At 43.6% G+C, this 72,089-nt stretch overlaps 2 protein-coding genes across 2 annotated transcripts in view; both read right to left on the bottom strand.

The window, feature by feature from the left end:
• Positions 1-14,126, bottom strand: part of sema3e (sema domain, immunoglobulin domain (Ig), short basic domain, secreted, (semaphorin) 3E) — a 19,626-nt gene extending 5,500 nt beyond the window's left edge. Inside the window, exons 1-9 of the mRNA XM_062390792.1 lie at positions 13,487-14,126; positions 5,309-5,469; positions 5,034-5,093; positions 4,570-4,689; positions 1,426-1,519; positions 1,075-1,191; positions 535-677; positions 324-438; positions 5-74 (exon numbers count right to left, since the gene is read on the bottom strand). Of these exons, the coding sequence (XP_062246776.1) occupies positions 5-74; positions 324-438; positions 535-677; positions 1,075-1,191; positions 1,426-1,519; positions 4,570-4,689; positions 5,034-5,093; positions 5,309-5,469; positions 13,487-13,604 (998 nt within the window). The 5' untranslated portion in view covers positions 13,605-14,126. The remainder of the gene's footprint in view (positions 1-4; positions 75-323; positions 439-534; positions 678-1,074; positions 1,192-1,425; positions 1,520-4,569; positions 4,690-5,033; positions 5,094-5,308; positions 5,470-13,486) is intronic.
• A 13,099-nt stretch (positions 14,127-27,225) lies between these two features.
• Positions 27,226-50,015, bottom strand: sema3ab (sema domain, immunoglobulin domain (Ig), short basic domain, secreted, (semaphorin) 3Ab). The gene is made up of 18 exons (XM_062390649.1): positions 49,760-50,015; positions 49,267-49,628; positions 41,312-41,472; positions 40,853-40,915; positions 38,414-38,533; positions 37,418-37,508; positions 36,525-36,644; positions 35,844-35,986; positions 34,649-34,763; positions 34,466-34,535; positions 34,216-34,360; positions 33,902-34,121; positions 33,715-33,806; positions 33,552-33,593; positions 32,864-33,021; positions 31,517-31,584; positions 30,284-30,426; positions 27,226-29,832 (listed from the first exon to the last, which is right to left on the bottom strand). Exons 2-18 carry the CDS (start codon positions 49,388-49,390, stop codon positions 29,272-29,274), a joined length of 2,436 nt encoding a protein of 811 aa, XP_062246633.1. The 5' UTR covers positions 49,391-49,628; positions 49,760-50,015; the 3' UTR covers positions 27,226-29,271.
• Positions 50,016-72,089: the final 22,074 nt, after the last annotated feature.

Raw genomic sequence — 72,089 nt, 5'->3', positions numbered from 1 at the left:
TCACCTTGTTGTGCTGAAGAGGCCAAAGATTTCTGGGTTCTTCCCGTCCTTGTTCTTGAGAACGAACACGTCCTCTGAAAACACAACATGCTGAATTTAGCCTCATGTTAATACACACTTTACAATGTTGTCATCGTATTTTCACTCTAATCGTAGTGGCTGTCCGGCTTGAGGAAACAACAAAATGTTCTGCTTTGACACAGGCTCCCGCTGCTGCAGGTCAGACACACAATGCAACAAAAAGCCTTAATGCCCTATGTTCAGCATCACAAATTGAAAATGTAAACATTCAGTAAGTCCAAAAAACGTCCTGGTAGCCATACCGAGGTCATCGAAGTGAGTGTCAATGCCGTTTTGTCCAGCCACAGAGCAGATGAGACGTGTCTTCAGGAAGGAGCTCCATCTATTCACCAGCATCCTCTGTCCTCCCACGTCGTTCTGAGAGATGAAGGCAGAACCAGGTTATGACTGTTCTGTCAGTCCGCTCGGGCCGCATCATGCCCTGAGACGTTTCTACAGCATCTGCACTCTCACCGCACACACTCGCCCCACGCGGGTGTACACCGCCTTGTTGAGTCCCTCGGCGTCCGCCTCTCGCTCGGTGAAGAAAAAGTAAACCTTGTCATCGTTGCTGTCGTCGTTGTCGGGGATAACGGCTGAGCCCACAAATTTAGGTTCTGTAGCAGGAGCAAATTTGAACAAAAGGCCTGAGGTCAAACATAAAGTCTGTGTGAATGTGCTCTCTTTGTATTTGTTTCATTGCAGGGATTTCTTTAAGGAGAATTGAATATGTGACAACAAATATATTCAATATATTCGATTTATTCATGTGAACCAAACCGCTACAACACTATCACGTTCAATGTATTAAATATTGAAATCTCGGCCGGCATCACATTTTAAAACTCATTTTCGATCAAACTATGATTAAACTACTAGATTTGGACAAATGTAGAAAAATTGAATGTGCACAGCGCCACTATTTTGCCGTCTGTCACCAGATCTACTGTATCTGTTTGCGCTCCCTTGCATTTAAAGCGCGACGTGATCGTTTGTCGCGTAATGCACACCGACCGCTGAGCTGCTGCCTGTCGTCCCGCTCCGTGCGCGTGTACGTCTGGTTGTTCAGTCGACACAAGGCTCCGTCGTTCTCCCAGTAGTCTGTGTACAGGCCTATATACAGCTCCCCTCCTTATGCACACACAGACACACACACAGACACAGTCATGAATAGAAAAACTATCAAAAATACACCCTGCTTCATTTGTGATTAAAATACTGCTATGAGAGATGACCACAAGAGGGCACTGCTGACTCGTTAGAGGTACAACAAAGTCTGCAAACCTCTTCATTGTTGGCAATCAGGTGTTTACAGAGGAATGAAAACATGCATTTCAGCCTCACAGGTGTGCATCTAGCTCTTACTGGAGAGTGCCGACGTGCAGGGACTGTTGGGGTCGAACGGGCAGCGTCCTCTGCCGCTCGTGACACTGTCCTCTTCAAGAGCAAAAAGCCTGTCCTGAGAACAACACAGACACACACAAGGTTTTTTGCATGCAAATATGCCTGATCATGATCTAAATGGCTTTAAGCAGTGTCCAAACGAACCTGCAGGATGTGAGTGGTGGGAAAGAGAGACAGAGGTAAATAAAAAGGATCAGAAAAGTGATGGATGAGAGGGAGGACAGGAGACAAATGAGAGGGGGAGTGATAGATTACCGAAGGAGTGTGAGTGTGTTTTAACAGCGCCGCTCTGCTCTCATATCATACTGAGTTCACTACGTCCTCTGATCTCGCTGGCCCCCGGCACAACAGACACAAACACACACTCACACACACACAAACACACACACACATACACATACACACACACACACACACACGTACACACACACACACACACACGTACACACATGTACACACATACTGTAGAACCACAGCTCTTGTTGTGGGCCACCATCCTGTTTTTAGCTGTCAGAGGATCAGAGAGGAGGTTGTGTGTTGATTTATGAGAAGCCATGGAACCATGCCGTGCTTTAACGGCAGCAGCCCGGTGTATGCCTGCAGCAGAAGTCTGTATCTGGGTTAAACTCATCCATCATCAAATGCGGTCCATCAAAACTACGTGGAAAATAGGTCAAGTTGACCAAATCACTTATGTGTTGTAAACTGATATGTGGAATTATCAGCGTGTCACAAAAATCAAATAGTTTTCCTGTCGTTCACTGATCTGGAGAGGGTTACGCACACATTTATCACATCACGTCTTGGTGACTGCTACTTCCTGTGTATAAAGTCTCTTTGTTCACTGCAGCTCGTACAAAATGCAGCAGCTGGATAGCAAACTGGGGCCAAGAAAACAGACTCACTTCATTGGCAGCCTGTCCTTTAGAATGGATTTTTAGAATTAAGGGCTCTGTCTGGTTTAGGCCCCTCCTTGTATCCCATATCTACTCAGACGTGTTGCCTGAGATCATGAGGCGAAACACAAGTTTTTGCTTAAAACTCAAAAGTGACTGTCCAAGTCATATTAGAGCCCCCAGACGTTGGAACGCCCTAACCATGGAGATAACATCTGCTCAATCACTAACCCGGTTCAAATACCTGAAAATGTTCAAAACATAAAGCTGCTTTTATTATTATAAGCAAATTCCTTTTAAATTCATCTTTATTATATATATCAATATATATTAGGGTTTGTGTTGGTTTGTTTCTCGACATTTAAAAAAGTCCTCTATTATTGTTCCTATAACTTGTACAAATATTTGATCGGTTAGTCATTGGTGGCTGGGTTATGACATTAATATTGTATCACTGTGTAAATATTGTGAAGCTCAGGTCTCGTAGTAATTATAGGTTAGATGTAATCTCCTACCTACGTAAGTATGAAAATGACGTGAGGAAATCGGTTTGAGAGATTAGGTTGCATAAACAGAATGCAAACAGCCGCGGTATTGATCCAGCTTCTCTCACTCTATGAGCATTCCAATGATGTGAGTGATGGCTGTGGTGTGTGGTTCTTGTTTGGAAGGTGTGACCGGCCTGGTCGCTCTACTGGACAAGTGTTGGAATGTAGAGTGGAAACCCTCTCCCCAGCTTTCACTAAGAAGGACACGCCCCCCCCAGACCCGACCAGGGGCCTGCAGCTCCGTGTGGCCGCTCCCTGGCCCCAGACAACTCCCTAGATTTGTCCAGAAAGATGAAAATGAATGAATGTGTATTTTGATTGTCTTTTTGAAGGCAAGGGGGGCTGGAAGCGATCCCAACCGACATTGGGCGAAAGGCGGGTACAGGTCCAACAGTCCATGGCAGTGCTGAAATATGGAGACAAACAATCGTTCACACTCACACCTACGGGGGAGTGAGCCGCCAATTCACCTGAATGCGTTTGGTCTGTGGGAGGAAGCTCCCTCAGAAATCCCACCCAGACACAATGAGAACATGCAAACTCCACATAGATTGACTCCAGCCATGGAATGTCAGGCGACAGTGCTACCCACTGCACCACCGTGCCGCATGTCCCCCAGAACCGAAGTGGTAGAGAAAACGAATAAGCTGGTTTGTGAAGACGGCCAGAAAAAAAAATTGAAGCAATCTCAACTCCAGTATAATCGACCGCCCAAAACGAGACATGAGCTGTGAATAATAATGAGCCAACAATCCTGCTATAGGTCATTGGAATGAAACAACCAAGTGATAATAAATAGTTAACCTGCCGTAAGTTATGAATGCTCATTTGCTACGTTGTGTACCTATCTAGTGCTGTGGCTCAGCGGTAGAGGTCAAGAGCTGCTTCAGGAACAACACCTGGCGTGAAATACCTTTGCAGTATCGTATATACACATTGTCATTGGTCGCTAACCATCAAGGAGCAAAAGAGAAACAAGAAGAGTAACGTTGACAGGCTAAGTCAGAATAATAAGCACACACGTTTTTTTTACTGGCCATAAAATGCACTTAAGATAGTAAAGGTTGCCGACCCCAGCCCCAGACACACCAACGCTGCACAAACACCTCGACAGTTCAGTATATATCGCATTCCGAAGCCTCCACAGCCAGCTGACAAACACATGTGACTCGACCCCATGAAGGCCATTAGTCTTCACTGACATCAACCCCCCCCACAGGAAGCAGCACCTGGCCTGTTCTCCCTGTTTACCTGTTTACTGGTCCAGTCATGGATACAATTGTGTGAGACCATTCTGTCCATCTGAGGAAAACAGTGGCTCAGTGCTTTCTTTTTCACTTTCTGCCATTATCTCCTCCTCACTTCAGTCCTTTTTGGTGAGTGATTAAATTCAACTAGCGTCTTAAGTGTTTTACAAGGAGTCGAGGCTGTACTAACATGTCCGGGTCTTTCTGACCAAAACGTCAAGAAAGGGTGAACAAGGGTCTCGCTGTTTAAAAAGAGAAAGAAAACAATGTGAAATTTGGCTGACTACATTTTTTGCATTTTTTATATTTGTACAAGATAAACAAAAGTCAAGAGTACAGTAAATAAAGAGGAAGGTGAAATTCTCCCATAGTTATTTGAGATATTTACACTATTATCAGTTGACCATAATTTACCTGTCCTGAGTGTCCCACCCTGACCAGGCTGCAGACGGGGTTAAACGCTCCTGTTCCACAGACCAGCAGATGGGTGTGGTTGTACAGCTGCAGGACCTTGATGTAGTTTGCACACTCCAGCTGTTGGAGGAGATGCAAGGATAAAACCGGGGGAGGGTGAAGTTGGGTGCGTAAAATGTTGTGAGTGAGAATTTGAGGCTACACAGGGACAGACATCGGGCGGTTATGGCACCATTAATAACAATATTTCAGGTTAAAGAGAGGTTAATGTGTAGTCGGATATATAAATCAGTCCGTATTGACAGTATCTATCTTTACAATCTATAGTCTATGTATGACAAATTAATTATACAGTTTATACAAGTTCTAAGTCAATGCGTATATTATCATCTGGGAATTTTTGCTTTACCCTGCAGCCAAACTTACAATGATCTGTTGAAGTCACATAGTTCTAAGTCTCTTACCTTTTCTCTCCCCTTCATCAAACACTCCTCTATCTGAGAGTCCGTGCTGGCCCACTGGATCTGAAAGACGATACATGTTCACAATGACGTTTCAATCTAAATAATAAAGTATTTTGGACATGCATAGTTAAAAGTTTGTGTCAAAGATTTGAGGAGCATTTGAGGGAAATGACTGCATAGCTCAAATAATCTTGCTGGGTTCTTATGCCTCTATGAACAACTGCTTTATACTCAACACCGGCCCATGAACACACACATGCACGTGACAGGCCTACCTCTCTGTGGTGTGTGTTAACCTGGTCCAGACTGAGGGAGAAGAGAGTATTCCTGGCCCCCACATACAGCCTCTCGTGGCCCTCGTCCAGCATCATGGTGTGGGGCTGCAGAGACGCTCCATGTGCCTGGAACACCCAGGTCCTGTTCAGCTGCCAGAGCTCTGCACAGACGACACACACACAGATAGAAGATTAAATATAAAGATACATCGATAGATAAGGTGTGTGGATGGATGGATAAGTACATACTTTAGACCGCCAACCTCTATTTTGTTGCGATAAAGAAAGATTAGTATTGCTATTATTGAAAGTTGAAAGCTAGATAACAAGAGCAGAAAAGTGAGTGGTCAGTGCTCAACATAGATTTATCTGGTTGTCATTTCACATGCTGCATCTGAGTTTGCCTCCTGCCTGTACCGACCAGCAACGATCTAACCTGAACCAAACCCCTCCCTCCAGGGATTTCCGACTGCTCCAGGCAGTAACCTGTGTCTGCTTCCCGATCGCTTCCATTGCCAAGGGCACATTGCAACACGTTTTTGATCCAGCGCTTTCCCAAGAGAACAGAGAGGAGCGACAGGTTATCCTTCCATCGCAACCTCATGTGGCACCATCGCCTCCAGAGCTGCTTCTGTACGCCATTGGCTTCAGCGTAGACCCACAATGCATCCCTTTTTACCTCATCACTCAAAGTTTGTATGCTAACCCTGATCCAGTTTAACTGGGAAGACACTGGCAACCATGAAGGTTTTAGCAGACAGAAGAAGAAGGATACGATGAAAAAGAAGAAGTCTCTTTATCAGCCATTAGTGGGAGATCAGCAGCCGCAGCCTGTCAGTCGTGCTTTGGGTGATTTTACTTTTAAAAGAAAGCAGCGGACTGTGACAGAGCCGTCGTTTCTAATATAAACTCCAACTCAACGATGCAATCACACGGCTTTGAAATTATCTTGTTCTAATCCACCGTAGAATCGCAGATGATTTGCTCGCTCGCTCGCTGGCACACACACACACACACACACACACACACACACACACACACACACACACACACACACACAAACACCAAGTTTCACCCGCCTGATTGAACCTGACAGGCTGCTCCCCTGTACCTGTGCTCTGTGAGCTGCTGGAGAGCAGGGTTGAGGGTGAAGGATTTTTAAGTGCAGCAACCCCAGCAGCGTGCACTTCCTCTGGGCCTAGTCGGGCTGAAAGGCCTTTCATTAACACATGGCCGAGTCCGAGCTGGTGTCATTGTAAAATAACAAAGGGGGCTCTGGTGTGCGTTAGCAAAAGGTTCTTGAGACCTTTTGAAAGACAGATTTAAACAGACAAGTCGAGCAGCACACAGGCTGCCTCCACTTTACCCTGTGCAAGCACAAATCTTCAACAAACCCCCTTTCTTTGGATTATGGGGGGGGACTGGTAACTCTCCTCTATTTAATACTATGTCATCCTAACCTCAGATGGTGTTGAGGTGTCTCTTCATGCTGGGGGTTGCGTGGGGTAATCATGAGGTTTGTTTTTTCTACATTCTGTGTATTCTTAGTGATACTCGAGCTCCCAAAGTGAAAGAGTTCGTCCCATTTCCCGAGATTACTCATTGCAACAGCATGCGCTGTGCGGAAGGTTGCATTTGTTTAAAATGGGATTAGGTATCCACAGTGGAGTGGGCGACATGTGTACATTTAGCTGCTGTTAAGGTTTCTTTGCCGGGAGACAAGCGACTGTTTGTTTGAGAAGTGCTGGCTCACGGGCTGGTTTTGGGTGGCAGAGAGGGGATGTGGCACTGGTGCTCTGCCAGGGCTCAGACATACTTCCTGCAATTATCTAATCCACACATTCAACACGCTCTCTCTCTCTCTCACACACACACACTGTCTCGCTGCCTCCCCACAGTTCCCTCTGTGTTAAGCCGACATTAGATCAAGAACAGTCCTTTCAAACATTCCTTCTCCAGATTTTCATCAAGTTGCTCCCGATCAGTCAAATCTGCTCCCACTTATTTAAAAGACAGACCCAGACGTCTTCTTAAAGCGACTGAGTAACAAGCTTTTTACTCCTCTCTGTAATAATGATGAGAGGCAGCTGATTTACCTTGGTGTGTTGTATGTTCACAAACACACAAACACAGCTCTGTCACACACAAACACAGCTGTGTGGAGAAAACTATACCATAATTAGCAATGGAGGAAGTGCGAAAAGATTTAACTGAAGTACAAGTACGAACAAAGACTTAAGTACATGTGTTTAAGTACTGTATTAACTTTTCTACTCGAGTAAAATTAAGTACTTGGTTTTAAATGTACTTAAAGTATTGAAAGTAAAAGTAATTGATGAGTGTATAGAGTATTCCCCTAATGCATTGCTCTACTACATCATGTGGGTGAGTCTCCTCTGGATCCATCTTAGGAGTTTCTTCCTCACCAGTTATGATTAATGGACCAATTACTGCGATTGATTACTTTAAAAAATATAAAAACAGTGTGAACATGCAACACAATCATAGAAAGTACAGATATCTGTTGATATATGATGGAGAGTAAAAGCAAAAGTATACCGGATACCCGATACATGGAAAACATACAGTGACTGTAAGTAAATGTACTTTATTACACCCCCCCCACTGACCATAAACACCAGAAAGAAAGAAAGAAAGAAAGAAAGAAAGAAAGAAAGAAAGAAAGTACAACAGAAAAAAAGACAGCGAGAAAGAAGTGATGATAAACAATAATCAGGTTCATAATAAGGAACGTGTTGATTACAGAGTTGGTGAGAAACAGTCGGTGAATCTCCCGGTAACACTCTGAGAGATGCTTCAATGCTCTTTCATAGGTTTGTCCTCTGTCATTACCAGTACCAGACAGATCCAACCACTGCTCAGACTGATGAGGGGAAAGAGGGGATTTCCGTATTTCCCCTTCTCTCTCCAGGTTTCTTCCCCCCATCTGCAGCCAGCGAGGAATCCTTAGCCCCCAGCTGCAGGGGGGGTTTCTCCACCAGCCAACGGAGCCAGGGAGACACTAAGCCCCACCGTGATCCCACTTCAAATGGAAACTGGGAGGAAAAGGACTCTCCCTAGACAGAGTTTCATCGTCTGTCTGAGTTGTGATGAGATGCCTGAGATGATTTGGTGAAGTGAAATCCAAATCGACTTTGCGATCTCCTATTTATGCGCGTTTGGAATCCAAAATGTTCTTGTCCCAGGGAGAACAGTATGTGTTTGCGGTGTGTGTCTGTGTGTTTGTGCGTGTGGAGTAGCAACCTACTTTTGATTATAGGTCTCTTTTCAGCGTGTGTGTGTGTGTGTGTGGGGGGGGGGGGGGGGGGGTGGCGGAGATGAATGCACCTCGGAGATCATAAAAACAATCCTCAGGAAACTGAAAAACACAAATTAAACTTGCTTCTATCATTTGAACCGCTGCCAGTTCCAAGCATGCATTTTCAGTTAGGGATGAAAACCGATGCCATACAGGCAGGCTCGTATTTCAAGAGACATAAGCCTTTACGTTCACTTGTTGAGTAATGGAATTTGTGTTGGAGCCGAAAGGAAGAATTATTGGAGTGAGTTAAAGAGGACAAGAAGAAGGAGGGAGGTTGTTCTTCCTCCCCGTGCTGCCGGGGCACTTAGTGCAGGCCCGGGGAGCTCTCGGGGGTGGGGTCGGGAGCTGGAGAATTGGGGTGTTATCCCATTGTCGGTGTATGGCCTTGTGGATTTGAGCCGTCTTGTGTGAGGGGGTATGATGTCACTCAGCAAAATGAAAGCCACATGGTGTATTCGAGGAGGATTAACGGAGAGAGAGGGAGAAACAGAGAAACAGAGAAAGCCAAGTGTGTTTCTCTGTTAGTGTAAATCAGGAAGATACCCGAAAAGTGACAGCTTACATTTTCTGTTCAGATCCGGTGATACACGGAGGACATAGTGCCCATGAGCAATTGCCACTAAGTTCTCAGTCATTAATTTAAAAATAATATGAATTCTATTATACTCTATATTGTCATTGTTCTTATTATTAGTTGCTGTGGGATTTGAGTTTTTGATCAAATGTTTCTCTTTCGATTATTATGAGGAGCTCTGTTAGTTTTTAGGCTTTGCATCTGGATGTCATGATTTCCCCTTGCACTTATTTGTTACTTGAATTGAATATCTATAATAACTTCAGAAATTGAAATATTACACAAAACAATACACATAACAATTTTCCTTTTTTTTTTTAAATGTGTTATTCCATTTATTTCCTCTGAAGATTGATTCCAGATGAAGGGATTTCCTCTAGGTTCATTCTCTGTCCCCTAAAGTGGAATAAAGGAAGACAAGCTTTGCTTTTAACTGCCGGCCCACAATAAACAAAATCCCCTCGGTATTTTTGTGTCTTGAAGTGCTCACTGCACTTGTCATCCTTCATCCTTCTCTTTCCCTCTCCCCCCCTCTTGTAATATCTTTTTTGCGACATAGTCTCTAAAGACTGGAACAATCTTCTTTTTTTTCCCTTGGTGCCTGCTCTACTTTTCCCGTCACAAAGTGAACTCATCTCCTCTCCCCAGTCCCTTTACTGGGAAAAGGTCAGAGAGGATATTAGACTTTCACCAGCTGCCTTCCCCTCTGGACATCTCATTAATGAACTCGAGAGCACACTCATAACACAATGGGAGAGAAAAGGACGCTGGGATGTACACGGATAAAACGAGAAAGTGCGAGAGAGAGAGAGAGCGAGAGAGAGAGAGAGAGAGAGAGAGAGAGAGAGAGAGATGGAGGTGAGTGTAGGAGGAGGGCAGGGGGTTGAAATAATAATATTTATCTTTCCTTCGCTGGCAATTTGCAGTGATCTAATAAAAGGCATACAAACCATCCTATGACCAGTGTGGTAGATGTTAATCACACATTAAGACTAAAAGACATTTACTCCTCACAAGCTTTAAAAAGTCCTCTCATTTGATCCCAGACTGGCTCAACATCAGGTCACAGCGGTATCCCCCGTCCAAACACTCGGAATAAAGTCCCCAACAGCCACATCTTTTCAAAGCTGTAAAATATATAGAGGGTTTCATCCTGTCTGTAAAGGCAGGTCTGAAATTACAGCTCAAAAGGGGGGTTTCATACAACTGTAATTACTACCTGAGTAATCCCTGTGTTCACACGTGCATATACCTCACCTCCCTTTTTTGCTTGAATCACACAATTTCCCAGTGTGGGCTGAAAGAAAAGAGATGTCGACAGAATTGAGCGACCGGTGTGTTTGCGCAGCTTCATGTGCACACGTGTGTTCTCATTCGTTCAGTCTTAGCAGCTATGTGGCTCATCAACAAGTCATTTCTTTTGGCTCTTTTCTAAATGAGTATGGCTTTTAAGTAAACTCGTCCTGGTCAGACTAAATAAAAATGTTATTACTGTGAAAAGGTCAAGTTTTCTTCCAGCTGTTTGCACAATTTTATTTGACTCCTTGCCTTCAATCAGACACGTTGTCAGAAGAAACAAGCCTCTCTGCATTAATGACATGTCGACACGTGTAATTTACCAGGAATGTGAGAAACAGTTTTAGGACAGTTTTAAGAAAATGTTTTGCAAAGAGAAGCCGAAGCTCTTTACCTCCTACATCTATAAAGTCTTAAAAATGATATGTTGCTGTTTTCTTCCCCTTTGATGCCACTGTGCCATGGCAGCTCCGGACAGGTTTTATGAGGGAGGGGTCAAAGTGTCCAAAACCAGAGTTGCTGAATTGAAATGAATTGACATGAAGGAATTAACATGAACTGGCAGTCCCAGCGCAGCCTCACCTTCAGAAATATGCACAAAGACAACTGAATTATGGCGGACTGGGCAGACATGCATGATGAAAGCGCTGCAGAGGAGTCAAAATAACTCTCAGCCTGCCCTGACCCTGACGCAGGCTGACGGCACAATGGCTTCATTAGCAGGAGAATTGATGGTTGTCTTAAATGAAGTAGTGATTTCCCTCCACAGGCCTGAAGGTTTGAAAGAAGCTGCTGCCAAGATCCCCTGGACCATGCAGATCCAAATCTCACGGATCTGTTTCCTAGGGTACGGTACATTTCTGTGGTGAAAGCATCTCCCAGCAGGACACGTCTGCCTGTAATAGTCAAGGATTTAGGGATTGGCTCAAAGTCCAAGAAACTGAGGTGTATTATTGGCTGTGCATAGGCTTGTGTCTTTGGAAGCTGTTCAGACAAAGATTAGCGTCATTTCTATGCAAAGACGGTCAAGACTGTGATCGTAACCCAATCTTCACTTCATGAGATTTAAGCAAAAATATAAAAATAAACATTTTGGAACCGAGTTAATTGAGGGTGTAAGAACAAAGATGACTGGGATGAAAGTGAGTCTAATTAGGAACAAATCTTCAGTGGTCCAGAAGTCTAGACAAGAAGATGGGCAACAGATGAAAGACCGAGTGAATGATAATTTCACACTCACTTCAAAGCCTGCAGTGATCTATACTGCACTAAGGTCTTCTCCACACACGTGATGGTGTGCCCAGAGGGATTCAATCCCAGAAACCAAGAGAAAGGTGATCTGTCTTTTTTTTTCCTCTTTTGAGACCTTTATTGATCCCACACTTGGAATCTTCCCATCGGATCAGAAGCAGGTTAAAAATATGTCAGGGCTAATATTATTTTCAGCCTCGCATTATCAATATCTCGCTCAGAATAGAGAATCCAGTTTTTCCATCCTGCTTTGATACCAGATGTTGTGGTAATATTTTTGTAGTCCTAAGGGTGAATAGTAGAAACCACATCCCACTCCCCTCCAGCTCCCTGAACTGCATCCAAGTCATCGGGGCGTGAAGTATTCACACGATTCCACCTGTGTGTGTCTGTGTGTGTATACTGTATGCATGAGTCTGTGGGAATTTCAGGGAGTGCGCAAAAATCCCTGGCAGAGCCCATGAGGCTTGTATTAGCAGTTAGATGGTTTTCATTCCATAATGATAGGATCCAACTGCAGTCTTTTTTCACAGTGCCGTGTGCTAGCCACAACATGTATCAGAGGAGAGAGAGAGAGAGAGAGCGAGAGAGAGAGAGAGAGGGGGGGGGGGGAGCCGTGGGACGTCAATCACAGCAACAGCTTCACCCCGAGGCTCTAACTGAATTGCGTGATGTATGGAAGTTTCAATCATGACAGCTATTTTATGACAAAGCACATTATAACTCACCTGCTCATGTTAGCTGATGTATGAGCTTTGATTTTATTAATGGCCCGTAGTCCCCGTTCTTTTAGTTTTTCCTGAGCTCAGCATTCAATTTAATTTGTTTTCCCCTTCCCATCACTTTTCACCGTAGGCACTTTTTTTTTCTGACTGACAAATATGACTGGCATAAATGAGACATTCATTAAAGCAGCAAAGCTCCCTCGCAGAGATGCAACAGATGAACCAGACCTGTCAGCTCTCATAACAGACCCACAGCTATAGTGACCATCCAAATTCCACACCTATATTCAACCATGGCTAACAGGCTTATAAGGACTCGTTGCTGTAAGGACCAAAGAAACTGTGTGAGGACCAAAAAGCAGCAGCACGAGTTTCACCTCCAGAGATAAAACCCTCATTATTGTCCGAGAGATATGCGGCATACTGGTGCCATCCATATCACACACTCCCACACACGTAAACAGGCATATTTTTATTTTCTCTCGCAGACACATGCACGGTCTTCTCTGGGCCTCCATCATTCCACCGCTATGGCCTGACAGTAAGCCGTAGCCGGAGGACCAAAAGAAATTACGTGGATGCTCCCTGGACATCGAGAGCCAGTGAAAAAAATACCTGACAAGCAGAAGTCGTGCCTCCTGAGTTCAACCCTGCATGGGGACTTTTTTGTTTTTATCTTATTTACATTATCTTATTGTATTATCTTAATTACATGGTCATCATGACTTCCAACTTTATTTTACTCACTCACAGAGGATGCTTCATTTCTCATCACTGAATGGATTTCCTTCTGCGCTGTTGAACCTCTGCTATTCTCTATCTGCACTGAAGCCACTCAACAGATTGTTTTGACTGAGGCTGCACTGATGGTTCCAGTCAGCTTAACAGAGCGTGCTGCATCAGCTGAAGGCTTCTTCGCCCAGTGCAACACAATAGAGCATTCGGGTTGGTGCAGCACAATCCTCTGTTGCCAAAGTGGATTAAAGGCGATTGCAAAAACACATTCTTACCGGTGTGGGAGAGCCGTATCCTCGGGTAGAGGCTGTGGGCTGTGTGAGCCGTGCCCGGCAGAAGGACACACAGCAGCATCAGTGTCAGATACACGGTCCTTACGCACTCTTCCATCATTAGTGAGACACACGCTCCCCGCCCGTCTACAGGGAAAACATGTAGGTCCACTCAGCAGGAGGCGCAAAGTCTATAAGAGGAGACAATCCCACAGGTCTTTGTGAGTTCTTTGATGAGAGAGCGAGTCTCATGAGTCCACTTGGAGGCAACAATCCATTTTCTGATGATCACAACAGTGTGGATCAACTATAGACGTGGCTCTGCAGCTTCTATACAGCCTCTGCCTTCCCCTATAGCAGACTGCTGAGAGCTGCATCCACCCACAGCCTCAGTGGACAGGCTACTGCTCGGGCTACTCTCCTTGTTTGGTCTCAGTAACCAGGGAGAAGAGAAGTCCAGTTGCTACATTCACGCCGCAGTGCCCACTGCTCTCTGTCCATATGTCAGTCCGTCTGCCTGATTGTCTGTCTGTATGCCCGAGCTCAGACGTGATCAAATATGAATATAAAATAAAAAAAAAAAGGAACTCAGTGAATCCAGCAAAGATGTTTGAGGAGCTGATTTCCAAAACCTCAGTGTGGTTTGGTTGTCGCAGGCAAGGAAAGCAGGAAGGCAGGGCTGGAGCTACTGTGTCTCCAGGCTGCGTTCCTCCTCTTGTGTCCACTGGAACCAGTCACCCTCTGGACAGGAGCCCAGGAGAAGGCAGGAGGAGTGGGGAGAGGGGAGGAGTGTGGGGGGGAGCCTCGTGCCTGGCGTGCAGTCTCTCTGCTCTGAGGAAGAAAGTGAAGCTCAGGCTCCCAAACTCTGCTCACGCTCCGACAGTCAGGGAGGATCCCAACCTCAGCTCAGACCTCAGTGAGTCAGTTAAGATGCTCTCTACCACAGCTACTGATCTGGGCAGAGGCCAACTGCCACAGTGTGTGTGTGTGTGAGTGTGTGTGTGTGAGGAGACGCCTGTGTGTGAGTGGTTGGTTAGTGTGGGGAGTGTGTATGAGCTTGCTGAAAATTGCCTGCTCCTTCGTCTCAGATTGTCTTGAGGTGTCTCTTGCCCTCCCAAGTAGACAGGCGTGAGACCCTCCCTGGCTCTCCCCTGAGAAATACTGCCGCTCCTGTCACTCCACAGACCACCCCTCACCTCTCCTCCTCTCCCCTCACCCTCCTCCTTTTTTTCCCTCTTCTCTTTGCTCCTATACCGCTGCTGCATTAACGTGGACCCCAGCCAAGGTTTTCAGCCTCTTAACTCTTCCACTTCTTTCATTTTCGGTCATTGCCCTCTTGTTTGTGTGTGTGTCTCCATGTGGATAGTCATTATCACTGTTACCATGGATTTTCATACAAGGTTTCTTTCATGGTGAATTCTTTCTTCCCTCTGCTCATATTATCTCTCCTTCTGTTTATCTGTCTCGCCATCTTTCACACCTCAGCTCTGTAAAACCCAGTTATTAACTTGTCCTTGTCCGGCAATTTATCGTTTGAAGGTTCAGGCCAGGCTTTCAGTCTGTCTGAGCAATGAGTTTGTTTCTGGTCTATTTTTCCCAGTTGTTTACCTGCATTAGCATTAGCACACTTATTCAGGTATTGTATTGTGTAACATGTTGAGCTCTTTGACACACAGTCTTGTGCCGTGTCTCTGCAGTCTTTTGATTTGTCTCAAGGTCGGCAGCTTTCTGAATGCGACCGACAAACACACGTTCACATGCACACATTCGAATAAAATGTCATGCAACAGGATTCGTTATTGAATTTGCACGTATCCCTCAGGAGAGTCCCACAGGCATCCAGTTACTGATGCACGGCTCTTTGCACGGCCCTTTGTAATACATCTGTTTCTCAGTCTCTCTCTCATGGCAGTGTGGTGACACCAACATTATGTCATACTGAGAGAATTCCAAACAATTTGATTTCTAATGCTCTCTAAATTTGTGTCTGCACAATGGGATATATATATTTTTTTAGTTTTCGTTTTGGAATTAATAAGATTGTTGCATATTGGTCCCTATATTTTGATCAACCACAAAAATAAAAAATCATATTCCAACATGACAAACTCATCCAAAGGCAAAGCAAAGCAGTAGAGCAGAATAAAAAGGATGAACAAAACAAAGGTGGGACATGAGAGGGATATGCATAGTGTGAATATCAATCTAAATATATACCCATCGCCAAATGTCAAGCCTATAAATTAAGATATATACAGAATTCGAAAGTGATTGCATTAAGCTGTAGCAGCTGCATCCCCCCCCCCATCCCCATCCCCCTGCACCACCCCGGGATCTGATGACTCCAACTCCCACGTTGCACCTGTTCCCCGCCAGAACAGGAGGACTTTGTGTGTGCGGAGGTCTCGTAACACACACTATCCGTGTTATCCCAGTGCCACGGTGCAATTATAGACCCTCATCTGTTGTTGAGAGTGAAACAACTGTCAGCTTCCTGGGCGCCGACGCTCTCCGGCTTGACGGTGACACACATTTCCATCAGTCTGAACCTCGGCAATTAATGTGAGAGCGGACGCCGGAAGATTTTCTTAATCCACCAGCTCAGATGGATAGGTGTTTAAAAGAGGCTAATGCACTCGGGCCCTTTGGGCGCAGCATCCACTCACTCGCGCCCGGCTCCTCCGTGACCGACAGCAGCTCCACTTCCTTCTCCCTCTTTAATGGCAGTAATCAGTCAGAGATCTGCCTCATACCGCAAAAGGCAAGAGGAACAACTCTCCACCTCTCCACTCCTCGCTCCCCAACAGCCCGTTCTCTCACTCTGTCACCGCTTCGCTCCCATTCTCTTGATTTGTGTTACACTCTCAGCCCCTGATGTCTCCATTAGCACGATTCCCTTTGTGCTCTGGCTCGTGCCAAGGCCCCTCCCATGCAGCATTTCCTCACACGGTAACGTTCCTGTCCACTTCCGTTTGAATTCTGCCATCTTACGTGTGTTCCTGGGATTCCACCTATTCCTGGAATTTGTATGCAGCACGAAGAGCACTGTGAAGAAACTACTACAATATCGTGCTCGGATTTCAAGGCAACATTCATGGTCACGTTGCCTGTCATCCAATCCTAAATGGCTCCTTTCTTCGGCAGCTGCTCGAGGAAGCCCGGATGTGTGAAACGACCGTTTGATTGAGTGCTGATGTCTAGTGTTTGTTTGAATAGGCCATGTCCAAACGTCTGGCGGCATATCTTCCATGCTCTCTGAGCACCCAAAATATTTTCATTCATGTTAATGCCGTGTCAATATCCGCCCTGTTCGGCAAGAGCCTCTCTCTCTACTCCCCACAACACACACTGTTTATGTCCATGCAAGTATCTGGAACTGTGTGCATTCATCTGCATTATGTTACTGTGTAAGAGACAGAATGACTTTAAGACAAACTATGCTTGTATGTGCCAATATGCATGAAAGTGTGTGTATGTAAGTGTGTTTATGTTAGTGTGCATATCCACCTCTGACTGCCTGCAGGGTTTCCCTCTGCTAGAGAGAGAGGTCAGGCCTCTGGTGTCCCGCTGCAAGAGAAGGGGTGCTCTGAGGATCCAGTGTTTCAGAGCCTCAAGAGATACTCCAACCGTTTACACAGGTGGCTATCATATGGTGACTGAAGATTGTCCCCCTGGCGCGCGCGCACACACACACACACACACGCACACACACACACACACACACACACACACACACACACACACAAACACACACACACAAACTCATGGAGAGACTTTGAATGAGAGACTCAGAATTTGAAGGCGGGTAGCAGTACTTGTGTCCTTGCTAATGACCCCGTGATTATTGTTCATCGCTCGTGTTTTTGCATAAAATCTCACCAAGACACACAGAATGATCCCACTTCTGAAATTCACAGCCTCTGCCAGACAGCTCAAGTTGCATTGTGTGGCACAGCACGCAGAGAGAGAGAGTGGATGATCACCACAGATAAACAAACCAGGAGAGAGGCAGGCGGCGGAGATGTAGAGCTGCACTGACTGAGAAGCCAGGCGTGTTATGGTTGGCATAGCTGCGTCTGCTCATAGTGTGAACATTATGGTATAAACCCACTGTGCTCACCTTAGCACATCAGAATTCATACATAACGCCACGACCTCTCACATATGTCTGCAGCCGCTGTAAGTGGAAAGACTTCTGTATATATTCAGTTGCGCTCCATTTGCTAGCATCTCCCCTAACGAGTGCTGGGAACCATCAGGTGAGACCGTAAGTGGGTGAACGTCTCACATGAGTGTCCAGGGCACCAAAGCGTGGTAAATAGATTTCCCCTCCGCCGAATACAAAAGACCAGGATGTGTCATTCAATTGCGGTCGGCCTCAGAACTGCTATGTGGCCACCATTTTGGCTTCCTGTAATTGAGCTCCCAGGACATATTTCTTAGTTATAGGGTAAGTATTGGGAAACCCAGGGTTTGCATTCACAGATGGTGAAGAGGAGGAATGGGTTACACCTCTTGTGTGATATGTGGAGGTGACCATCTGGCCTCATGTGTTCTTGTCCATCATCATGGCAACCGTCACACAATCTACAGGTGTGTGTTCGTGGGGGTGTATCCTGCATGATGCATGTCCTGTTGGAGCTTACGGGTGAATACTGGCTTTTGTTCGCACATGTGCAGAAGAAGACAAATCCAGCTGAGGTGGAATCCCCCAAAGCATTGTCATTTGTCACGTTCCCTCTGTGACATGTCCGAATTGATGTTGCAAAAACAAGACCACTTGAAAAGTTTTGTCTTTCTTTTGAATGTCGTGTGTGACTCTGTCTATACATTTGTCACAAAGAGAAAACATTTGAGAGAACGTTGACAAACGAAGACTAAACATCTGCCCATATCATCGTAACTGCTTATCTCAACCGCCACTCTGTGATTTACGTAGGGTAAGATACACTTCGTTTAGCAGTGAAACTAAAACACAAGGGTGGATACTTTTTTACATTTTATTAGTTTATATGATACCTTTAGTTTCAAGTAAAATGTTTCCCTGTTAAAAAATACACGTTCTCTGTGTGGATGTAAAAGTAACCGGTGCTCTTCAGTGTGTGTGACTACAGAGTTCCCATGTTTCTCCTGAAACCTCTGTGTTTATGAAATATGAATGGAATGAAAAGCACATGTGTATTTAATCAGATTACTGCCTTGCTACTTCAAGGTAGGCCCCCCATGAGCTGCAGCTTCAAGGGAAATGTTGTTTCACTTTATATCTGCCTCCAACTCCTCGGGGGGTTCTGGTTTTTGAATCTTGACGTTGATTTGCTCAAATAATCAGTTGAAAAAACACGGAGATGCTATAAAGGGACACTTATACCTCCACCAAGGCAGATTGGCTACTTGAACACCTTATTGCATATACATGTGGTGCGTCCGACATAAGCTGGAAGTTCAGAAATGTTTTGCAGCTGTTTAAATTAAACACAGACAAAATATCCATTCCCGATACAGTTGAATAGAACGTTTGTTATCGTACAGTAACTCAATAAAGATCAACTCTACGAGTTCTACTGATGTCTGATTTGAAAATTAAAATAAATATTGTTTCTTGAGAAATTCACAAACCTGTTTAAGTAAGTAATAGGTACAATGAAGGACGACACTTCAGCACCAACAAACCCGGTCTCACTGCTGCAGTGGCAGAATGTCTTCGACGTTGTCAAGGGGAAGAGGGTGAGTGGGAAGCTGAGAATCGGGTGGAAGGTTTATGAAGGCTGATGCCTGTACCAGATGTTTTGATCCTTCTGGCTCAGCTATCAGTTGACCTGTTCACCTAGACTGCATCACACTCACTGCTCAGCATGGCGTTATCAGTGACTCGCGTTATCACTCTTTCTAATTGGTCTGCAGGGGTCTCTAAGTTTACGCTCTGATTAATTACCTCTCAGTCTTTTAAATGAGAGGTGTTCCAGAGTATTCCTCAAACAAGCTCCCTGACATAATGTGCATGCACACACATGCTGTATGCCCAAGAATTTTACAAGAAATACCATAACCTTTTAAGATGAAGATAGCCTTTACATATTTGTCCAGCAAGGCCAAATACATTATACTTTGGAGGACATATCTTTGACCTGGAATGTTTTTTGACTCTGACATAGAACAAATATATAAAAACTTAAGAGACTTTTTTTTACATTAAACTAGTGTTTATTTTGTGGCTGGATTATAGGAATTCATTGTTGTCAACAAACCATTGCGACAGACACTCCGGTTGGTTTTGCAACATGATGTCTACAGTTAGTCTCTCTGATTTGGTTCCCTGTAAAGTCCAGAGCAGCAGGAAATCCTTTTTATTTTCTGAAGTTGTTCCATCAGAGGTCAGAGAGATAAAATGGTGAAATTCTTGCAACAGTTTTCTCAATATCTGGCTTCATATCGGTCATAACCTCTGTGACGAATCTTTGAAAGACTTTTGAATTTCACATTCCCACTTGACAGTCACCCTGATGCTTCTCAGTAGTTTTACTTCTCCAAGCCCGTGAGATGAAATACATTCCAGCAGAATTCTCTTTTATTACAGAAATATCATGCATTTTTTGTAATTTGGAGTTTTGTTTCTCATGGTGTGGATGCGGTTGTGTCACAGGGGGGCTGGACATTCCCCAACCCTGCCTCTATAACTTTCAAATAATGTTTACAGTTAGGGTTTGTTCATGCTTGTCTGAACCATCCCCTACTTATGCTGCTATGGCGTGGGACGCTCGGGGACTTCCCATGATGCATCTGTATGCATTCATATCCTATAAGCGCATAACTTGGCATCGTTAATCATATGTGCGTCTTTTGTGCTTCTCGTCTCTCTCACCTCTCGTCCTGTTGCTGTCTGCAGGTCTTTCTGCCTCCACAGCTGCAGAGTCTAGATCTTTGACGTCCCACTTCCACACCTACTGTTCATTTCCACGTGCTGTCATTGTGTTTTTCTCATTATTATTTAAATAATACGTATAATACCTCCTTTCGTTGTGGCATGGTGTCCTCTCATTCAAGAGTGTGAACAAGACTATTTCACATAATGTCACACTATGTCTGCTAATTTCATCATGTGCCCCAACTCCAACTTTTTCGCAGTCCCATAAAATGAACTCTTAGGAATAAAAACGAATCTTACATAAGCTAAAGCCCTGTTAATAAGTCACAGTTTCAGACTGACGCCAGTGTGGCAGCAATGGGAGCAGCGCCAGTTGGGCATCTGCCTCGTCTGACTCTTTCATGCTTCCATAAACTCCACCGGCTTTGTTTGTGACTTCATGCGTCCAAAATTACTGGACTTGCAATTCCACAAAAGCCACGCCAAGATCCACTTTGACTCTCTGTGGGCAGCTGGGGCAAAACACTGGGCTTTTTCTAAAGTCAATAAAATCAACACTTCATTTCAACCGACAAACACTTTTCCTGGAACCAAACACACACTTGTTTGGGGTCGCACGTTTTGAGTCACCATGTGTGCACTCATCAGCGCAAACCGGCGTGAACTGCAAAATGTGGAGTGTGTGGTATGGGAAAGAATTTCTCTCCTGGACCACTAATTGGATAATGTGGTGACAGCACAAAACAGATGCAGTGTTTTCATGTGTTCGCCTCATTGAAGGGTTAGTTAATGGCTACATTTAGACTAGAAAACACCTTGAAACTAGCACCTGCAATTAAAGCTGCAGTAAAGCAGGTGACAAAAAACATTTGTGCTCGGACAGCTGTCAATAAATAAAAAAATTCCCAGTTTCCCTTTTGTCCATCTATCTATCCATCGATCTAAATAGAAAGATAGATAGATAGATAGATAGATGGACGAATACTTTATTAATCCCGTAGGAAATTCAGATTATCCAGTAGCTTGAACACATCACTGACATACATACATAAATAACATACGGAGAACATATTTACAGATACAGGAACTATGTAACTATCTTACTATCTATCTATCTATCTATCTTACTATCTATCTATCTATCTATCTATCTATCTATCTATCTATCTATCTATCTATCTATCTATCTATCTATCTACCTATCTATCTATCTATCTATCTATCTATCTATCTATCTATCTATCTATCTATCTATCTATCTATCTATCTATCTATCTATCTATCCATCTATCCATCTATCTATCTATCTATCTATCTATCATTTTGCCCGTCTATCTGTCCATCCGTCCATCTAAAGAACGTGTTGATGTGATTATAGACATGCATTTATTTGTGTGCACGTCAAGATTCTTGCAAAGTTTTCAAAAATTTAAAAACTATGGTTACGTTTACGCCAGGCCTTTGCTCATTAAACCAACCCAAAAGGAATTTGAATCAGATCTCTCCAATAAAGTTTGGCCATGCTTTGGAGTCAAGGATTCCGTGTATCCTCTATCGTTCAGTGAGGGCTGAGCCCGGACGTCACAGAGCTAAGCCTTCCACTGGGTGATGAGTTCCAGGAGCGGCAGCACCAGCTTCACTTAAACAATCAGTTACATAGTATGTAAGGGAGCCGCCAGGCTACATGACAAGTCTTTGTGATAAACCGACCTTCAGCTCTTTGGTGCCCCGACCTTTGACCCCTCGGAGGGTCACGTCTGAGGCCAGAGCCATCCATTGTCTGATCCTATCTCACCGTCTCCTTTCACCAGTGATGCTTGTTATCTTTGCCCCCCCCCGTGTCTTTTGCCTAATTAGCCAACAATGTTTCTGTTGAAGGCTTAGGTGCCATCATCTTTTCTCCTCCTCTTTCTTTCATTCTACTTGGTGTATTTTTCACCGTTCTACATCAGTCTGATCCTAATGTGTTGGATAAACATGCACATTTAAACTCACCCACACTCAGATTCTTGCCAGGGCCAATATTGGAAATGTCTAGACAACAACACTATTTGTGAAGGTGCTTACAAACACACTTAAAGATAATGGGACCAATCATGGCAAGTTTACGCCAATGTAATTGAATGTTTTTAGCTGCATGAGATGAGTCAAGTGTGAAAGTGGAAGAACGAATAAGAATTCACATGTTGATCATCCAATTCCTGCAGGAAGAAAGACAGATTTATACTGCACCAGTTTGTATTTAGAAACCAACAAGCCTGTTACAATGTATGCATATATAAACAGTTATATGATATGTCACAAGGAGTGCTGAAATTATTATTATTATTATATCAGGGCTAGCTTAGCCGCTCCAAGTGGTCAAGCTTGTTTCTCTCTGGGAAACGAAGAATTCCCCACTTATTTAGTATTAATACAAAAACATGCTAATCATCCATCCACCTATTATATATAACTTGTATCCTTGGTGGGTCACAGGAGAAGATGTTGGAGGCCCACATGCAAACTACCATTCACACTCATTATCACACCTACAGACAGTTAACCTAGCCCCATGTATTTGGACTGTGGGGAGAGCGTGGCCTAGGCCCTAGGGGATAGAGCGGTTGTTCTGCAACAAGAAGGTTGCCGGTTCGAAAAAGGTACTGAACCCCTAAATGGCCCCTCATAAATGCTGAGTGATCTGAAAATGTAGGTCGCTTTGGACAAAAGCGTCAGCTAAATGACATGTAATGACATGTAATGGGAGGACGCCCTGCAGACACGGGGAGATCATGCAAACTCCACAGAGAGAGACACCGGCCAAGAGGGGATCAAACAGGTATGTTATTGCTGTGATAGCAGTCACCACTGCACCACAGCGTATTGTGTAATGAGCTGTTATATTATGTGGTCAAATGTATGTAAACATAATACCAACCCACGTTGGTTCTGTAACAATAACAACATTGGATCATGTCTGCTCCGGAAAGGAAATGAGCTCAAGGTCTTGTCATACCTCGAGTCTAAACCTCTTGTGTTCTGCTGTCAGTCAGAGCAGAGAGGCATGTGAGGCTCCTGCCAACAGTGCAAAACAAGCACGACCACTGCCAAGCTGCCACGGCTAAACACTCAGGCCTCGCTTTTTACCCCAGGCGAGGAGTGTGCCCCTGCATACAAACACAAACGTCCGATGGAAAGCCGAAAACAGAGACACACGCAAACCAAGCTTGAAAGCATTATCCATCGATGATTTATAGTAAACCAACGCCCAGTTTCTTAAATTAGATTTTCAAGGGGAATGATTTCATAGCCTCCTACTCACACTCAACTGTACACACACGCACCTCCACCAGCAGTTTTTAACTTGGTGACGCAGGCAGAGACACTGCCAGAAATCGGCAAGCCTTTCCTAAGTGACAGCTGCGGAGGAGAGAATAGATCGTTCCCTCTCTGTAGGCAGTGCTGTGATATACCATACTCTGCTATAAGGTGGCAGGACTGAGGTCTGACGTGCACATGTTATTTCTTGCCTGGTTAATGGGCTGGAGGCTGTCAGGGGTCACGTCAGACATGTTGTGGCTGGGTGAGTCGTGCTGTCCTCTCAGGGTGATGCATTTCTCTCCACTTCTCACCTCTTCCTGAGTCGTACTGAATTTCTGCGGATTGCGTCAGGATCCAGACTTCAACAATTATGTGGATGCGTATATACTGAACCGAAACTCTGCGTGGATTCTTCTACTTTTGGAATTTCGACAATCCATCTTGCACATAAAACCGGCGTGTTGTCCCACCAGGTGACCCGGAACAGACCGGTTAGGAGGCACCGGTGATGTGTGCTTGTGTCTCCAGCAGAACCCCACTGTGTCTGGTTAAGCATCGACCGCAGTGTATTATCACTAGTGTAAAAGAAATGGCTCTATCTCTGCTCCATTTCACTTTTTCCACGTCTCCCAATAGGAGGGAGTACACTCGTGCCTCTTCCTCGCCGCAGCAGTAAAAAGATGATGAGTGTCTGAGGAGCAGGTTTTGACACACAGCTCAGGCCAACTCGTGTTCTTATGAGTCCACTCAGCTGCAAGCCAGATGACTCTTTATCGTCGAGACTCCCTCGCTGAAAGAGACACAGTGACTTATCACACTTATCTCACTCCATTTCTACATTGTTCAAAAAGAAAAACAGAAATACATATAGGCTACACATGTGTGCAAGACATAGAAACTCTACAAAAGACAAAAACATCGCTAAAGGGAAATAGAGGGGACCCCTCCCAGCCCATCCCTGTATCCACTCCACCGGTCTGTACAGAGCAGCAGTGCAGAAGGTCCTAGAGGTCATTTAAAGTGAATGTGAGCCTCGAGGAGTACACAATGTCCACAACATGCACAATGTCCACAACATGCACAATGTCCACACGATCCGTCACAACCCAGACAAGAGAAGGAGTTGGGAGGCTCCCAACACATGGCAACCATTTATTTATTTTTATTTTTTTGGGGGGGGGGGGCTGCTGTGAATAAAAGCCCTAATCTAATTGGTCATTGAGAAGTTTGTGGTCTACTATATTCAGATCATTTAAAGGCTTTTTGAGTATCATATGTCACAATTTTAGTTTATTGCCTTTTCAACATTTAAGTTCAAAATGGAAAATTGAATTGAACATGAACTACTGACAGAGGAAAAAACCAAGCTGAACTTATGATGAAAGTAACCATTAATTCTAAACCTGACTCAAAGTAGCAGAGCAGTTTCAGTGCAATGAAAACAGCAGTAAAAAAAGGCCATTAACTCCTCCCGGATTTCTGGATTCTCACTCTCTCTCTCGCTCTGTCACCCATGTGTCAGTTTTTCCACTGTGTGTAGTGGCCCTTTGTGTGTTTCAGGGCGGTCCTCCTCACTCACCCGTGGCCTTGGCCGGGAGTCACAGGGGGGAGCTGCTTCTTTTTCCATCAGGCATGAGGGGCATGCTGGAGCTGAACCGTAGTGAAAGAGGTCCTCTCAGCCACTGGAGGGCAGTCACACTCTGCTGCAGAGAACAGAGTGTGTTTGTCCCTTATGTGGTTTCAACTGGGTTTAAATGCTACTTCTGAAATCTGTTTTATTGTCAGAATGTAATGTTGTAATAATCCTACACAATACTTGTAAACCAAAGTTTAGTAATGTCAGAAAATAGTCAAGAGAAGGGTCAGAAATTCAGGTTATGACCCTGAGACTTGAGATTATTTTGTAAATCTGGACTCTTTCCATCTGAGCCGAACACAGATACCAACAAATACAGTCAGCTAGTGAACAATGTGAATAACAACAGGGACACACACAGTGTCAGGGTCTTCATGCAAACAGAAAGTTTGTTGCCTTAATTCGAAATATTCTTGATAACTTTAAACTATACTTGCAGGGTCTGACAATTTTATGCGGGCCAAATTGTTGGACTCCACTTGGTATTTTCGTTTGGGATAGAATTGGTGTGTGTGTGTGTGTGTGTGAGTGTGTGTGTGTGTGTGTGTGTGTGTGTGTGTGTGTGTGTGTGTGGTGCTTGTGTATATATACTCTCTACGCTGACATGAAGCCTGCTGGAAACACTAAGTAATGTTCTCTTTGAAGCTCCTGGGCCGAAATAATGATCTCCCACAGCAGCAGTTTTACTGACAACACAGGTCAAGGTCAAAACCCAGGTGAGACATGTGCTGACTGACCTTTGACCTCAGATCAAAGTTGACCAAAAGTGTCCACGAATGCTCTACAAAAAGTTGTTTTGTAAAGAAATATGTCTGGTGTGTTTCAAAGCTTCATGGTTGTAATGTTTAAAGATGTCATAGGCCCTGGTGATCACTAAATGCTTTCTTTGGCATGTACACTGTATATGTGTTTATGTATTGAAACCACCAGATGGCAGTAGTAGAACAAAATACAACACAATACAAGTTCTGTCAAGTCCTTGAGAAGTGATTGTTTTGGCTGCAAAATGTTGGTTTTCTTCTTTTATTTATATTTCTACTTGAGTTGCAGAGACTAAAAACCAAAGCTGCAGTGGATGTTTCACTCAACAGTTCCTGTCCATATGCAAATAGAACAATTGGGTTACAGTTGAAAAACTCTGGAGGACCTCATGCATCATTCACCATCTACATTAACGTCCCATTAATGTGCGCTCACCATCATGCTCTTTTCAATTCAAATTACAGAAATAAGACACACTTGGGATTCTAAGCCACATATTTCTGTTTTGTCTATAATAGTATACTGTACTTGGAATCAAATTATATAATTAAATTGAATAATTAGGAGGTAAATTATACTAGGTTGGCACTCACACCTCTTCCAACGTCCCTGTCTTACAATGTAAAAGAAAGTGATAAAAGTAAATAACTGGATTTGCACCTTTGTCCAGATCCATGTTAAAATATATTATAGTGCAGCAGCTTCAATAACCCTGCCCCCTGTGAAACCAAATTTAAATCCACTTGATTCTCATAGATCCATATTGGTCCACGCGTTACGTCTTGGGGAATTTGTGAGATTGCTAGATCTGAATCTGCACCAAAATTGAATGGGTTCTTTCCTGACTCATATCCCCTCCTTCCACAAAGTTTTGTGATAGTCCAGTATTATTTTGTGCTATATATATATATATAGTGACTTAGCTTTTATATTGTCTATATATGTATATATACATGGACATTTTTTTATATTGCACATTTTTTTATATTGCACAAAAATGTCCATATGTATATATATATATATATATATATATTAACATATAGACAATATAAAGACTTAGTCACATTGGTACATGAAAGTTTTTCTAATCAGTCTTTGAAATGATGTCTACAATCGGATTCTCTTTGCTAAAAGAACACAACACAGGCCACTTTGAAAAAGGTTAAATGAAACCAGGACTTTATGAACAGACATTTATTAGTTCAGTAGAATACATCACCATCATAATCATCACCACCATCATCATGCCTAAGAGCAGCAGCAGCAGCAGCACTTCATATCCTCACCTCCCCTGTATGTCAGATGCAGTGAGGCGCCCTATAGTTTCTCTTAATAATGATGATCTTATCTTATCAAACTCATCTCCACCTGAAAGTTCCTCAGCTCCGTTTCCACAGCCTAAAAACCTCTCTCTGGCTCCGGCTGTTCCTCAAGTCCAAAGGTCACGGCTTCCAAAAGCAGATGAAGTGTTGCAAACCCTCACAAGTCGAGGTCACGTGACGCATCAACGTGTTGCTGCAACGCTCCACTGGCATTGTTCATTGTCATGGAACCAGTCTGTGGACAACGCGATCCACTTCGAAGATCCTGTTCCGATCTCGTGAATACCTTTACCTCGGTAACTATCAATTATACAGAGTCCTAACAGAATCTAGTATTTACATCTTTGAAATAGTTAATATTGTGTACTGCAATAGCAAACAAGAGAAGAACGATGACAACATCAGACTAGTATACAATAGTACTACAATAGTATTCACATGCACTAGTACACAGTGTCATACTTGTCAAACATAGACCATAGAATTTATATTTACAAAATGTTCACAGCTACATTCTAGTTTTGTGTGTGTGTGTATACGTGTATTGTGTAATGGATAGATGATTGTTATATCCAGAAATGTTTTTTATGGTACACACAGTAAAATGAAGTTGACACTGCACAACCTGTGAGGATTATGGATATGAAACCATAAAAGTGATGGAAAAAATACAGTTTGGATACTGGGTTATTGCTCAGTGCATTTGATGTATAATGCCTGTAATATTGATCAGTATTGATAAATAACCAGCCAGTCTTTACTTACTCTCTGATAACACAGTAGCTTAAAATGATTGGTCCAGTAAATAAAATCCATCAAACCAAATGATAAATTGCAAAAATAAAAGCCCAGAAATAAAAAAAAAAACAATATTTTCCCGATGTACATTATTGTATATCAATAAATACACATGAAGTGGAAACAAAGTGTGTACAAATCATACTCAAACAAACATGTGGCGCATTGACACTGGAAGAAAACTGATGGTTCACAAAACAGAACAGAATCATGAAGCTTATCTCGGGTGTTCACACACGGACTGGTACAAAATGTCCCTGCTTACAACTGCTGCGGAAAGAAAGGACTTTCTTATTAAATACATGTCTATCTGGGGAAACGACACGAAGAGTCACAACAACCGCAAGCCATTCCCTTTAGTTTGAGGAGACGTAATAGATTACAGTATTTACACATCTTAGCTACATGATAATATTCGTCAACAACCAGTGACGGCTGCTCCCAGTTTCTTTGCAGTGCTCGGGCAAATGTCTCCTCTCGCGCTGACGGATTTAACCATGAATAATACCAGAAATGACCAAGTATCCCATCTTGTGCTTCTTTCTTTTTTTTGTCCGCTCCCTCTCCAGACTCGTCTTTAATACAATCCAGTTTCCTCTTCGTTCATATTTGTGAAGTAGAAAAGCAGTTAATCGGGTATGTGTAGGTATCTATTTAGTTTTCACACCGACGAGGACACCTATAGCATGCCATGGGACGGTGCCATCGACACAGCCACCTGGAGGTGGAGTCAGTCGTGCCTCTATACTGTGTGTACCCAGTTTGTGTGCAGGTGGACACTGACCCTCTGCAGTGCTCCGGCCACAGAGGCCAGCTGAGATAATATGCTCTGAGAGTCTGATGTGATATAACATCCTGCTTCCTGCAGTCCTCTGTCCAGGCGCACCATAAATATGGCTGCCCACGCATTAAAACACACCAGCCAGCACATGGGGGAATTACATGACCTTTTTTTTTTTCCAGTTTAACTTTTCTATCCAGTCCTTGTGGGAAAAGTCTGTATCTTAATATGAAGATAGAAGCTGGGTAAGTTAATCGGGGGGGTTACAGAATGAGAACTGGGTGCGGTTTCAGGTTTTGGGCGTTAAAAGTTCAGGTTTGTGGGTCAGACACTGCGGGGGGCCCTCTCCAGCTCGTGGGTCCTGCGGTTACGGCCCTTCTGCCTCTCTTGCAGGTGTTTCCACTTGGCTGCCAGCCCCTGAGCGTGCATGTGGGAGTGAGGGTTCACCAGCACCTTCTGCTGCTGCTGCTGCTGCTGCTGCTGCTGCTGCTGCTGCTGCTGGCGCATGTGTCCCTGCTGCACGTGGTGGGCTTTCTGCCTCCTGTGCTTCCTCTCCCGCTTCCACACCTGCTCGCAGAACTCGTCCACGGTGTTCAGGGTCGGGTGATTCACCAAAGACAAGAAGTCCCGGTACCACAGCTTTTGATTCGGAGACTCTCGAGGTGAGGAGAATTCCAGGGCGGGGGCGCTGGCTGCGGCCTCCTCGTCGCGATGCAGCAAATCCTCCAGGCGCTCGGTGTCGATGACCTCCAAGGTCACCTTCAGAAGTGTCTGCATGAAGCCGTGCTCCACTGCCTGGCACAGATAGATGCCTGAGTCCCTCTTGTTGAGTGTGCGAATCAGCAGCCCCTGGTCGGTGCGGACGAAGCGCTCCTCTGATTGGAGCTGTGAAGTGATACAATTGTGTGCGACAGAAACAGAGTGAAGGACAAGGAGATAAAAGAAATTGAATTAAACATTTCAAAATAAGCTTTCATGACACAATTCTTCCTTTAACTCTCGTCTGTTATGACTCATGCTGTTTTAATTTGACAAAAATGTATTTCAGTTGAGTCATCTGTGGTGTTAAATATTAATTAAATAATACTGTGTTTTCTATAATACTCCTACTTACATAGTCATTATTCATTCAGATTGTATCTGAGCATATTTCAGTCACACAGCTCACGTTAGAATTTTTATTACAGCAGAACATAGTCAGTGTTTGGCCGCCTGAACTAGGTGATGATGTGGTGGTGTAGTGATTGTGTGACGTGATGATTGTGTGATGTGGTGTTTGTGTGATGTGATGATTGTGTCGACGTGATGATTGTGTGTGAGTTGAGGATTAACCAACCTCTTGTTTGCGGTCGTCAGTTGAACGCTGATACTGCCAATAGGTCAGGGCTCGCTGAGACTTGGGGCTGCATTCGAGAAAGGTGCTGCTGTTCTCCACTCCATACACCGTTTTATTCAGAGTCGAGTGCCCGCTCAGTTCATCTAGATAAAAAACAGAAAAGGGTTAGTTAGGGTGTTTTCTCTTATTTCATGCTGATATTGTTGGTTATGGTCATGGCTGAGTGTCCTGTGTTTCCTGTTTTTAAGCAAAAACAATGGAAACAGCTCTGAAGAGCCACATGTTGTGAGTTGTGAGTGTTTCTCTGATGGAAAAGTACTGACTGTTCCTACAACAACGACGGCATTTCACATCATTCAACATCACCCTGTCTCTTTTCTTATCACACGTCATCATGAGCGCAGAGGCAGTCACTGCAGGAAATGGGCTGAAACTAAAATCTGGGTTTTATTCTGGGACGTATTTAGAAGTATTCCATCCAGTCAGTTGTTCCGCACTGTGAGGTCAGTGGTACTCTGATTGGTCTGCTGCTGTAAATGTCCTGTGTCTTATATCCTGTGGTAAATTCAACGATTTATTCTCCACTGGCACATATTATTATCTCTGCATCATTTCGAATAACAACTTTTTACATGTTCCTGTTACTTTATAGAACATTAACTCTGAGATTTTTACCACACAATCAAAAGTGTCTGGGTAGCAAAGAAGTATTCTTTTGGGGGGGGGGGGGGGGCTGGGCAGAACTCTTCCACCTCAACTTTCAATAGAGTCTGATTTGTTCATTATTCTCCAATTAAAGAAACATGAAGTTAAGAAAGAGAGACTGAGCATCAGACCACTAAGCCCATAAACGGTGCAGTGGAGTGGAGGGCTTGGCGACAGAGAGGAGGCTCGGAGGAATTCTGACCATGTTAATTATAATCTTCACCCGGACCAACGCTAATCTTCAGAAACACATAAAACACACACAGACACACCACAGCACATTCTGCTGGATTCGTTCCCCAGCCGCTGCTTTGAGACCATTGCTACGTTCAAAACACAACCTCAAGACAATGGCTCCTTTTGTTATTTGGCCAGAAAACTGGCCTCACACGTTGGGTTTGTTATCTGTTTCAATGGGTCATCTGGACATCGACTGTTAATTATGATTCTTATCAGAGTTTGTAAAAATACCTTTGTGTTCTTACAAAAATACCCCTGAATATATTAACGAATATGGTATTTAGGTACCGTTGTGTTGCAGATCCGAGCATTGTGTGAGTGGGTCTCCGTTCCTGATATCCTGTCTCCTTGTTCTCCTGCAGAAACACAAACACATAAACACAGTCATGACTCAGCAGTTCTGTTGCGTGTATGGCTTTGTGGGAATGTATGTGTGTGTGCGTAGGTGTTTATTTGAATGTGGTGTGGATGTGCGGCAGCAGCGGAGGCCGACTCCAATAGATAAACTAACAGCAGCCACTCTTTGCGCCACCATAAGCATTATAAAATAGCTTTAATTACAGGGTGTGTTCAACAGAGGAATTCATATCTAATCAATCACTCCAGCCTCTGGTTGGCAGATGCAAAGAAGACGGAGTTTCACGTACAGTATCCAACACAACCCTGCAGGTATTCATCTGTAAACAACAATTGAAGATACTATGGAGACGCCAAAGCAAACAGGTAACTTCACCCTCCCAGTCACCCATTGTTCCGACCTAGCGCTGGTGTGCTGGTAATTGGAGGACTGAGGAGTTTGCTGCTTGAATTTTTCAATGTAGGACTCTGGAGTCCAACTAGCAGTCGGAACAGGATACTCTGCAGCGAGCACTCGAATCGATAAGCCCCATGGAGCTGTGAGTGGGAGGCTCCACACACATGTGCTCTACCACACAGATCAGTACGCTACTACAACCGCACAAGCACCAAACCTCTAACACCTACCTCACCCCTGGTTCACCCAGACAGCCTGCAGACATCGCTGACATGAATCCTCATTTACAGTAAACAAATGAGGTTATATTTCCAGCTTTCTGGTCGAAATACGACCTTGTGCCTTCGGGGGATTTTGGCAAATATACAAAGCCTGCACTATAAGTGCATTCTAGCTCCAGTCCTGCATCACAGGCTGCACAGGCTACACATGTCCTCAATCTGAACATGAAACCACTTCAATATATATAGTTCGGTTTTACTTCTATAAAGGTTAATCTATATGGTAAACAAATTCAACCCTTAAACAACCAAACAAGTAGTCTAACATGTGTTCTAAATTTGGCGTGTTGAAATCTAAAGCAGGTTGCTCTTATTCTCCAGTTACATCGGTCCTCTGAACTTTTACAGCTAATTAATGGACTTTTTCTGACTAGAGACAGAAAATCCTAACTGTGCTACTAGCAACTTGTCTCTAACTTTAATAATTCAAGGTATTTACCTGAACACATGATAAAATATCTGCGGTCCGATGCATCATACTTTTAACACATGCTCAGTGATTATAGAGTGCATTCTTCATTACATACAAGGTGTCAAGCAGCTTATGAAATGCCACGGCAGGGTGGCAACATGATAATCATGAATGTGGAGTATGCGTACCTCTTGGCCATGGGAAAGTATCTGGAGCACTCAGCGCCATCCCATGCACAGTACGGGTCCCTCGCCAGGCAGCATTCGGCACAGGCCTTCCCGTAAACCTCACACCGATGCAAAGGCATCTGGGAAACACCGATGTCTGAGCCCAGGTACAATTGTTGCTGTGCAAGCAGAAGAGAAAAAGAGTCAGATATTCTAGTCAGGAATGTGGACAGATCGTCTCTGTGCACATGCTCAGCTCCCTCCTGCTTGTCAATTAGTAAACTCGATTTTATCTCTCTCTGCCATTTGATTTGATGAGCTAGTTGTCTTCTTTGTGTGACAACACTTTATCTCAAAGTGTTTAAAATCTGCAGAAAAGGGTCTCTTTGCTCTGTCTTTCAGAGCTGCAGCAAGGAGTGTCAATCTGAGGAAAAGCTTTTCACTCTCTAAGAAACTGGTTTGACAGACACAGTGGTCACTTGCCACATTTTTCATATTTCAGCATTTTCCACGCAGCAGCTCAGATGAATTAATGATTAGTTTCACTGAACTCATAACAGAGGAGATGTTATCTTGCAGAATAACCCTCATGTTTTGTTCCACTAAACATAATTTCTATAGTTTAGATATGACTTCATTGACATTTATTTTTCGAGTTTTAATTTAAAGATGACTTAAAATTTAATTTAATTTAATTTAAGATCGATACCTGTTTGGTTGAAAGTTCCATGGCTGTAATGGCTGTTGGCTCCTGTAAGAAATAAAAACAAAATAGAAAAATAATTATCAGACAACATTCAATGATCATACAGTCGTATTTAACCCTGGTACCTCATGTATAGCATGTGGTCGGTCAGGTGAGTATGACTTACTCTAAACACCGTCATTTCCTCCAACAGCACCTCCTCCAGGTCATGCCAGGAGCCTCGGGGGATTGATACCACTTTCAGAATCGTCCCAATGTCTGGCACACAATGGAAGCACACAACCTGAGTTAATATCTGCTCTGTCGGGTAAGTTTAACCATATATTTCTGTCAGTCACTTGATGTTTGTCTACCTGTGCCTATAAACATAACGTCATACTGGCCATCTTCAGCTTCTACTTTATCCACCACTATCTGGGTGAACTGGTAGTCCACATCCGTTTTGACTATGATTGGTCGGTTGTTAATGGGGTAGACGGGGTTGAACATGGCAGGGTGGCTTCTGGCAAAGGTCACCACCTCATCAGGAAGGTCCTTAGTTGTATCAAAGCCTCCGAATGTCTTGCTTGGACACTGGGGAGGGAGATCATTGTTATAACACTTAGGATGTGAAGAGGAATCAGCTTTAAGATCCTCAAATCAATCCAGTTAAGAGCACAGGACTCACTGTGCCAGGCCGGGGGTAGGGCACCCGTCCCTGGAAGGGCACCCACTGATAGTTGGGTCCGTCTCTGTGAGCGTAAGGACCCAGAAACACTCTCCTGATGTCTGTCATGCTGTACATACAGACAGCTGAACCTTTGAAGATGTTGCTAATGGGCAGAAAGAACGAGTCAAGGGAAAGGAAAGGTGAGGTCTTTGTTCAAAACCATAGATCATGCACTCAGCCTAAACTAGTCCATCGTCAGCCAAAGTACCTGGAAGTGGTAAAAGCTGCGTAGATGATTGGGCTCTTGGGATCCTTCGTGCTCATGAGGAAAACGTCCTCTGAAAGAGAAGGTAATACACATTACAGATTTATCCTCCACTGAGACGGGGGAAATTCATCTCCGTGAGATGATGTGTGAGATAAGTTTCCAGGTGCCGGAGCAATCACTCACGTAGTTCATCGAAGTGGGTGTCTATTCCATTACTGCCAGGCACCGAGCAAATGAGCCGAGCTTTCAGGAAGGTGGTCCACTTGTTGACGAGACTCCTGTGACCTCCCAAGTCGTTCTGTTGGACAGATCACAGGTTCAGGTTCAGCAGGGAGGTTCAATTATCTGGAAGCTACCGGATTATCGTTCATTTTCAATCACTTTCCGTTTCCTTTAATTGCCAAATTAAATTATTTCTCCTTCAATTTTGTCAGTTGCATTACCTTTCTTAGCCACATAATACATAATTTCTGGATAGAAGGTTTTAAGATCAGGTCATGAAGTAACTCATGGTTTCCATGGTAAATAAAAACATTTGTTGATTTATATTACTTTGTACGGTCAATTAACAAAACTGTGGCCATATTTCTCTCAATATGTACAATAAATATGTATAAATAATTTACAAAACAAAATACTCAGATGGACTCAAATTGTCCACCACGCACCCTAATAATCTGTGTCTGTATGCCTTACAGTGTAGTGGTTGTTTTCCAAATAGCACACAAACACAAGCATGAAATGCTAACTCGTCTTGTCCCTCTTGGTGTTGTTTTATGACAGCAAGTCCACAGGCCCCAATTAATATCACATCTTGCATAAAGCATGCTTTTTTCTTGTGATGACGACAGCAGATTCCTGACATTCTGGTTAATCAGGCCTTTATGGAGGAGGCATGATATGCAGCTACATAGATGGATGGGCTGAGGTACACTCTACAGATCTGAAGTCAGTCTGGTGTTTTCCTGCTCAATGGATACGCATGGGATTCGGAGCATAAGAGCTGATACAAGTCCGGTGAATCAGTGCCAACGCTTGACATTAGGATAACAGTGCTGCCATTGACAGGTTCTTTTCCTCTCAGGTTCCAGTGACATTTAACGTTTCTCTCAGGTTTCTGTCTTCGGGGGTGATTGCAGCGTGCACAACAAAGCCCACTCTTCTCCAGGCTAAAAATAATCCCAGATAACAGCCCCTGAAAGCTGCCATTATAAAAGCCACTCAGACACCGGTCAAGTGTTTTTCCAGATACAGGGGCTATTTGGCATAATGTTGGCGTGAAAGCGTCTGTGCGCCATTGTCTCTCTCCTTTTGTGTGTTTTCTTTTGTGGGAGGCAGCTTGTGTGACTGTGTGTTGGTGTTAGCGTGCGTTTCGTACTTTGCAGAGCTGTCCGATGCGAGCGTGTGTGGCCTTGCCGGCGTGCTCTCCATCCATGGCATTCTCTCTGAAGAACAGGTAGATTTTATCGTCTTCCGGGTTGTCACTCTCTGGAATCTGATGAATGCCCACAAACCTGGGATCTGCAACGCATCCAGAGACACATTTAAAGATACATAAATCAAGGTGGTAAGCAAATAAATTGCCAGATAAGCTATAGATTTTAAGATTAAAGATTAAGATTAAAAAAAAAAAGGGAATTACAAAAAAAGTCTGTGTGGCTAAAAAATAGGGACCATCTCATCCTGATTAGAGACCAGTTTGGGGCATCATCTCTCATTGAGATCACAGCTAGTGAGATTGCTGATTTCATTAAAAATTTGGCAGACAAGCACAGTGTCATCTGCATAGAAGTAAAACATTTTCTTATGCAGTAGCTACTGATAACATCTCAAATACATTCTATTTGATAAATACAATACATTTTCAATTTGGTAAACAGGAATCATGCCAAACTAAGTTGACCCAGTCAAATGTATGGAGTGCTGAGCTCAGCTCCAACAAAAAGAAAAGTGACATTTGAGAGTCAACTTGCAATTTCAACACTACAGCAATTCATTTTTTTTTAACCCATCATGAATATGGACAAGATGAGCAATGATCTCCCCTGTTTTCTCTCACCATTGAGCCACCGGGAGTCGTGTTGCTCCGTCCTGATTGGATGATGATCGCCAAGAGTGCGAAAGATGGCAAAGTCCCGCCCCATGAAGTCAGCTGACGTTCCAGCGTACAATTCCCCATCTGAGAGAACAAGGAATTTATAGTGTTAGCAAGAGAACACAGGTTGTGGGTAGTGATGCAGGAGTTAAACTCGGGGGGGCATTGTTCAGGGGCTTAGCAGCACAGGTAGGAATTGGGGTCCTGAGAGATAACAGAACATCAGGGGTGTGAAATTGACATTACCACAGTGGGCAGGGCCCGAGAGGGAAAGGCGAGCGAAGGAGGAACGGCTGGAGGGACCGATGAGGAGGGAGGGGACAGAGGTGTGATAAAGGGGGAGTACATAATCATACTGTGAGGGGGAGAGAGAGAAAGCGGAGAGGAGATGAGGGGAGACAGGCTAGAAAATGGCCATCTGCTGGGTTAAACGGCGAGCTGTACCACAATGTGACTGGTGAGGAATGGGGGGTAAAAAGGGAAGACGTGTTCACACAGTCCTGCTTCATTTGTTGAAAAAATAAATTGAGGATTCAGCGTGAAGAAAGCTCACAATATAAAGTAAAGTGTCATCGGCAATTCACACCCACCACTTGAAAGAGGTATACATCCAGATTGAAAATAGAGTTTACAGGGCTGTCAATGAGGGGGTTCCCAGAGCGTAAATACAAACTACAGAGCAAAACCGCTTATAATGAATGACAGGATTCCCCTGTTCTGTCATTCACATTCACTTTACACACGTTACATCAGCTGAAATAAAAGGGCAGAGGTGCAGAGCGGTGTGTTTTCGTGACTCCCAGGTTGTTATATGACCTCGCTGCAACCCGGCACCGTGCGTCCACTCTTAAACTCACCAAGCAGCATGGAGGCAGTGAGCAGCTTGGGATCATAGGGACTCTTCCCCCGGCCATTTTCCACGTGAGGCTCCAGTCTGAACACACTGTCCTGAACATAGAGACAGAGGAGAAACATCAGGAGTTGTTTTCTCTGGGAAACCCCAGAACTTTGGCACATTCAGTTAGCGAGACAATTGCAGGCAGTGAACAAAATAAGCAGAATTGTCCATAAAATTATCTCTAAACCATGATGTTGCTAAATGCTTCACAATTGAATCGCAGAAAAAAAAACAGATTCAAATGTGCAGTTATTCCTCCCCCCCAAAAAAGTAGCTGTTTTAACAAATAACCAACAGAGAAATTATAGTCTTAACCCGCAGATAAATAGCACAATATAATTAAAAGCATTAAGAGAAATCCGAGAGAATTATTGAGACCAGTGCAGATGTTTACAATCATGTTTCCAACAGCACACACTGGAACAGAGAAGGATCAAGACTGAAACGAGCAAATTGCATTACTCACTTACGACTTGCTGACCTCAACGCTGATACGAAACCCATCAGATGAATTGCAACTCAAGATTCTGATCTATACACAGCAAGTAGCATTTCTCTGAGATACTTCCTGCCTCTAATTGTCCATAAATAGCCATCTAATGAATAGGAAATGCACATTTACTATATGACTGACTCAGTGACATTTGAAGGAGGAGAAGAGCAATTGCCTTCGCTCATACTCAAATGAACCCACACATAAGTTCCATGTTGTGAGTGATGCATTGGAAATCCTGCAGTCTATGAAACCCTGAGTTTAATTTTCCACCTCAGTTTGCTAAATGGAACCATTTCTATGTACTTAGTGAATCATTTTAGGAGGAGAATGCGCTCGCACCCAACTTTCAAAAGCTCTAACTTTACAAAACCCAGTTTACTTTTTATAGCTCAAAACCATGGATAATTGTTTTTTGACAGACAGGCAGTAACAGATACAGTTTGTAGCATGTGTCTTTACCTCTGGTTTCTTGCCCACCTCCAGGTAGGAGCACACAGGGTGGAAGGCTCCGGTCCCACACACGTACAGGTGGGTTTGGTTGAACGGCTGCAATACTTTGACGAAATTTGAGCACTCCCTCTGGGACAGAAAAGAAAAAGCATCAGGATTGATTCACATTGATGCGAAACCCATTTAAAGACACAGTTTCAATGTCTACTCGCCACTTTGTAGCAAACATCGCTCAGACACGTGCTGGACTTGTTCTATATGAACTCAGCTATATGAGCATGTAATTTCCGATGGAGTTATGGGAAAATACAAATGACATCATAATAACAAACAAGGCAGTCAACAAAGCTTAACCATAATCATCCCATACCAGCCAGAATGATATTACTTTACATTTATTGAATCTGTCTGTCAGTGCAACAGTGATGTAACAGATTCTACTTATCTTTCATAATGTTAAAGTATATATAATGTGCTTTATTTAATAGGTTTTTATGTGTGTGTATGTGTGTCTGAAGCACAACCGGCATCTTTATAAGTAAAATGCATTGCTCTGGGCTATATGGAACATTTCATTGTGTCCTGGCAGCACGTGTTTGAGCAAAGCTGACCTCAACTAAAACTGGATATGTCATTGCATTGAGTTGGGAAAAAAAAGAACGCTGAAAAAAGAAAGAATACTGCCACAAATTATGCATGACTAAGTACATCTGGCTTTACTGGGTCATCGGCAGGCAGCAATCTCCCTTTGTGTAAGCCTCTGTTGTCATCGAGGCAGCTGTCTTTCCGAGGATTTACGTAAGTATTACATATTTACTGCAAGCTGTGTCCCAGTATGTATCTACCTATTGTCTTTGCACTGGGATACCTAAAGATTCAGCATAGCAACCTATCTAACTTTATCCCCTTACATTTGTGTGTCATCAGACCTTTGACACCGTTTATCTCTCTCTTTCCTCTCTGTTTCACAGTGCCTCTACACCCCCCTTTCATTCTCACTCTCCTCCAGCTCCACAGCAAAAAGGACCACCCCTCCGGGATTTATATTCATCCAATCCCATGATGTTTATAGGAAAACATAACCCTTCAAATCAGCCATACAGAACGGTGAAAGGACAGAGCTCGCCCTGCTCTGGCCAATATCCACAATGTGAAGTCAAGGCATAAACAGTAGAGCCATGATTTGACATTTTTTGCCCTAGGCTGTATCGAAGATAGAATTCATAACACAGCTTTTTAGGGAGAAGAGACAGCCTCTCAGTGTGTTTACACAGAGTTTCACCACACCACACAGGCCGTCTCTAAAAACTGCACTTGGCCAGATACAGGGAGATGTGATGCTTGGCTTGTCTTGCAGGGGTTGAGTAAGGTAAGGGGGCTGAAAAGGCCCAGGGATCCTAAAATGCAACCACACAAGATATTTCGGATGAAACTTTAACTTCAACCCATCAAAGTTAATGAAATATTCTTATACTGAACAAATAAATACACTGCGCAACTTCAGAAACCCCAGATGTGTCAGTACATCTGGTTTGTTCTCATAAACATTATTGCTGGGATCAGTGTAAGACTGATGGCTTTCATAATTGAAAAGCCACAAAAAAAAGAATATTGACTCCTTTCCCATTGCCAGTAGAAAGTAAGTCATGTTTGTGTCAGGAATTGAGAAGCTCCCTCATCGTGCTGACTTGCGTGATATATGAATATAGTTCTGAAGATGTAAAAGACGATGAGTTCACAAACGTTCATGGCTGTTAACGTGCAACGACCTGGGTGTTCAATGTGCGTCATATGGTTGCATCGAAAAGACGCATCAACGTCTGGACCGCAACAATGAAGAGGAAGAAGAAATTAGCTTTTTCACCCAGGTGTCATGTTTCTGTCACTGCTGATTGTAAAAACCTGTTTCTACCGAAGAGTCATTTGACCTAGGAGTGAATGTAGATTTAAGAGATTAACATAGAAAAACTGAAGCCTAATTACATGGGAACACGGATCCCTGAATAGCGTATATGTATTAAATTCCTGTGGTACGGTTCTACCCTCATGTCTGACAGAAAGCAGCATCATGATTTCCCTGTCCTCATTCTACAGAGTGCCCAGAGGCTTGATAAGTGATTAAGGTCACATGGTGTTCAATCTTGCCTCCGAGATTACGATCAGACCTATGGCGCGCTACGTGATGTTTTGTCCATATGACAGATTAGATGTGTGAACTCACTGGAATAAACAAGCTGAAACGTTGAAACAAATCTTAAACTGTCTGTGATTAAAATGCCCTACATACAGCCAGTGTTATCCCAGTGCAACTAGATCATGAGTTTTAATATGGGACCTGCAGAATTGGACATTGTTTATAATAGCGTTATAACATTTCCCAAACATCTGTGGGAGTGGAGGGGCAACCTGCGAACACCCACTCGCAGGATGGATAGTTTTAGCCCTTACCGAGAGATCTTTTCCTGCCCACTTGCATTCGTCTCTCTTGGTGGGAGAAGCTGGCCAGGGGATCTGCAACACAAACACATTCCCGTGCATGTTAGAAAAGAATCACCTGCCCCGGAATGCATTTTTTTTACAGATGTGAGTCGATGCAGCCGCGGCTCGTGTGCATGCATGTGTAGACATGGGGGTTGAAGGGGTCACAGTGCGATTTGTTATCCACTTTGTTTCAGTTTGCTCCATTATTTATCCAGGTGTGCAGAGAGCAGCTAACATGCCTGGCACAGTGTGTGATCGTGTGCGGCAGCTCTGGTCTGAAATATTCATGGGGCACTTTTCTGTAGAAACAGAAAAGAGAGTCCCGAGACACCTGAGCCCCTGACCGGCACTCTGGGCGGAGACGCAAGCAGACCTGGAGTCGTGAAAGGATGAAGCTAACAGACTGAATCAGACAGTGATTTTTACCTGTGCATAGTCTTTGCTGATATTGAGGAGGTTGAAGGAGAAGATGTGGTCCTTGGCCCCGACGATGAGTCTTCCTTTCTCCTCGTCCAACAGGAAGGTGTGATAGGATGAACTGTTGGCCAGACCTTCAAACGTCACAAGGTTGTTCGACTCCAACATTTCTATAACGGAAAAAGGAAAGAAACGTTGTAATCAGCACAATATAATCGTCACTTTACGAAAATCCCACCATGACAGTTGAAGAAAACCCATCAGGTTGATTTTTATTAAAATATTTTATAGAATCCACAGAGTCTACTATGACATGGAAAACGTACAAGTTGAAAACCTTCAATATTTCCAAGCATTTTTCCAACCGTCTACAATTTCTGTGACCACAGGTTCACCCCTATATTCACCAGTCTGCTTGTTCAGTGGTAATGTGCCACATACATTTAAGGATCACTGCTCTTTGCCTCCAGCACATAATAAATAAATCAAGGGACGTACATTTGGTTGTCTCGCCCCTACAGACAGATGTTCCTCTTTTATACCCATCGCTCCTCCACATTTTTATGTTTGCTGGAAATGGTACAGCTTGGCCAAGCGAGGCGACCGGCAGATGACGAAGAGCCACTGCCAAGATCAAACTGCACTGGGCAGGTAATGCCAGCACTGGGAGCCAACGATCAATCTGCCCGGAGGAGAAGCGACCTTCACCAGAGCAGCCGAGCAGAACTCGCTAACACTCACTGTGGAAAACTGGGAGAATAATGTCATATTGCTCCACTAACATTAGGACTACTCCACACCACATCAGCTATTAGGGAACATTATTATGGGCTACGGCTCACATTTTGCAGTGTAATGCGACAGACGTCTGCCAAGTCTCACAAAACAGCGACATTTGCTTGCACAGCGGAAAGCCAAGCATTTCATTGAAGATCTCATTACCGTAATGACCTCCAAAGGGGGCACTACGACTATGACATTATAACACCTTTTGTGGAACATGTGAAGGCACACACACTTTCATAGCTTGTCCTCGCTCACATTTTGTTCTCACCCGCAGAGTCTAACCACACAATGACCCCCCCCTCCCACGGACCACCCACACAAAAAGGGTGGAGAGCTGTGGGACAGAGAGCAACTGATTCCTCCGGTGTTGTCTTTCTCTGCCTCCTTTTTTCTCTCTCTCTCTCTCTCTCTCTCTCTCTCTCTCTCGCTCTCTCTCTCTCTCTCTCTCTCTCTCTCTCTCTCTCTCTCTCTCTCTCTCTCTCTCTCTCTCTCTCTTTCCCAGCAAGTAAATAACAACAAAAGCTCATGAATGTTTTAGCAGGGAAAATGCCCCCCCTCTCTGAAGTGTGTCAGAGCCCGAGAGAGTGAGAAGACGAGCGGAGGCAAAACTGGTCTGAAAGAAGAGAAAGCTGGAGGAGAGAGGGCAAGGCACTGAATGTTTTGACTTATAAAACTGGGGTCATGACATGTTGTTCAAAGGTTACTGCTTCAACTCTGACAGCAAATGGAAAACGTTTTTAAAGTTTGTAAATCTATAAATGTATTTCATGATATCCAGGCATAGTAAGCTGTAGTCTCTTATATGAAAGTCAGAGCAAGCAGATAAGAACACTTGATGAAATGATTTATGATTGTAGCATATACACAAAACAGCGATAGTTGCATTGGACGTTGTTCTATCATTTACAGTTTACAATTAGCCTATGATAAAAGCTTCATAATAAAATCCTCATGGGTAAATATGGTCAAGCCTTACTTTAAAAAGGAAATAGTTACGTATTAATTATACCAATAATACTTATACACAATATAACTGATAGTTTTTTTTCTTAGAATAATTTCAAATCAATATGCTGTTTATCGTAATTTATTTGGTACTTTATGGATATACTTTTATTGGATCCATGTTGGTAATAATAACAGGAAGTTTTAAATATAAAGAGTGATAAGTATAATAATAAAAAATGTATGTATTTGTTTAAGAAAATGTATAAAGCTCAGAAAATACAGATGTGGAAGATAATGGATAAAAAGAGACACATCTAGGGTCTGGTTACAAGCTTCTACACTTTCATGTAAACACTTTCACTTTTCACATAAATACACACGTGCCTCACTCTCATGTACACACACATGCACAGCCCCGTACACGCAGGATGAGGATGTACAACTGGTTGACACCCTGTCTTTATTGTTATGGTCTTGGTGATTTAGTTGGTTTCCTGGGGCTCAGTGCTGATGGGAGGAGAAGATTTAGATAGTCTCCTAAATATAAACTCCTGTCTCTGAGTGACCCAACCCTCAGGCTCCGTGACTCCCCACTCCAAAGACCTCTGAGAACTTGACATCTAAACCGGACTTAATAAGTCAACCAGGATTTAAAAGGACTCTTAAAGTCGTAGATCTAGTCTGTAGTAGATTTAGTCTGTATTCTGCCACGCTAATGCATAATGGACACACTCCCAAACCAAGAAAAGATTAGATCAATTAATTCATTTAATGCTTCTAGATAGCTAATCAAGTTTTTATGTGATCTACAAACACATAAAGACTTTGAATTGAATCATTTACTTATTGGACTCCTCATTTTACAGCTACTGTCTTAAGAATAGAAAGAAGCTCAAGGTCTAAAAAAAAAGTTGCTGTAAAATGATTGCTCAGCCGAGTCCGGAGCTGTGTCCCAGATTTATGTTCCACTGTATCCATGGTGATCAATCATTAGCGGATCCACTGTAAGCCCTTCACTGACAGCACAGTAACACATGCCTGCAACCTCTGACCCTCTTTCACCTGCGCCAAGGCTGCGTCTGTGTGTGGGAGAGGAAGACAGAAAGAGAGAGAGAGAGAGAGAGAGAGAGAGAGAAAGGAGGATCATTTCTCCACATGGATTATTTTCATTTTGCCTCCAAAGAACAAGCAGATGTGTTTATTTCTACGTATTGGACGATTCCTTCCGATTACCTGACATTCAGCGAGGTAATAATAGAATAAACAGATGCATGTTGATGATTGGAAGAAAACATCCCTTGAAAAAAACAACAATGCAGAGTGAGCCTGTGTGTAATCTGCTCATGATCCATTTATCTGAATGAAATCAGCAATTCATGAAGGAATAAAAACACAGGAGGGTGTCTAGGAGCCCTAGGGAAACTTGCTTCCTCTCAAACCACACCCCAGTACAAGAGTAAACACCAACACACGCACACACACACACACATGCATACACAAACACACACACAAAATTGTCTCTGGGAGTACTGTCCATGGTAACAGGCCATTCAACAGAGACTACTGTAGACTAGTTATCAAAAGCTAATCACCTGGAGACTGATACTCTATGGGTGTTTGTGTGTGTGTGTGCGTGTGTGTGTGTGTTTGTGGCATGCTCCTATGTGTGTTATTGGAGAGAAACAGGATGTTTCCAGGTCTGACCAGAGGTCTCTACATGTCTGAACTGGTGTCCCCTCTGGTTAAATATAGCAGGTGTGTATGCTCCAGGCAACACTTTTTTTCCCCCTGTCTAATCTTCATCTTCATCCCAAAACTCCTCCCTCCGATTAATTGTCAGCCACAAGTCATTGTGATAAACATATAATCTTCAAAGGCTGTTGTGATTTTGTGCCCCACAGAACATGTTCGTCTGAATTTGGGGTAGAGGACATATAGGGACACTTTGACTCAGACAGACAGACAGACAGACAGGTGGATGGGCTAGTGTCTGGCAGGTAACAGGTGTCAGCTGCTCTGCTGCCAACTTTGATCAATTTTCCCTCTTTCCCCACAGTTGTCACGGTGTTAGCCTGTCAGGGGTCCCGCAAATGTCACTTTTTAACAGCTGCCTCTGCTTTCTCTTTCCCTGTCTCTCTTCACTCTCCCATTTGTTTTAGTAAAAACTGTCCTCCTTCTTCCGTTCTCTCTATTTCATCCCTTCTTTCATGTTGTAATGAAGTTGTGAGCGGGAGGAAGAGAGAGAGAGACAGAGAGAGAGAGAGAGAGAGAGAGAGAGAGAGAGAGAGAGAGAGAGAGAGAGAGAGAGAGAGAGAGAGAGAGTAGTGCGACGTGGTGTAGAAACGGGAGAGAAAAAGAGAGAGAGATGTAAGGGGGCAGATGGAATGGATGCAAAGAATCAACAGTCCCTTGTGAGACCGATGAAAATAAACTCTTTTACCCTACATTCTCTCCGTCTTCCTCTCTTTGTCTTTCTCAACTGGAGGGCACAGAGAGCAATATCTAAGTGCTTCCGCAGAAAGAAGCAGAAACACATCTCAACAATAACCCCAGCGAGGTATATACTGTATATACAGGAACACTGACGCCCCAGCTCCTGCTTCAGTAGCTTCATCGTACACATGGCTGACTTTATAATTGCACACTGACAAAACACTGCGTCACCGGGTGCACACCGACGTGGCTTCAGTCAAGCTTGAGGGGGAATTGACTTCATGAGGCTGATCATTTGTTCAGTGTCAATCAGAAACACCTCCTTACACTTTGTCCCGTACTGTTTAACAAGTTGTTCTGCAAATATGACTTGCTGATTTGCTGTGATTATCGCTGAGGTAAGACAGCAAATGAAATGGTATTCATGGATTTCCACTTCTTGGTTACATTCTTGGTTCCTGATCTCTCTCTCTTTTCTACTCCCTCTTTGCCACCCACCTACTCTCGTTCCCATTTTCCTATGCTCACCCCAACCGGTCGAGGCAGATGGCCGCCCACACCGAGTTTGGTTGTGCCAAAGGTTTCTCCCAGTTAATGAGGGAGTTTTCTCTCTCCACAGTTGCTGCTCATTGTGGGAACTGTTGGGTTTTCTCTATAAACTTGAGGTCTTGATCTTATTATGTTGTGATGTGTCTCTTGAGTTGAACTGAACTGAATATCTTCTATTACAATCCATTCTTCATTTTGCCATGGATGTTTGTGTGAGGCACTTTGTAACCCTAACCCTAACCCTAGTTTAGATAAGTGCTATTCAAGTAAAGTTATTATTATTATTATTATTATTGTTAAATTTGTGGTTTAACAGATGATAAAAGGTTGTTGGAGTAATAAATTGGAATGTATTGCATCTCTGTAAAAGTAAACTGTTTTCATTTCACACCACTTTGATCTTGCATATGTGATAAGTAATATTGATTCACACTTTGGCACAACTCTACATGACACTATGTCTGTTTGTGCGCCAACAGCCATGAGCAGCGGAGATTACGTCGGCAGACGCATTGTGAATTTCTTCTTACTTTGCAGCTGGTACAGACGATGACTAAGTCAAATGACTACAAAGGTTCCTATGAGAGAAACACCAGTGACACAACCCTGATCCAGCCTTCAGTCAAGGGTGATGCAGACTATTCAGATTTCGACGAAGTCTTTGAACATGCACGGCTCTGAGTTTACAGAAGTCCATGCCCTGGCCATTCAGGGCCAGTCAGGATTCATACTGTACACAGCCCACGAAACCCAACTCCGCTCGGAAGATTCTTCATGTTCTTATGGATTACAGGTCTTAAATAGAAGTTCTCCAACCTCCAACTCTGATTAAAAGTATTTTCACATCATGCTTAAAACAAAAGGAAATATGTGTGACTTCTAGAATGAATATTAGTTACTGTCATACCATTTATCCTATTGTATTTTAAATTTTAAACTTAACTTTTTAGGTATTCAAGAAATTAATGAATGCATGTATGGACTTGTGTGTGTGTGCACGTCCTTGGCACTGCTCAGGAAAGGGGTGGACAGGTCAAAGAGAAAGTGTACTTTTGGCAGTACACCCTCATCCTATAAAACCAAAGTATACCCTCTATTTCCTTTTTGGGATGGTAAACAACATGTTTCATACCTCTTGTGGCCCATATACTCACAAACCTGTTGGACCTCTTGCTCGCCAGAGCGTCCACTCAGGGAGTGAATTAATCCCTCTTCAATTTATGTCAATATAGAGCTGCTGTCCACTGTAAATCCACGGCCGCCTACTACATCATCAACACCCCATCTTTAAGTTGTTGATACAGTTGGACCTTAGCTCGTGTTTGCGTAGCCATGGGGTATCATTGTTATCCTTCCCCCTACTCCACTGCCCTTCTGCCCCTCGACCCTCACTTTCAAAGATGTGGTGGAATCTCCTGGGGATAAGCAAGGAGGCTTGGGATGTGTGTGTGTGTTTGTGTGTGGGTGTGTGTGTGTGTGTGTGTGTGTGTGTGTGTGTGTGAGTGTGTATGTGTGTTGGTTATCAAGGGAAGCTGGTATGTATGCTTCAGAGAGTTTAACGGCGTCCATAGAGGAGATCACACTGCGGAGGAGCAGGCTGCTGCTCAGGCTCGTGCTTTCGGAATAAACACTATCCCGCTGTGCTCAGTTGAGTCAAGTCTTCAATAGAGTTAAAAACATCTGTGTGGAGGCCTGCACCCACACACACACATTGGTCTGGACACACAGGTTTTTCAAGTATTCCCAGTGACCTGTAGGGGTCAGAGTTCCTTCACCTCCCAGTACCATGTGTCACTGATCAGACGTTACTTCCTCAGGACTGCGCAGCGTCTCGGGCTGTCTAGGTACTATTCTGTAATTCAGGACAATAGATCGTCTGGTTTCCTCCTCTCCAGGAGTAAATCTGAGTCAGCCTCACCTGTCAGCGGGGCAATAAATAATTTATACGACGATATAAATGATTCATGAAGCAATAATGCCGTGTCACTTACCTAATGGGTCCTACAGTGGATAATGTTTAATAAAATCCCCCAGTATCATGTTAAATAATATCTCCACCACGTCGAAGCCATGAAAATTATACCCGCCCGCTGGAAGCTCTCTGCCAAGCATGGTGCCAAATATTGTCCCCGCCAGCCAAAATGTAAATGATGATGTCTAATGGAAATATTGAATGTGGAGCTGCAGCCAAATAACCAGGCTCGCGAGGCTGCTACCTGAAAGCCTGACTTGTAATAGAGATATCACTGAATGGGCGTGTTTCACCAAACTAACAGCATGTGGTTTTAAATGACTGATACGCTCACAGGTATCATTAGCTATCTACAGATGGCCATGTATTATGGTGCATGTGAGTGTGTTTGCGTGTGTGTGTGTGTGCTTGCGCATGCTTGTGTGTATAATTATGGATCTCCCAGTGCTGAGCGAGAAGCATTTCTCTTTGGGAAAGCCATCTGCTGAAACAGACCTGCACCATTCATCCTGAGTATAATTACCATGCAGGGAAGAACAGAGTGGAAAAATGACATCCAGGAGAAAAAAAGAAAGGGAGCGAGGGAAATGATTCTAAACTGCCAGGGAGTCTGTGTCTGGCACCACTTTTCATCGCAAAACTGACAACAGCTCTTGATCAAAACTGGGACAGAGAGACAGGAAGAAAGAGTGAATCAGCGACTTGAGTAATAAACAGTCCAGTTGTGCCAGCACAGAATTTCTTCTGATTTGGAAACTGAAGTTGCTTTCCTAAACATCACTAAACTACTTTCCTAATGGGGTGACAGTAAATGTATTTAATTCCTCCAATTACATCCTTTTTACAACACCACACTATTTAAACACTGCCACAAGCTTTCCATAATAATTACACGTTTGGGCTTTTCTTAACAGCTAAATTAAATGTAGTTGGAAATAGAAGCCGTTTTATCTGCATGAGCTTTGGATACAAACTTTCAAGTATTCAAGTCAAGTATTATTTGACTGAAATCAGGATCAGAAAATGTGTCACACAACCAGCCATACAACCTCAGAAGCTTAAAAATCCTGGCAAAATATGTATTTACTTGTTACAAGCTGGTTTACTTTGTTGGTATTTTTACAAGTGAAGAGAGAAGAAGCATCTCTCTGCCTCATAGCACAACAACTTCACTCACTTCACCAGCTCAACATATATATTTATAAATCTACAAGATCAAGACATAAGGTTCTACGACATAGCTGCATCATTTAGAGATTTGGCATGAATAACTCACCTTTATAGAAGAGTTTGAGCCGGGGGACGTTGTTCTTGGTCTTGGCCTGTTGGGCTCCGCTGCCCTCCATCCTGAGCAGAACCATCCCATACAGCAGCATAATGCTGCCCCACGGAAAACCCATGGTCTTGGGGCAATAGAGGTCGGACAGGTCCTTTAAATACTCGACTCCAGTGTCGGTTTCAGAGCTGGTGTAGCAGAATATATGCTTTTACTGTTGTCCTGTGGTTAGGAATAACGGCTGGTGGATCAATCCAGACTTGTCCTCACCAGGTGTCTCCCTCCTTGCAAAAGTGAGAAACTCTTTCCTGTTCCAGGGGTCAAAAGCTAAAATTAGAGTCCAACTCCAGGGGAGACGGAACCTGCGAAGCAGAGTTGGGGGTTAGGGGGTCAATGTCACTGCAAGAGAGACTCCCACAGCAGTCCACAAGTCCAAGGTAAACCATACAAAAGTAAGCACAAATAGGAGTTTCTCATTGTGCTAATACATTACATTAGGAGAGGGGCTGGGTACATCTGCCATAGTTTTCTGTCCTGGTCCCTGACCAGCATGAAGCTCTGGGAGAACAGCGATCCACGTTAATGCTGAGCTTCTACCTTCAGCTAAAGAAAGAAAGACAGGTCCAGTGTGTTTCAGCTGTTAATCCCGTCTGCTTGGTGAGCAGAAGCTCCACTGACTCTGCCGCTGCTCCGCTTTCACCTATCTGTCTATCTCTCTCTCTCTCTCTCTCTGTACTCAACATTGGTTTGGATTAGCACAGCACCACTCAGCGCAGATCTGGTCTGTCCCCACTGCACAAGGCACAGAGAGCAACTGAGAACAGCTGAGGCAGACAGCACAGTCAGAGAGAGAGAGAGCGAGAGAGAGAGGGAGAGAGAGAGAGAGACAGAGAGAGAGGGGGGGGGGGAGAGAGAGAGACAGAGTGGAGGGGGGGGGGGTTGAGAAAGGAAGAAGAGTGCAGTGTAGGCGGGAGAAAGGGTGAGAGAGAGCATAGAAAGCATGAGAGAAAAGAAAACTGTGAAAGTAGTAGGAGAGGAAAGGTTAGGTCAAGGGAAGAGGTTAGGAAGAGAGTGAAAACAGGAAAACAACGGTGGAACATGAAAGTGGAACGTTTGGAAGGAAGTGAGGATTTCATGATGTAGATGAGACTTCTTACAGCTGAAAGTTTGTTTATCCTCTCGCATTGTTCTGTTTCTCCTTCTGCATAATGAATGGTACCAGTTTCATAATGATCTATAAATGTTATTTTAAATATGCAGTTGTGCTCAAATGTATTGTGCTGTGAAGTGCAGGGAGACTGTGCTTTACGTGGTTAAAGGTCAATGAGGTCTTTGAGCGGCTTATTATTTTATCTGTCACAAAAGAATATAATTTTTTCCCTTACAAATTACAATAGCTATAGTTTGTCTGCTCTGGGTGAAGAAGCCAGACAAAGAGACTATACCAACTGCACACTATTTAAGTGTCCCCCCTCTCAATGTAAAATATCATCTTACCTGAGTCTGATGGATTAGTGTCAAAGCTGCCGTAGCAGCGTGGTAGCTCGTGGTTTATATAGAGCGACATGCACCACAGACTAACGCGGCTTGTCAGACTCATCTGTCTGGTGATGGCGCCGCTTCACAATCTCATGGAAGAGCACAGAAGTTCCCAGAATGAGGTTGTTTTTAAGCTTAATTCAATTTTCATGCTAAACAATCTACGCCATCTGTTAAACTGTGACAAATGACATTTTGTGGGATAACAAGGACTCCGTTGACCAAAGGACGTCATTACCAGTTGGAAATTCTGTAGGTTTATCTAACTTGAGGTTTGACGTGAACAAGTGTAAAGCTTCGTACACAACGCACATAAAAACAGCACGTGTAGATGACATAAACCACATTTTAGGTAGATGCCGAGTCCCAAAAACATTACAAACCGGATGAATGATAATAGCAGCTTGAGTGGGCATTTATTGGCATCATAGTCTAAAGGGGAGTTCCCGGTATTTTCATCCCAAATGAGATGTCAATCTAACCCTAAACAGTGGACCCTCAGTGAGCTGATTCCTTCTCGTGGTGAATGATAATGACTTAGTGGCAATGGTGATGTTAAGACCTCCGACTGGCTATAGATGGATCTGGATAAAGAGCCGTCAGACAGAAGGAGGAGAGCTTAACTAATCTCGTAGTGAGAGGATGGGCCTCACGGTTATGCTAATGTAAACTGGCGCTGGGAGGTTCAAGGGAGAACACTGGAGACTACGGGGAACAAGTGTCACGCCACAGTCTCTGCTTCCCAAACAGACTGGATTAGGGCCTGGAACAGACAGATCCTGTTCTTTGCGATGTGGAATTGGCAGTGTTGACGCACCAGTTCATTATTCCAGGGATCGTGTAACACAATCTGCCATAACTCAAGCCAGACGGAGTGATTGTTTGAGGTGAATTAGCAGTGAATGGCCCACTTGAGAATGTCACTTCATACTCCCTGCCATACTCCTTTGCATGTTGATAACTGCAGTGTTTTCATGCATTTGATGTCCATGTGGACAAGTGGATAACAGGAACCATGGCTTATTGTACTCTGTGTCACATCACTAATGCTGTCTAAACCCTGAAGTACTGTCACTTACGACTCTGTTTGATTGTTATTAAAAGTGCTTATGCAGACTTTGACTGTTAAATCCTTTAGGCTCCTCTTCAAAAAAGACAGTGGTGAGAATGCAGGAGGTTAATCAGAGTTTCCGACTTGGATTTTCCATTTCTCCACTAAATCCCAATTTCCCTAACCCTTTTTTTCGTACTTTTCTACTTTAAGGGAAAGTTCACCCAGAAATGTAAATGCACTCATCATCTACTCGCCACTTTGCAGTTGGAGGGGTGGGTGAAGTGTTTGAGTCTGCAAAACACTTTCAGAGATTCATGGGTAAACAGCGTTCCAGTCAAATCCAACTGGATACATTTTAGTAACTGGTGACCGATTCTTCAGATGTAAAAACAAGCATGAAATGCCTCCATACTGCTCCTGTGTTGTCATCCAAGTGTCCTTCTGCCCCAATATTCAATTATTACTCGTAACAGCGTCATGGACACCATGTTTTTAGCCTTAATATCAGCCAATATCCTCCTCTTCCTGCTAATTGTCACGAGAACTACAGCAGTAACTTACTTCCACAAAGGATTTTTTTTGCAAGATTACAAAAAAGCTACTAAACTATGAATTTCTTTGAGAAGGAAAAATACATTTTAGATTTAGATCCGGATCTGCATCAAAATTGCATGGGTTATTTCTTACTAACTTACTAACTAACCAATTTACATAAAAACAAATTAAAAACAAACCTTCTCAACTGAGGTAATAAGTCATGGATCTTTTATGTATATACTGAGTTACGTTTCTTATTATCTCAAGACTCTGTTTCTGCAGATAAATTCCGTTTTACAGCCTTGTGAAATTGTTGAATCCCCTTCTGCCCCTCACCTCTCAGCCAAGCTCGGGTTCTGAAGTGGACTGATCAACATCGGCCCTTTGAAAGGAGGGACACGTCCTTGACTGTTTTTGCAGAGGCCAAAGGGACTTGTTTGTTTCAAGGAGAATGCCAGTTTTTGAAGCACCAATTCAGCCTCATGTTCTAACCTCCTCCATTCACTAAGACAGTGGGCCTGGAGTGCTCTGCCCATTTCAGACCTCATCAACTCACATGTGTGAAGGAAGCAGGAGGGTGGGTGGAGCGCTGTGGTATGTTTGGAAGTGGGGTTGATAAGGGATGTGGAGTAGTGGCAGCAGTGGGGTCTGTCGTTACCCACTGGGAGTCGGGGGCCCCCCCATCAGAGATCACCCAGGCCTCCTTAAACAATACCCTCCCCACCTCACCACACCTCCTGCCCACACAAGTACACCCCCAACCCTCTGATCTTCCCACAAGCGAGCTGCTTTCCTCTTCTGCCTCTCTGAGCATCACCTCCCCCCACTCCACACAGGCCCATACATTAACCCCCCATCTGCTTCCACGCCGCCCCATCTCTCTGCACCTATACCCCCCAACCAAAAACTCTCTCCATCACTTTCTCCATTCCTCTGTCCATTCTCTGCCTCATCCTGTCTGACCTCCACCTACTCTCGACAAGCCTGGGAACATAATCCCCTAAATGAGAGGATTTGGCTCAGCAAAATGAACCACAAGCCAAAGACAAGCAAATTAACCACATTTGCCGCCCACCTACCATTTACAATACCAGCCTGCATAGCTGAGCCCCACATCCACCCACCCAGGCGTAGTTACGATTAGCTTCATGACAGCCAGAAGTGAGTGATTAGAGCAGGCAGTGTGCACGAAAAAAAGGCAGCCTCAAACCAAAAGTGCATGAATAAAAACTATCCAGAGTAATATTACAGGTTCCAGCTTTCTAAATGGTTTTTAAAATGATTTGTCAAGGTATTCATATTCCATCTGCCTTTCAGTACCTCTTAGTGGAGTGGATAAGAAATTTAAGAATACCACTGCGTGAGATTTAATCCTCGTCCCTGAGACAAGAAGAAATAAAGGATTCAGTGACGCAGTTTGCCCCGCTGCCATGGATATTAGGTTACTTCCTATGACAGGCATAAAACATACATACACACACAAACACACACAGACACACACACATACACACAAACATGCGGTGATGGGAGCCAGCTGGGTGAGATGCCAGGTCTCGGTTTGAAGGGAGAAGGGGAGGCCATTCTTCACCATAGGAGCTATAGAGATCAGCTGAAGTCCTGGACAACTTACCCCAGGGGCTTCTGGGACACAATGTAAAGGAAAATCACAACTTATCCCACCAATGCTAAACGATAGCAGTGCTATTAAGCACCCTAGCTGGCAGAGAGTAAAATCATAATTTGGCATATCTGTTATCGCTGTCATCAAAAGGAGTGTAGAAAAAACGCGGTTCCACTCTGACTGTTCTATGTAAGCAGACTCATGGGAGAGTGGCATAAATAGACAGAGTATGCCATGCAGTATTCATGACTGAATAAACCACATGCTGTTGGTGATTTACTCTTTCTAAATGAAAAATGGATGAAAAATACAGCAAAAACCTCAGAGCTATGAATAAATTACCGAGAACATTGTATCGTCCTTATAAAACTGAAGGAACCACACCCTTATTGTGGCCTTGGCAAATGGGAAAGTGTGCGTTTCACAAGTTCAAGTTCAGGCATGTACCCGCTGTAAATACGCCAAAGTCTGAATAGCCTAGCATAGTCGTGCAACAATCGCGAATGTCATTACGTATTAACGAGCTTCTCTAGAGGACAATACCAGTCAGCCACAGATGGGCATTAACTCTGGGATCCGAAGCTGCACACTGTTTGGATGTGCTTCACTTTTTACAACACCTACATGAATTTATCATCATCCATCAATATTTCAACCTTCAGGCTACCTGCTTCTCACCTCCGCAGGGAACAACAAAAACACAACTGCCTCTCTCTGACTCGCATGTAGCTGGGACAGCACCAGTGCTCATAAACTGGTCCCGGTTTATGGCTCATTTATCCTCCGACGAATACAGTCCCACAGTACGGAGAATTCTGCAAGTCATCCAAGACGTACTGGTTCATCCATGTGATACACGAACAGCCTTGTGACATTTCCGTGCAGAACTTTTGATGACTAATGAAAATCTACAGAGCCAAACAGTGTTAATATGATACGTCCTCTTAGCCCTCCCTCTTGGAGGTGAGAGTGGGGGGTCAGCTGCAGGACCCTGCCCCTGGAGCTTGTGGTGTTTCATGGTTTGGGTTAACACTCTGGCAGTTTGGTGCCCAAAGTGTCAGCCTTTCTCATATTTATTAATCATATTTCAAGGTTGGCAGAGGTGCTCAAAAACCAAAACTGTTGCACATTTGGTTGCAAGTTCCTCTGTGAGGTTGTGCAGCACCAGTAAGCAGCCACATTTAATCTCTTTGACAGCCTTTCCCATAATTGGGCTTCCACAGGCGTTCATTTGATAACGATCTGCTATCACGGTGAATCAGCTTCTGTTATAAACTGTGTTTGTACCAACTGGGCTTTTATTGTGGGGAGATACAAGCCAGACATTCAGTGCGGTGAAGTCAAAGTCATGCACCATTTCTGTCTGAGCTTTCTATCAATGAATCAACTTGAAAGTAATAATATTTTTGTGTTTGCCTTCTTTGAAAGAAACAATCACACGCTCTGCGATCCTGTACGACTTCTCAGAATATATAGAATATACATAAACTGAGTTTGGGAACTGTAAAACTATTCCTCCTCATTCATGCCTTGCTGATAATTGTCTGCACTGACAGCACAGTCTGATATATTGAAACCCATGCAGACCATTTTAGACATGTGTGACCTTGGAATCTAAATAATCACAAATTCAATGTTATTATTTATTTTGTGGATTCGATTTTTTTCACTTCAATTTTTAAGAATATGCAGATTTCCCAATGCTCTTGCTTTACCCAAAACACTAAAGTACATTATAGTTAGGGCTATAAAAGGAAAAGCCTCTTATTTTAACAGTTTAATAGTTTAGTTAGAATTGTACAACAAATACACTTTATGTCCAAAAAGCAACAACACTTGCCTGCGCAACTTAATCTGAACGGTCTGTAAACTTTCTTACTGTGACTCATTGTGTGTAAAATGTTTTAATCCATCATCTGCCACCTAAACTGTATATTGCACGTGGTTTTTAAAGCTGCTGCAGTTTTGCACATTTTCTGTGCAAACGTAATAAATCACTGGCAAGTAAAAGACCAACGTTTGCAAAGCTGATGTGTCAGAGCCGAGTCTCGCTTTCCACTTCCCTTCAGCATGAGGACGGCCAGGTATAATGAGAGGGTAGAGAGGGAACAGGAGAATGAGTTACAATGTGCTTCGGTCACTGGTAGTGTGTGTGTGTCTATATGTGTGTGTGCATGTGTGCGTGTGCGCGGCACAGACAGACAAGCTGAAACTCATCACTGATGCTGTTTATTGACTCGGCTCAGAGTGACAGCAGTCTAGACATCATACAGCTCACCTGCTTCACACTATAACAAACGGAATCGACATAAATACACAATTCACTTCTTTCCCTCCCGCCGCACCCCAGATGGTTAACACAGCGAGGTGTGAAGAGAGGAAGAAAAGACTGGGAAAGAGTGAAAGGGAGGAAGAAACCATAAAGCATCAAAACCACAGCCCAGCATGTAATGGTATACCTTCTGGAAGTAGACATAACAATAACTTCTTATGGGCAAACACGGGACTGACTCAGACGTCTTTTTTTTCCTCTTGTTGCGGGCAGTGCCAACGGCAAAGTGGTTAGCAAGACACACAGGGGCCACTGTTACTCCAGTTTCCAAAAGTTCCGCAGTCTGCTGATACACTATTCTTAGATCAGAGGCATCAGTCCCTGCTTGCTCCACTCTGCCAACTCACACAGAGTCTTAGAATAATAATCAACATTTAATATTTTTCGAATGGTTTTTGCTCCGTGAGGGACAGAAAACGTGATGGAGCTGGATTCACTCTGTCTGTAATTTCAAACAAAAGCCAGCAGTACAGTCCAATTCAGCTGCTACTAAGTGACTATGGTCATGTTATTCTAGGGCTTATTGGGGGCGGGGTCAAAGGTTAGACTTCATTAAAAATCAATGCAGAAGTCTCAGGATTATACCCCTGCTGAGTCTTTGATCAGAAAACCAGAGGGTCAGTTTACAGCCTGTGCCACTGTGGGTTAAGCCCAACCTCTTAGCACATAGCTCCAGAGTAAAAACGATTTCTGTCATGAGCAAAGTCCAAAACCGAGGAGAAGGAGCAAAGTGGTCAAAATAAACATGTCTTCATTTATAAACTATCAGACGATAACGGACGTTAATGTGTCCGTTCCCTGATAATGACCAATATGGCCTTTACACTCTGATTCATGTGTGTTTCTGATTTCAAAAAACTGTTAAAAAGTAGGCAACCATAAAGTGTTTTATTTATAAATCAACAAAAAATCAACTTTGATTGTTAAGCACTTTTTCAGAAATAAACTAAAACGAAAAATTGAAAATGTCTTCACAAACAGGTCAGTTCAGTCATGTTCACAACAACATCAAAATCTCCTGAGTATTCAGGCGAGGGGGGGGGCGCAGGATATTCTTTTTCTGTTTTGCGTCTGTCGTCTGCTCACCAGGGTTCACTGGGACATTACTCAGAGTTTATAGGGGACTGGCTGGAGAATGTCCACAGCAACTGACCTGGACATTTGTGTTCTCACATAAAACCCCTTCAGATCATTTCATGTCTGAAAGCAGCTTTTGGGTCCAAATCAGATATCCTTTTGTCTGTAGTTTTATCATTACACAAACTTAATAATCATGGGAGCAACCATTTTATGCATATGAGTACACTCGTCCTTGTGATGCTCATTTCTGCACTGTCATCAAATCCCTTGCCACATCTGACCCCTGAATGGGCACATCAGCAGTGTCAGGTGAGCCTATAAACATTGTGTGTTCTGACATTTACTATTGGATTAACTGACCTTGTCAATAGCAGGGGTGAGCGCGGCGGGGGTGGCGGGGGGGTCTTGATCGATCGAACCGGGCCGTCTCTTTTAATGGGGCCTCTGGTGTTAAGCTGAGGTCAAACAGAGAGGGATCCGTGAGCCTCCACCTTCAACCCAGATTTATACCATCGAGTTGAACCTTGACTCTGACACAAGCCCAATAATCCTTATTCAGCCTTGGACTGCTCTGTCCTTGGTGAATACAACCTATCCACTATAAATCACTGAGATGAGGAGAGAGGCCGGGGGAAGCGTGGAGCGAGAGTAAGAAGAAGAAAAAAAGGGGCAAAAAGTGAGAAACACTCGGTACAACCAGTGAGTTGATAAGAAAAGACAAGAAAACACATTCATACTGGATATTTTTGAAGCTAGAGGACAATCAGTGTCTACAGGTGAACGACTGGTCAAAAAGCTCTCTAGCAACCACTCACATCTGGCTTTTGTCTGCAAAGGAAATGGAGACAATCAGCATTTAGTCCCAGGTCAAATGACTTTGCTATAAACAGTTTTTATCGGCTCTGGCTCCGATCGGCAGTGATAGAAACACAACACCCAGGTGAACGCGCTAATGTCTTCCTCCTTATTTGGGCCGTCTAGACTCTGACAATATGACGAGCATTGAACTTCAGGCCATTTGCACGTAAAGAGCCATGATTTATTTTGCTCGAATAGTTTTTTACGTGCAGCAGTGATTTTATTTCTTTTCTTGCGGAAGATGCACCACTGGCAACACAGTGAAGTGCCTTTGAGAGATTGAAGTTGACTCACAGAAGAATCAAAACCCCAAAAAGAACAAGGAAACTCCTCTACTGGCAATGGGAAAGGAGTCACCCTTTAAAACAACTTGTGCATAACAGCTAATTTGTGTGTAGAAGAGGAATCAGAGCGGGGTCACCATGGGTCCGCTGTGTGGAACAGAAGGGGTTTGTGTTCCTGCCCACATCACCCGACACAAAACCCACCAGATTCCACCTCTGGCCGGTGTCTTCTGTCATCCCTCCCTTTCTTGTTCACACTTCTCTTCCCCTGTCTTGTCTATGTCTGCCTCCACTCATCCTGACAACCTCCAGCGCTCGGTAGCTCCGGCTGTAGGAGCCCACTCCACTGAGGCCCCCGGGGAGGCTGATAAAACAGCAGCAATTCCACGCTAATTAGTCAGGAGGAAATTGCACCTCATTTTAGCTCATTGCTGGACACACAGCCGAAATGTGACCCAACTTGTCTTTCATCCTGCCCACTCAGCCAAGGTGTTCACTCCAAATCTACCGTGGCATATTCCCCTATACACTTTTTGTTGTTTAAGAATTAACAAAAATGTACGATTGGAATTTATATGTTAGGTTTTTTTGCATGAACGGCTCCAACTGTCATTTCCCTTTGCCGACATCCCATATTTACCCTCATCCACAGGTGTTTTAATGTGCACGTACTTGAATTTCTGCGGCCCTCTACCAGGTGTTACAGCCATAGAATTTTAACAAGAGTTTTAACATCCCGGCTCATAAATAATCTTTATGATGGGGAGAGAAGCATTTTGGATTTCATGTGCCATTCGTGTAGTGGCTCACTACAATCACAGCCTTGCTTTGACCCTCGTCGTTCATTCATGTAAACACTACAAACATGTTTTCAACCGATCACATTTCATTTCACATAAAAAAGCATTCATCAGAATGAGTGCCCTGCAGACAAAAACAAGTCATCATGAAAGGATAGTGTGTTTAGTTTCACTTCTAAGCAGAAAGCCTGCATTCCTGTAAGTTAATACAGGGCGCTCACCGACCGCCGAGAGTTTCTGCTCAAAATTAGCTGGAGAGAGAACCCCTACAACTCCCAGAGAGAGAAGGGGGTATTATTGTATGACCCCCCTCAGCTCCAGTATCGAGAACTACTGGGTTTGTCATGGTTGAGTAAAGCAAGACCTGGAGGAAAGAGCGAGACAACACATAACTATCTCTCAATCTGTGATCCTAGCTCCGATAGGAAACACTCTCACTGCCAAGGAGAAGAGAGGAGATGAGAAGAGAGGAGTAGAGAAGAGTAGAGAAGAGAAGAGAAGAGAAGAGAAGAGAAGAGAAGAGAAGAGAAGAGAAGCTTACAGAGCTTTGTCAATAATCCACCCCTCCTCTCCCTGTAATTCCTTTATCTCATCCTCTTCCAACCTTATGTTCTTCTGCTTGGTCCTCTCATTATGGTGCCCATGGCTGTTTACACTTAAGTGACCCAGGGGTGAACGCGAATGAAGGCAACCACTGTTACCGTGAGGGTAATGCTGCTTGTCGCATACAACGACAGACAAAGGAACCCAGCAAACCACCCAACTCATTCTATTCCTGCCCGTGCCCCTTTAGCCTCTATGTTCAATAATGGCTGTGGCCGGCCGCCTGTGATCACAGCGTGTTAGAGTGTCCAGCCTGTCATCTCCAATCACACCGCCGCGCTCGGCATCATTCAAGTGTCGGTCCAAATGGGAAAATGCATAATTGTGTTTTCATCATTATGGCCATAGAGCATAGTGTAGTAAACATGAGTTTAATGAGGGCTTAGTTTTTATCTGGTCCTGTACAGTTCCACTATAGCTGCTTTCAGACATGCGCTGGTCTCTGCAATGACCTCCCAGTATACAGTCTGTAGAAATCCAGGAGAAGTCGACCTGCTGGATTCACTGTGAGCCAGTTGGGGGTTGATGACGCTTCTAACAAAAATTTTAAATATTGAAACCATAAAATCGAATATCTCCTGGTTAAAAAGTGGTGGCACACACGTAGAAGACACAGAGTCCCTACTTTGTGGTGACAAAGCCGACGACGGTGCCTGTGTGCTGTCAACAAAATCACGTGATTTGCGCAGGAGGGTTAATATGTCACTTCCTGTCTGTCTGCTGCACCTGGCTCCGCCTCTCGTCTGGATAACGCAGAGGATTTGTTGCTGTTGTGAGCGAATCTGAGCAGAGAACCTCCCGCTGTGTTGTGCATGTGTGAAAGGCAAAATCTGGCTAAACTCTGTGGCCAATTCTTCTTATTTTCCTAGGAGGTCATGTCTGAAAAAGCTTTATTGGAAGTTTTAAGCCAATTGTATATTCAATAGGAGTCAATTTAGTGTTTATAATACACGTGATTTTGGAGATGCATTATAAAATAGCCCGGGGTCAAACCTTCTACCACAAAGTTATATTTTGCCTTGTGTGTTGAGAATAATCGAATTCAAGGAAAAGGACACGCTGAACTCCCCCCCCCCTTCTAATTATGCAGTAAATCATAATTGAGAACACAATGTTAGCTACACAGTAAAATGGGTAATTAACTAAACCAGCAGCAGTGTATTATTACACTTGGCTCCGTCTCTCTTTGGTATGTGCTCTGTCGTGTTTGAGCGAGCAGTAAATGAAAAGAAGTGTCTCGACTCCGACTCTATATTATATCAAAGCTCACAGGGCCAGGCCTATATCTGCACAATAATAATGTTAAGATCAAACACAAGCTTGTTTAAGATTTTGGATTTATTATTGGCATTATTTTTGCCACCGCCTTCCCATGACGTTTCTATTATTGAACTAATTTTATATTTCCCTGGTGACGACTGTTCCCTACCTGTCGTCTCCTAACACTCGCAGTGACATGATCACAGCCCGGCCCCCCAGCTGCACCCTGCTACTCCGAGGGAAGGAGCGTCGGCACCACAACTGGGGGAAGCGAGAGTTAATGGCACGCTTAAAGAGTTTTCTCAAAACAAAGTGAAACTCACCTCAGGATTGCAGGGTCATTATAACACTCTGCTCCACAGAGTCTGCCACGCCCACTTCCTAAACAAGACTGAGGGAGAAGAATCATCCCTCAGGCTCTGGTTTCCACAGCGCTTATGTAAGGCATCTTTACAATCTCTCACAGGCCGATGATTGTGATCATTTGATCATGTTATATTGCAAGGTAATTGCCATGATTTGGGCTGACTGCAGTTGTTCTGGGCAATAAATAGAAAGTAAACGGGCACATTTCACATTTTCCAAAGGTGGAGATATTGCCAATGACATTGTGCATTGTGTTGGAAACGCCAATTATCTTTTATTTTGGAGAACCAAAACCCTAACAATCAACTTAATAAAAAGGCTGCAGTTTTTAGGGCTGTTTGCTCTGAATTTGGCCTTAACAGCAGCAGCAATATAACTGTAGCTACAGACTGCTCGGTAAACAAAAGTTGTGAAAGTGCGACCGAGACAACAGGAATCCGTGCATTTGTTCTGACATCAGCAGTTTCTGCAGGCTAGAGGCTGCGGCCAGTCTGTAACTGAGTGAAATGACCTGAAAGGGTCTTATTGGCAGTGTTAATAAGAACTAATCCTCTAAAAGATAAAACAGGCTGTCTATCTTACTGAGCTATCCTTTACGAAAGATAAGGAGGTAATGCTGTCACACAATAACTTGCAGCAGCTACATTTAGAGCAACGCACCAGTGTCGTGTATAGTTTATTACATACTCCTCATAACAATTGCTCCATAGCCCCTAGCATTTTTTGTTTTTATTTTCATCAATATTCCATCAAATTTGATTGTATATGGCCAGATTAAAGCATACATTGTCTCCCAGCACTTAACATAGTAAGGTCAAGACCCTAATGAGTTTGTCACCGTACTTATCTTTCATTTGTTGTGAAATCTGGTTTAAATTTGTCGTTTCCCATGAATCCTTCTCCACGTCTTTTCCTTGCCTCATGGAGTTTTCCGTCAAAGTCAAGGGAAAGTAATCAGAAAGGCAAATACTTTAGACTGTTCCACTGCAGCCTATTGAGCTGCATAATGTGGCTAAAAAAAACTGCACACTTATATCTCTGCAGGCCTGTAAGACATTGTACGGGAAGAATGATGTTGATCTGTAAAAAGTACTGACGTACGCAAAAGAAAAAATAACTTCCTGCTAATGTCACTCTCAAAGATAAACCAGTTGGGTGACACTTTAATGTCTAATTTCCAGGCGGCATTCTGAAGTAAAGGCTGATAAGTGTGATAAGAGACGCAGTAGATAGTGTGTTAATGGGTGTTACAGACAAGTCGATTCATCACGCCTTAATTAGTCTTACCTTCATTAACTTTATCTTAATAACGCTCTGCGAAACTTAATGACTCGTTTAGCTAATTAAGATGTCTATGTGTCTACAACAGGCCACGCTTTACAATCCTGTTCCTCAGAGCAGCTTTAGCTAATGCCAAATAATCATTTAAGTTAATTTAATAAGGTTTTTGTCCTTCAATGACATAAGCTGACTTTCATTCAGAGCAGAGCAGCAATCAAACCGCAAAGGGCTTCGCTCCCCAGGTTCTCCTGGAATGTGTGTGTGTGTGCGTCTGCATGAGAGGGAGAACGGCGCGGGCGTGTCCACATGTGTCAGTGAATGTGTGCGCTGGAGGGTGGGGTGGGGGTGTGAGGGATAATATGGAGGAGCATGCCCAGATGCCCTGTTCCTCCACGCTGCCTGCACCTACAGAAAAGGGTGAATCTGATACTTTGTCACAGTTTGCAAACAGAAGCGTCCGGTGGAGCCGAGGGTTCACCTAACGGGTCAGCTAGCATGAACGAGCAGAGCACCCAGCTGTGTCAGCAGCGGGGGGGGGGGGGGGGGGGGGGATGAGGGAGAGTGGGAGCTGGAGAGAGGATGATGAGGGAATCTAATAATGAGTGTCTGGATTGAAGAAGGGATCAAATAATTTTAGAAAGGTGGATATGCCACGGATGGACAGAGGAAATGAAGAGGACGAAAACATGTAGTTGGGGTTCTAAGCAACTTGCAGTTTCGTGAGCAACTGCACAAGAACTTGTTGACACGAAAACCTTCTGCCGTGTTTTTCAACATGAAAGGCTGCTGTAAAAGAAACGACTGGGTCGCCCACAATTCGAAGCAGATCCCTGAGCTGTGGAGGGACTTGAGGGAAATCCGAGCTCCTGTGAACGGGGGTTAGTTTTTCTAAGATAACCTTGGAGATAGTAGGTGACATTGGGTCAGAGATTTAGACGCAGTTAAGACACATTGGCACTTTGATGTGAGCTAAAGGCATATCAGGTTACAACAGTAACTGAGAGATCCATCAATCAGTGTCAAGGGAACACATGGGATGTATTTGAATAAAAAAAATAGTATTATTAAAGCCTCTAGCCTCACTCATGCTGCTTTAGGATCCTTATGGCTTTTTCAATATGAACAGTGCCGACTCCCTGTGTAAAGACAGATAATTATTACCCTACAACACTGTTTTCTCCATGGACACTGTCAAACAAGTGTAATAGGTCCCATTTGACCAATTTCCTTCCTCTCGGTAAATCACCTCGTTGCATTGCCAGCGTGTAATTGGTCCCCAATATGTATCGGGACAATTGTATTTTTGTGTCATTGTGAAATATTGCCAGCTGTGATGTTTCCAGAAAGTCTCCATCGCACCAAAGCCTCTGATGTCAGCCTTCATGAGGATAGTATTCCATCATTTGAAATGATCAACTCCTTACACAACAGTGTAAATGCAGTTGTTTCTGCGACATTTGATACATCTCTGTATTGGATCCAAAACATCAAATTCCCTGAGCTCCACCTAAGAGTCGGATTGTTTGTCCAACCAAATGCAAAGTAAAATGTTCAACCACCTAAAGCTGACCGTCAGGAAATGAATGGAATGAAATGTTATTATGGGGACGTTTCTTCGTACTTTACAGGGTATAACCACATACTGAAATATGTAACAATAAAAACCAGAGGGCATGTAATCGCCCTGGTGCTATTGACCTATCTGTTTTCAATCTCTGGGAATTATTATGGATTCTACTTCACACAGTGTATGTAAAGTGTAGTAAAACCCCCAAAAGCATTCATTGGGAATTTCTCTGTTTATTTCCTCTATAATGACTATCGACGGAGGAGTGATTCTGTCTTGATCCTTAACAAAGAGTCTCTGGTGAGAGAAGTTTTTAGCTGCCAGCAAACACTCAATGGGAATGTCTGTTTCATAACGAAACCATAACAGCTAATTAGGATTTGCAGTTGGTGCCAGTGACAGTCTGTGGTGGGAGTAAAGTACTTGCACATTTGGTGTGAGCTATCTTAAGGATCAATTAGCCCTCTGCTCGCTGACCCTGTGTGAAGAGGTTGTAATGAGAGGAAATGGTATAAGTGACTCCATGCTTTCTGACACTATGCAATGACACTGGGGGAGCACATATACCCTATCCACGTTTCCAGTGGAGGTTTTGTTAGCCATCAGACTTTTGTATTTGCAATGGGCTCTAATACATTTCACTGCCCTGACTTAATCCAAAGCTGGGGGGGGGGGGGTTTCTCGCTGCAGTTGTGTTTTCACAAATTTCATGTTCAAACATTCAGCTCCTGGAAACCAGCGTGATTTCACAGGATCTGGCCGCAGCAGTAGCAGAAAGAGTTATGCTAACCCCTGTTGACCTCACTTCCCTGTGTTAATGGTCAGCTCCACTTAATGCGAGGAATTCTGCTGCATTGTGCCTAGAGAAACAAAAAAACATGTGCATGGTCCTGGGTTTTAAAACAGCTGACCCATGTGTGAGGGGGGGAATTTAGACTAAATATCAGGAGACGATGCATTTTCAGTTCAAGTTGGTACAACTTTAAGAGAGAGACTCAGGAAAGCAGGCTGCAGCTTTGAACGAGGTGGGACACTGACAATAGCATTTTCTCTGTTTGTTATATAAAGTAATGCACATATAAAATCTACCATTCTCTCTTTTCTTTTTCATTCTTTCTTCCTTTGTCTCTTTTTTTTTCCTCTTGTTGTTAGTGTGTGCCTAAGGTGAGGGAGGGGTCTTATAGAGTCTCTTCTGCCTCCCTCTCTCCTGAGACAGGGCAGCTGTGTGCTATCTATCTCACCCTAATGGTGTGTGTGAGTGTGTGTATGTGTGTGTGTGTGTGCGTGTGTGACAGTATTTGGACCAGCATGAGCCTCTGTCAGCACCTTTAACTAGTCCCCATGCTCAGTGCAGCAGCGTGGCAGTAAATAAGCCTTCACGCCTTTCAGCCGCTCACTTAGGAGAACACATCCCTGTACATAGCTTTTAATTAGAGACTTAAAAGATCAGTGCAAACACATGCAGACAAAAGGAATTACAACACTTTTCACTCAAATTATTCGTACCATCCTGTGGAGAAATGTTATTCCCCTGACTTACATTTGACGGCTCACGTTGCTCCATGAGAGCTGATTTTAATTAGTTTTGCAATCACATATTATGAAGTCTTTGTTTCAGAGAGGCAAATATTTAGGAGTCTGTGTAACCTATTCCATCATGGAGTCACTAAAGAGAAACAGTATGTTGGAAAGTCGAAGATGTGTGTGTTTGTGAGGCTGGGAGGAGCGTCCACACTAACTAACTAAGGCCAGATCCACTTGACTACGTTTTTTTCGATCTCTGTCCACACATGCGCTTTTAATCAGTTTGAACCAGTTTTAATATCTGTCCATATTAACACTCACATGATGTCACATGATCATTCAAGTACATTGGACATGCGTGTGCCGGTGTACACAGAATTTGTCATAGATTGTTTGAATAATTGCTCATCTCCTACACATGTAAGCAGTTGTATCACAGTCAAATGAAAAATTCAACTGCAAAGCAGCTGTTAGCAAAGATAACAGGGGCAGCTACGCTTGTAATTGATTATCCATGTTGCGTTCTACACTGGTAGCCGAGGCTAATGCAGGTTGTTTAGGTTTTCTTGCAAAAAGGGGTCATGTGATAGGAGCCTCACCAATCAGTAAAGGCTACGTCATGACCGAACAGAGCCAATCAGCAAGCAGGTGTGAGTGGCTCAGTAATCTTTTCCAAACATCTCTGTTTTGGCCGTCCAGACAAAAAAGCAGCCCTAGAGTTTTCAAACTGAAACACTGTCAGAGTTGAGGCAATTTCAAACAAAAACATGGCAGCATGGATGTAGCCTTTGCGAAAACTTTGTAAAGCAAATTTAAAACATAGCTCAACAGAAACTAGCACGCGAAACACAAAAGTTTCAGGCTGGGGAGATGAAATACAAATGCCGCGAGCAGTTTTTCTTCTGCTGAAAATCTCTCTCAGACCAATATGTCATTTATGAGACTCTGCAGACATCATAAAAAGCCTTGAGTTTATTATTGAAGACTGAAGACTGAACACTTCACGATTCCATAAACTGGCTGGCCGCCATAAATTACGCACAAGCACATGCACAGAGTCGCTCTCCTGGTAACAATACTGATGTGATGTATACACGCATGCAAGAACATCAGGTTGTGTTATGAGATCACGTGACGCGTTTGCTTCCCCCCGGGGGGGGGGGGGGGGATTTGAAGGCTCACTCTCCATATCTGTTATTCCGCCGGGCCCAGCCAATCAGCTGTAAATGAGTACGATTGTAATGCAATGACAAAAATAAAACAGGGAGAAGACGTACAGCTTAGTGACAGCAAGGAAATGACAATACACCTCTCTATGGATATAACCAACAACACCTCTCTCCGTTCTTAACCAACACAGACGTATTACATTTCCTGAAATAATCCCGGCGGAATGCAGCTGAAACAAACAAAAAGGTGTAGACTTACAATTATTCATCCAGATTGATGTCTGTGGAGTCCTGTGTGTCTGACACTGTGTGTGAGAGCGAGTGCCTCTGTGCATCAGAGCATGTGGTTGGTGTATTGAGTCCAGCCTGTGAGTGGTGTTAGGGGTTGGAGTAGCAACGGATGAGTTGAAGTGGGCAGTGATATCAGTCCTCGCTCCATCACTACCATCTGCCAGTGTCTGATTATCAGCATCTCTCCGTCCTTATCCCTCCTTCTCTCTCCGTCTGTCTTCTAAACATAAACACAGTTGTGTTTTGGTGTCCATACACACACACACACACACTCAGCTCAACAACACTGGTGTATAAAAGTGTTGATGCCTCTCCCAGGGTCACCTGGGAGCCGAGCTGGTGACGTCAGCGGCTCTCCGAGGAGCGAGGCTGGCAGTGGGCATGCCCGCCTGATGCCTGCCTCTGTGGGGCACCTGGGATTGTGCGGCATTTGGCAAAGTGTGAGCGTGTGATAGAGGGAGACAGGCAGGCCTCAACACAGAGTGAATGAAGGGTGAAGGTGGCGAATCACAGATGCGAAAGCCTCCCAGTGCAGAGGGAATGTGCCGGGGAACAAATATCACGCCAAGGACATCCAGCTAATGAAGAAAGGCTCATCCATGACCCATTCATTGAGAGATGGTGATTGACTGTGTGTTCCAGATGCCACACACAAGCTAAGCTCTATACAGCCTGTGGTTAACAACTCTCCAAAGTGCTGTACACAGTAGAAACAGCCAGAGTATTCCAGCACAGGAGCAAATCTTTCCTTTACAAGAGTCCAACATGTGATTCATATGATCCATTTTCTGTATATCCTCGATGAGAAAAACCACACACATACACACACAAACACTCACACACAAACACACACACACACACATATACAAGGACAAGTAACAGTGATATCAAATTGGAGACACGTATCATCACGTCAAAATGAATGCAGTTTATAGCCAGAGCGTATTAATGGGACGTCCACTGAGATACGACCACAATCCACTTAGCTGCGATAAAAACAAACACACACACAGACACACACAGACAGAGAACCACATGCAGTCGTGGTATTGGATGTGGTTTTCATCAACACACACTTTCATCGCCGTGCGCCAATGGAACAGCCACATATCCAGCACCTACTGAGTAATTACTGTCAAAACTATACACACATCCCCACAAGGTCTCCCCGAAGCCCTATTTACCCCCATCATTTATTTATTGTCACATTTAGAATCATTAAGCAAAGTGCGGGGACCACACCCTGTGATTCAGGAATAATTGTTCATATACAAATGTATGTTTTGTGTGTGTGTCATCCAAGTGTCCTCAAGCCCAGACATTCATATTCAACTGCAAACATAGTGATTTACGTTTTTAGCCTAAATGTCCTCTGGCATCTTCCTATGACGTGCGTTCATGGACCCTCAGACATACTACGTCCAATAGTTTAGCAAGGGGACATTTAGGCTTAAAACATGGTGTAAATTCAAGTGGAATATGAATGTCGGGGCTTGCAGACACTTTGGTGACACCAAACGAGCAGTATGGATGCATGCTATGTTCTTTCTGTAGTTTTATTACAAAGCATCCAGAATTGTTTTGTGGACTCAGACACCTCACCAGCCCCTCCACCGGCATAGTGGTGAGTAGATGATGAGCGCATTTTCCTTTTTCTGCAAACTATCCCTTTAAGCTCACAGTCCCAAGGTCACACTGAGCACGGCTAAATGGGAGGTCGGACGCTTGACAGCATGTCAATATTGTCAAACTCAGGACAGGCTTTGTCCAATCAATGGTAAAGACACTAAGCCACAAGCTTCCACTGAGCAGAGACAGAGTCAGATCTGTTTCCATCACTCAGCAACTAGTAATGGAACTGTGGTAATCTGATCCGTCAGATACTTCCTTAACCAGAAATACTTCACAAACATGTTCCTCCTATCATAACGTTGGAATAATGGTTAACAACGAGCCAACAATTGAATTAAAGTCAAAGTCAAATTCTGCAGTCAGCACTTTGACTGGCGATCATTACAATGGCTGAGTGCCGACAAACACTGTTCATACAACCACTCAGTATGTGTGTGTTTGGTATTAGACTGTGCAGTAAAGTTGGTGCTTCTAAATCAGGCAGTTACACAAACCACAGCATCTATCCTCCCAATGTGGTAAATTGTGTGTGAGTAACTGTTAATATCTTGTTATTCTTGACAATATTATCATTTACTAGAGAAATGTTTTCATTTCATGATCAGTGGCTGCATTGTGTCCTCGAATTAAATGATTGATCAAGTTGTGAACATCTGCAGTAGAAATTCACTTCCATATGTGAAGTGTGTGTGTGTGTGTGTGTGTGTGTGAGTGGTGGGGTGGGGGGATTGGAGTATAAGTGGGTGTCTCTCCTGGTCCCTGTCCCAGGCTGGGCTCACCATGGTCGTAAAGTTATCCAATGTCACCGCAGGACTATTGGATGGCTGTCAGCAAACTAAATTAAAAACCACAAGCACACAGTGTTTTAATTTCTGTGTTTTTACCCCGTATGGAGCGAGACTGCCTGCAGCCTCAGTGCTAGTGTGTGTGTGCACATGGATTTACGAATGTGCATGTGTGTGTGTGTGTGTTTGTGTGTGTGTGTGTGTTTCTGGTTACCTTTACAAAGCCCATCTGTACCAAATGTTCTATGCTCCTCTCCCTCCCATCTTTCTATGAGGAGAGAGCCAGACAGACTGACCCAATCTAATAGCATTGCATAAACAACATGGCTGAATAATTTGTCTGTTATGAAAGGGATTTTTTTTAAATAATAGAATAAAAGTACGCGATGAATGGTTGAACCGATGCATGACCCGGTCCATCAGCAAAACCTCATTTGAATTAAATTAGTCCAAAATGACAAGAATATTTAGGCTGACCAAAATATTCTTGTCATTTTTATTCCAAAATGACAAGAATATTTAGGCTGACCAAAAAGTTGTGAATCCAATGAAATCCAGAGAACAGAAGAGCCAAGACACAGTGAAAAGTCTTTAGAGATAATTATGTGTCTGCACAGATTAACATACTGTTGGTGGACTCAGTAAACAACAGTTATTCAAGGCTCCAGTGTGATTAGTGGCCTAACAACAGAAGAGCAGTAGACCAAGTTGTACTATTTACAAGCTTGGAATTAAACTTAATTGTCTTAATTGGACACTGTTGAGCAATCAAAGTTAAAGTACAGTTTTCATTAAACCCTGATGAAAGAACCCGAACTTTTGTAAAGTCAGATGGGATCGAACCAGCACATAGGGATATGAATATGAACTTGAATGAACCCTGTGGAGCCACATTCATCAACCAGACCTGACCTTTCACCGCTCATCAAGCATATTAGAGTTATGCCATCGCTGATACGTGACATTTCTCTGACCTCCACCGTACAGAGCAGGGCACAAAGGAGATGCTGCAGATGCCCTTTACCTGCCTGCACCATGCTAATACAGAGGTGAAGAGAGAAGGGGATGTGACCAGACAGAGGAAGAGGGAATTAAAGAAAGAGAGGGACTCATAGTCTGATGACAAAAACCTTTAACCTCGTATGACAGAAGGAAAGAAAAAAGAAAGAAAGAAGACTACAGTAATTGGGCTTTACAGTGTAATAATGTCAACATTTTTTCAATAATTATTCTGTTGTTGTGATGCTGTCATGTATATGCTAATTTGTCTGTTGTTGTTGCAATAAGCTGTGTCTCAATTCGTAGGTCACATTCATTGGAAGATGCATTTGAAGACTGATTGCGTCACAGTGGAGCGACTTAAGTGTCCCGATTCGGACAAATGTGTCCTTCAACCTCAAAGCAACAGACTCGTACGAGAGGATCCCTCCCCGCCAAACATATCCCATGATGCATTGCACTACTGTGACAAACTGTTTTCAGGAGATCAACCGAACAGTCAAAAACCAGACCATTTCTTCCTCTGAAGGATGCAGCCCCCGAATTGAGTGGAATTTATAAAGATGGATGCCGGTCTTCACTTCCTCCCACTGTCCAGATATGAAGCCAAAATACTACTGCGATCTGAAGATGGAGGAAGGTATCAAGATCCCGCCATGAAGCACTCTCAACAACGTCCCGGTCAGTCTCAGCTTTCAATCATGACATTTCATCACATTATCACAGCATCAAATAACAAGTTAAAACAAACTTAACGTAAATATGAGCACTTGGATATACATCAGTGAGAACTTTTTTGATTGACTTTTTAATTTGATACATGTTATCTGCTAACACAGAGGAGGTAGGGATTGGGACCTATATTGCAGCCTGCCACCAGGGGGCGATATATATGCTTTGGCTTCACTTTTGGGGAGCCGTCTTGCTGTTCATCTTCGTTACATAACGTTTTTATAGTTTTCAACTATCCTCCATTCTGCACCTTGATCATAACGTCCAGTCATAGCTTTTGACACAGTCTTTATTCGGATGTAACGATAGATTGTTGAGTCAGCACCAACATTAGACATCTGCATGAATTAAATAATCCAAAATGCTTAAAGGCTTCGGCATAGCTCTTAACTCACTTAGCTAAATGCTGCCTGAGATGAATGGTTGGAAATAGGAACTGCTTCAATTTGTATGGATCGTAAGTAAAAAGGTTCAGAACCACTGAGTTTAAACGCTAATGCAGATGTTTT

Source organism: Platichthys flesus, chromosome 6, assembly GCF_949316205.1.
Source record: "Platichthys flesus chromosome 6, fPlaFle2.1, whole genome shotgun sequence".
NCBI classification, from domain to species: Eukaryota; Metazoa; Chordata; class Actinopteri; order Pleuronectiformes; family Pleuronectidae; genus Platichthys; species Platichthys flesus.
The sequence above is the reverse complement of the archived record's forward strand: the minus strand, read 5'-3'. Positions and strand labels throughout refer to the sequence as shown.

Excerpts from the sequence above, each read along its gene's own strand:
- sema3ab (XM_062390649.1), bottom strand. The coding sequence starts at position 49,390 with ATGGGTTTTCCGTGGGGCAGCATTATGCTGCTGTATGGGATGGTTCTG. Across the intron at positions 31,585-32,863 it reads TACTTTCCCATGGCCAAGAG|GAGAACAAGGAGACAGGATA; the intron begins GTACGCATACTC and ends GTGTTTCTGCAG. Across the intron at positions 29,833-30,283 it reads CTGACGACCGCAAACAAGAG|CTCCAATCAGAGGAGCGCTT; the intron begins GTTGGTTAATCC and ends ATCACTTCACAG.